The 72089-nt window shown below is 36.9% G+C and overlaps 1 pseudogene; it reads right to left on the bottom strand.

Annotated features, from left to right (window-relative positions):
* Positions 1-22966: 22966 nt before the first annotated feature.
* Positions 22967-61760, bottom strand: LOC118596159 (annotated as a pseudogene).
* Positions 61761-72089: the final 10329 nt, after the last annotated feature.

Genomic DNA, 72089 nt, shown 5'->3' with positions numbered 1-72089 from the left:
CACTGGAAAGAGTTGGCTTGTATAACAAAGACACACTGAATACAGTGATTTTTTTTTTTTAACACATTCAGGAGGACTCCATTTCCATGAAACAAACACCTTGCTGGGTGCTACCTTCCAATAACCCCACATTGTTGATCAATATTCAAATGTATTGAATGACAAGATGGCTTAGAAGCTAGTGAAGATCTGAGTTTGGTTTCCAGATCCCACAAGGTGGAAAAAGAGAACATACTCCACAGATTTGTCTTTTGACCTCCATACAAGCACTGTGCCCACACATTCACGTACCCACCCCCTAGTCACCCTCACACATGTATCCACACATGTATGCACATAATAATAATAATAATAATAATAATAATAATAATAATAATAATAAACATTTTAAAAATAATTCACTTACTACTTTTAAGTAACATTTAAGACATAGCAATTACTAAATCTATTTTTCCTTGTAATACTTGTTGCCATCTGTTTTCATTTCTAAAAGGGAATAATGTTGCAAAATAAAACCCTGGAAAAAGTAGAAAAAGATTAATTTCTTTCATTTAGTGTGTGTGTATGTGTGTGTGTGTCCCTCTGACTTTATTGCTCTCATGAGACAGAGTAAAGTGTTTTCACTAGAGCATGGACAGTTCACTAGTGGTTCCATTATTGAAGAAAATGACTCCTCCTCCCCCAGCAACTGTTAAATGCCAATGACTCCTCAGTCAATGATGGAACTTCATGACCTGTCACCAGTCCCTTATGGGAGGTGGACTAACCCTGTCTTGTACAGATCTTCTGCAATAACAGCAACTACCATGAGTTTATGTGTGCACTCGCCATGTCATGCCCAGAAGACACAGCATAGTTTCTTGTCTTCTATCTCTTATATTCCTTCTACCCCAACTTCCAGGACTATAAACACACGCCACCATGCTCTACTTTAAAAACCATTTCTGGCTGTTAAACTCAAGTATTCGTGGCTCATCACTGTCTATAACTCCAGTTTCAGAAGCTCTGACTTCCTCTCTGGCCTCCATTTGTTGTATACATGTGGTGTACAGACATACATGCAGGCAAAACATCCATGTACATAAATTTTTTGAAAATGCGTTTATTTAAAATATTAGTCCTATTGAATTGGAGATGTAGGCACGAGTGTTTTGATATCATATGGTCTGACAATGGTCATCAAAATATGAGGGACATTTCCCTGTGACCTTCTGAAGAAGAGAATCCTTATTTTCTCAATAAGATAAATAACTTTACCCATTCTTTCTTTCTTAGTAAATATATATATAACTCTAGAATTCACAAGTGTTGAAATACTATGAAAGGTAGGTGAGATCTTAGATCCATGGTGTAGAGACAGGAGCCTTTGTGATCTTACAAAGACATAGAATTATTGAATAATAAAGAAAACCCCGAAGCCCGCACACCAGACTTTAACTTTTTACTTATTAAAGTAAAAGCACTAGTACGCTTTCTGATCCATCTACCTCCCATTACCCCACCACTGAGCATGAAATATTGCATTTGAACAATCACAATTCAAAGTGTGTATTAAGGGTAGTTGGTGTATCTGATTGACAACTTTGGCTATGTGTTCTAAATAGGACCAGATAGGTGAATGTGCATAACAAAAATCATAGTTCTTTCTCCAAAACTCATTAAACTTCAACAGCAGAGAATGAACTCAAACACAGAATCCTTTGGGGCCTAAGTCTCTATAAAACAGTGGGTCTCATGCTTATGAATGAGTATAGGTCATTTGTGATCAATTATATTTTCTAAGTTTTATTGTGTGTGTGTGTGTGTGTGTGTGTGTGTGTGTGTGTGTGTGTGTGTGTGTGTGTGTGTGTGTATGTTTGGTCAGAAAACAGCTTTCAGGAGTAGGCTTTCTCCTTCTACAAAATGGATTCCTGTGACTGAACACAGGCTGTTGGGTTTCAAGGCTTGGCCGCAAGCACCTTTACCTACTGAGCCATTTCACACGCCTATAGAAATGTTTTTGTTGACAAGACAGAGCAGAAATGAAACATTCCTGTATTATTTTATCTACAGAAAATTGAAAAACCTCACATAGATTTGAAACAGACTCAATTTATTCATCTATCTCCAGATTCCTACCAATCTAGCAAAAAAAAAAAAAAAAAAAAAAAAATGTGAACCTGGTGGATTCAGTACAGGCAGGTCCTCCTTCCAGACTGAACATGCGTCCCTGTGTAAGTCCAAAGTTCCAAACAGCCAACTCATGCACTAAGGACAGGTCCTGGTCCCACAGACTGGGTGCCTCCCAAACAGATCAAGCTATTCAATTGTCTCACTTATCCAGAGGGTCTGATATAGCTGGGGGCTCCTCAGCCATTGGTTCATAATTCATGTGCTTCCATTCGATTGATTAGGTTTAAATGAATCCCCAGGGATGTCTTGGTCCTGGAGGACATGGGAATGGAGGGGAGGGTCTGGGGGGAAGGTGTGGGTGGGGGTGGGACAGGGGAGGACAGGGGAACCCATGGCTGATGTATAAAATTAAAACACATAATAATAATAAAATAAATTTTAAAAAAATTAATCATAAATTATTTCAAGTAAAATATTCCTTTGAGAATATAGCAACTAAATAATTTTCCAAGAAGACTGTACCCATATATGCAAAAATTCCCTAATGTTTTACCTTTAGTTAAAGGCCCATTAGAAGAAGTAATTGCTTTCTGGAATGCTGGTTGGAAGTCCATATGCTTCTTCATGTAACTATGTTTAAATAGAAATTTGATATTAGTTTCTGGCTTAAAATCTTTCAGCGGCTTGCAATTACAACATAGGGAAACTTCATAGTGCTTAGTGTCATGTTTAAACAAAATCACCTTTCCTGATTGCTCTGCTCTTTTTGGATTAACACATCAGCAATAATGAGTGATCACAGGTCATCTATGTCTAAAGCTGTGGTTTTCAGCCATCTTCAATATAGAATAACTTGGGGGAGATTGTTTTATTTTAATTCTAAAGCTTGGTCTGCAGCTCCAAAGACACTGTACTAACTTAACTTCTGAGGATTCTAAACATTAATATGATTTAGAACCTTCCCCGATATTTCTAAAATGCCCTTTACATTCCTGGGAAGAACCCTGGGATTAGCTATCCAACACCAAGTGGTCAGCCAGGAGAATAGGTAGGTAGGTAGATAGATAGATAGATGGATAGATAGATAGATAGATAGATAGATAGATAGATAGATAAAAAGAAAAAAAGAAAAAGTTACAAGAACAGATCAAATTATATTTATGTATTGATGATAACACACACAACCAAGAATATGAGCGAGAACAAAGAGGGCACACAGGAAGCTTGGAGGGAGGAAAGGGAAGGGAGAAATGATGTAATAATATTATAATTTCAAAGCAATATTTTTAAAGAGTAATCATGTGAATTGTCAGTTACCAACTAAATGGTTATTTTTAATGCTACATGTTCACATGTAAGCATGTGGGCTATATTCCTTGACACTACAGTAAATTAGTAGGGGTTTTCACATAATGGTCATATCAGGAAGAAAGGTCATATCAGGAAGAAGCTTTTTTTTTTTTAGAAGTAAAGCTAAGCTTGAGGTCTCAGGAGACTAATTCATATGGGACAACAGAATAGCTGTGGTGATAAGTTAAGCCCTCCATCACCTTCTCTAAGTCTCTCTTATGTCTCTGCTGTGTCCAAGTACGCTGGTGTTAAACTAGGAATTGTCTATGGGATAAAAAGAATGTTCCTGCCATATTCTTTGGATACCTCTAGGTAAGTATCTCCTTGTTTATCTGTAAAGAGAAAAATGAAAGAATTTTACAAATAATAACCTTCCTTCAAGATACAAAACATTTTATTATTTAAATGAATCAGAATATAAAATGATAAGTCTGCCCACACAAAAAAGAATAACCCCATTTACATTTCAAAAATTATTAAGTGACAAGTAAATTGTGACTATAGTAGAAATGATTGGAAATGTAAGTGATGACATTATTATCAACAAAAGCCTCACAAATAAGCATTCATAGAGAACACAGCTGGATTCTGTGAACATATGCCATACAGTGTATACCTCAGCTTTTTTATGCATGATTAATTTATAATATTTATATCAATATTTAATACACAAATGCTAAACAAGTGTTTACTATATTCAACAATATTATTCCAGAGGAATGTCAAAATAGTGTTACTTCACAGGAATTTGAAATTTTCTCATTTCTCTAAGCATGAAAGAGCGTGGTGTGCTACAGAGTTAGAACTTTCTGTTGCAGGCATTGTTAGTAAATGTTAGTAAATGACAAGGAGAATGACCAGGAGAAAAATCAGTATCTCTATGAGCAATTACTAAACTCCTGAAGATATCAGAAAGCCAAGTCTCCGAATCAATAGGAAACTAAGCAGCATTATAGGTCTCATTTCCTGACAATCTACAGAAAAATGCCATAAGACTTGCACCTTTCACCAGTATAGTGAGATTTGGTACTCTGCTTGGAGAGATTTAATCATGGTGCTGATGCTGTGTCCCACCAGACCATCTGAGTACACTGCCTAGAAAACCTGGCACATTTATATCACCATTTTTCTTATGATTCTGGTCTCTAGATTTCTTTTTTTCCCCCCTGTGGAACTCTAGATTCTGCCTTATAGCGAGATATTTTATACAAATTACAGGCCACTTTGGTCCATAAAGATACAGCAGCGTAAGTGTTCATTTTCTTGAAGAAAGTACGGGTTTCTAAAGGGAATTTAGAAGCCTACTATGGACCTCACACCACTGGAGCTGGCAGGCTTTTCCTTCTCTGAGACTGGAACACATGTAATAGCAAAATGACTTAATAGCAGAAAATCGCATTACCTTAGAAAAGATGATTTTAACTATCTCAAACCCGGATAACTCATGTAGCTGTCAATAATTGCTCTTGTAAGGGTAGCTACTTTACTTGTTTCAAGAGACATCTTTGCCCTGTTACTTCTCCCTAGTAGAGGTGATCAGGTAATTCGATGGATTAGCTGTTATTGTTAGATAATTATGGCCACACAAGCCATAATGGATACCACACTCAACACCTAGGTTGCTGGGAGGTATGACGTAAGTATCTTATGTCCAAATGACCCTGTGTTTGGAAAATGGATATGCTCAAGGCTAAATTAGCACTGAAAGACATTAAAACCATTATGGATCAATTCCTCTACTTCACTGACCAAAGAGATCACAAGGGCTGAAAGGGCCAAGAGAGTGGTAAAACCTGGCCCACCATCATGATCTTACTCAAAGTTAAAGAAGATTAATGGATTCGATGACTTTTCAGCAACACAATCCACACTCAAATGCCCATCATTCCACTTCTTGTAAAATAATCCCTCACATGAAGATTATCTTTCTGAGGCAATTGGCCTTCGCCATGGGTGTAGAAGTTATCACCAGTTTCTTCTATTGCTGAAACTCCTGTGTACTGATGTAGAGAAATATAAGAGGGTGAGAAACCTAAGATCCATTATGAAGTAATTCAGTAAACATGCAGCCACAGGTAGCTATACCAAATTACATTTTTCAATCAATACCAAGCAGGCAAAGTAACTTTTCAAATAATAGCAAGTGTAATAAAGACAGACAGAGTAGTATCTGCATTCATACCTTGCTCATAATGTCTGATTTTAGGGAAAAAAAAAATCTATGACACTCACTCATCAACTCAGCTCTTGTTTATTCAATGTGATTCAAACTGTTTCCTTTCAGAATGGTCCCATTGCATCATTAACAAAATGGTGTTGAAAGAAGAACAGCCTAGGAGTCCCTAAACGATGCCCTTTTTCTTGTTTCATTCTATTTCTTTCCGGAAGATGGCACCCTTTAAAACTATTCTCCTAGTGCATGTCTTGATTTCAGATCAGAACATAGTTTTCTAGTGGATTATATTCCCTCTCCTCCAGACACTTTTCTGTATCCCTTGAAAGGAAATGCCGACCAGCTGGAACAGTGGACTGTAGCAAGTACAGCTGGGAATTTCTAGTCCACAGGTGTCTGTTCTCACATCTGATAGCTTGCCAAAATCAAAGCTGGATTTGCTGAGGGGCTCCACACAGTTGTTTCACAGAAAGACAATGATCCTCTGGCACTAATAGTAATAATCCCCTCCTCCAAATCTGACTTAGTCCTTGAACTAGAGCTACAGCCCCCTTTCCTTACCAGGATTGAACCAGTATCAAGTTCTCCAGCGTCTTCACAGGTGGGTGGCAGACAGTCGGGGCAGGAATTAGATGGGTACAGGTGGCACCACCTGCTTGACATGCCTTTGAGTGTTTGCTGTTTCATTATTGCTGCACGCCAGTGCATCATTCTTTCTTTTCTTGCCAATAACCATGGTGCCACTTGTTTGAGCTTAAAGCCTGTTCCAAATTCTGGTTTGGGATGAAAGAACATGAAAGGGATTTTTTTTTCCCTTTCAGAATATGGAACAAGTCCAAGCATAAGTAATTATTGTGCTGCATAGCAAGAAATACAAGGTAATCTAATTAGGAAAACTATAAGTTCATTAACAAATAGACAAGAGGAGATACCATTGATGATTATACATGAGATATATCCGGAGTTGTTGAATACAAAATACAGTTAATGGTCTTCCTAAATGGTATTTATGAATGCAAAATTCAAATACAAACATTTATATTAGTAAAATGAACCTCGAGCCCATATGTATTTACTTTGGTCCGTACCTTAACCATTATTCCTTTCAGATTATTTGTTATATTGTTTAATGTTACCCCTATGCTTTAAACAAATGAATGGACAAGAATTTTCAGGATTTCTCATAGAGGATATGATTCATGCTGTCTTCAGTGAAAAAGCAGATGACATAGAAATGTATTTAACCAACAACCAAAAGATGAGACAGTTGAACAAAGCTTTAGTCTGCATTCATACTGCTAAGTACTACTTTTTTCTTTCTATTTATTTATTTATTTATCCTATTAATTAATTAACTTTTCCCAGCCCAATCACATTTTCCCCTCCTTCCTCTCCTCCAAGTCCCTCCCCTCAACCTCTCCCCACGTCCACTCCTCCTTTCTCTTCAGAAAAGGGCAGTCCTCCCATGTAAATCAGTCATCCATGGCGTAGTGTATCAAGGTGCAGTAAGTCTAGGCAAGTCCTCTTCTATTAAGGCTGGACTAGGCAACCCAGTAGGACAGAAGGGTCCTAAAAGCAGGTAACAGAGTCAGAAACAGCCCCTGCTCCCACAAGAAGACCAAGCTACACAACTGCAACATATGTACAGAGGGCCCAGGTTAGTGCCATCCAAGCTCTCTGGCTGATGGTTCTGTCTCTGTGAACCCCTAAGAGTTGATTCTGTAGATATTTTTTGTGTGTGTCCTCCTTGGCTACTCTGGCTCCCATAATCCTTCCTCCCCATCTTCCACAGGATTCCCTAAGGTATGCCTAATATTTGGCTGTGGGTCTCTGCATTTATTTCCATCAGTTGCTGAGTAAAGCCTCTCTGATGACAATTAGGCTAGGCAACAATCTATGAGTATAGCAGAATGTCATTAAGATTAATTTCATTGACATTTATTTATTTATTTATTTATTTATTTATTTATTTATTCATTCATTCATTCATTCATTCATTCATTTAGTATGCCAGTCATGTTTTATTCTATCTTAGGTCTCTGGGCTGTCTCTGGGTCCTGGACTTCCAGGCAGTGTCAGGGATGCTCCTTCTTGTGCTATGGATCGCAAGTTGGACCAGTCATTGGTTGGCCACTCCCATAATTTCTGTGCCTCCTTTACCCCAGCACATCTTGTAGGCAGGACAAATTGTAGGTCAGAGGGAACCTACCAGGGAACTCCTACAACTGATAAACACCTTCAGTGAAGTGGATGGACACAAAATAAACCTAAATAAGTAAATAAATAGATAGATAGATAAATAAATAAATAAACAAACTAGGAACCCTCCTATATGCAAATGATAAATGAGCTGAGAAAGAAATTAAAAAAGAAACACCCTTCTCAATGGCTACAAATAAGAGAAAACAGCTTGTACCATAAAAAAAAAAAAACTGTCCAAGCTTCCTTAAAGTCATATGCACAGGTTGTAAGGGGCTCTGAGGACTATCCACCCATGACATCCAGGGTTCTAAATGGAACCTGACATGTAACCATCAAAGCTACCACTTAGGTTTTGTTTTAATTATTAAGAATCTTAAGCATGAAGTAAAACAAAGTAGAACATCACAGTGAGGAGGGCATTCATGAAAGAACTGGTTACTAATATGTAGATATGGATTTAAAATACAAATAGTGGCGCAGACAGAAGAAGAGGGAAAACACTGGAATTTAATGAGAGGAGCCATGGGCCAGGGAAGAGCATGTAACATAGATTACAGCTTTAAATCTTTAAAGGGACGAGAACTACACAACTCAGAGAGGGAAAGAGACAGAACTTCACACATTCCCTGTGTGCTACCCTTCCAATCTCCCACTACAGACTTCTATTGGGCTAACATAATTGGAAGCCATGGGCAAGGGTGCTATAATGAGGTCCATATGGCTTAGTATCCCAGGAGACTATGAAATAATTAAGAGTGAGTATTTAGAAAGTAAAATTTTAAGTATCTGGAAGCACCTTTAGCTATATCTCTGAAAAATCTGACTTTTCTTTTTCCAGGTCACAGCATTGCAAGGTCAGTTCACATTTAATATACCATCGTCTTCTTATAGTATCACAATAAAAGGCAAAGGAGAACTATAGAATAAAAATACAAGGAAGTAAAGTAGGAAGGAATAAAGAAGGAGGTAAGGAGGGATAAAAGAGAGGACCAGGAAGGCAAAGGAACAGAATATAAATCTGCACGCATGCCATAAGTCCTTGCTTCTCAACTGAGTCAAAAGGCCCAAAGTGGTAATTACCATTTTTAATCTTCTCCAGCACATTCCATACTACCCTTCACTTTAACAAGTGTCTTCCTGAGTAGTGTCTTTTTTTCTTTCTAAGGTAAAGCAAATTTTCAAGTTTCTGTAGCTTCTCTCTCATCATAAATACTAAGCACAGAAGTGTAAGAGCCAGAAGTAGTATATGTCTTCAGCAGAATGGCAGTTAGTGGACATGACAGGGTCATTGCAGATGTGAACTCACAGTGTCTGTAAAGACATGTACAAGATCAGGCCTCCCAAACTCCCTTCCTCTCCATGGAAGCAGAAGGGCCCTTTGAAGACCCTAGCATAACTAAGGAGATTTTAGAAACTGAAGGGCCCTGGAGAAGGGCAGTTGGTTTTCTTTATGTTTCTGCTGAAAGGCTACCACGCTCCAGTAAATGGTTCCACTTCTGCCCTCAAAATAGCAGCACTGACTAGATCACCAATGAACAAATGAAGTTGAAAAGGGAGGGTAGTGGGGAGATAAGGAAGGGTTTAGTGGAGAAGAAACAGGAGCTGGATTTGTGCAAAATCCATTATATGCATATATAGATTTCTCAAAAAATAAAATAATTTGAGAAACATTAGGGTTAAGTAAGCCAATTGATATCTAATTGGACGTGCTGAGTTAGCAATGATTTTAAATATTCAATTTTTCAATAATATACATGCACATATACATCCTACACATATGAATCATGCATATATACATCAGACTACAGGTGAAATGAGAAATCGATTTATGAGTTTGCAGAACTGTTATATAAACTCATGAGATATTGCGCAGAGTCTCAGGTTCTGAGAAATCTAGGATGTCTTTTGCTTGTACCAGTGAGTCTATGCCTGCATGCTTCAGAGCCTGATCTTCAAGGGGAGTTTTATAAAATGACTATTTTCTTTAAACTTGATGTGAACACCTTCCAGAATGATTCCACATCAGCTTCTGTAAGCATCCCACAGGAATCATCTAAAGACCAATTTTTGCTGTCATTAACATTTCACATGGGATTTTTCAACCAAGCGACAAGTACGAATTTGACTCACACTAAGTACATTAAGGCTTTGATCCATTGAGCCTACAGTGTGACAGATGGAAGTTTCACCATGCCTCCTGCAAACAGTCAATAGACTGCAAGATTAAGGAAAGGCCTCAGTTTACAATCACTTCACCACACAGAAAGTCCTGTCTTTTTAGTTAGTCTTTAAAGCAGAAAATACAGACTAATGGGAAATGATTAACACCCTTTCCTGAATAACGATCTCCTAGTTATATTGAGATCCTTGTAATAGTCTCTCCCAATTTTCCCTGTGATTGCATAAATGCATTTCTGTTTGCTATGTTTTAATAGCTATCCTCGATTTATTGTATCTGTTCAGTATCACTATTTTAACCCTTTATGGGTATCAATTTGTAGAGGTCTTACTGTTCTATCTTATTATGATTAAAACATCTTCCCCATTTATCACTATTTACTACCATGTTCATTTGTGGGCTTTATCGGGACTACTTAAAGTGTTTATTGACATCCTCAAGTAATATGAATGTATTATTTTTTCCAGTTCTTGATATTTTCTGGCAATATTTTTGGTTCCAGGACTTAATTTCTCTTCCTCCTACCACAAAATTAGTGGCTGTATTTAGCTCTGTTGTACTTTATATTTTTATTGTTGTTCTATAACAGCTTCAAGTAGCAAAGGCTGAGAAGTATGCCACTAGAAGTATAATGGAAACCCAGGTCAAACACAGCATACTGAGTTTTTACTTCTGTTTTTACGTCTGTTTTCTGTTCTCTTTTTTTCCTTTATTTTTTTAGTCTGTTAAAAAGCAATTCATAGGAAATCTATGATCTTAAACATTTTTAGTGTTTATTATGGTATTGTTGGCTGTAAGCACACATTGCATAATGGATTTGTGAAACTTGATCATCCTCCATAACTGAAGCTCTATACCTGTTGAAAAATGGCTCCCCATTTTCTCCCTATGTCTACCTCCTAGTCATCTCTGATCTGCTAGACTACTTTAGATAACTCATATGAGTGGAATCATACAATACATCATTGTTCTGTGACTGCTTTACTCATAGCATAGTGTCCTTAAGGTACATTCATGCTGAGTATATGAAAGAATTAGGATAATTTACATAGTAATTACATTCAGTTGTATTGCACACTCCCGTGCTATAGAGCAATATATTCCTCAAACGTTTAGCATTTTACTATCACTTGCCTACTGTCAATGATACTATAAAGAATATGAGAGCACAAACATTTGGGGGGGGGAGAAATAAAGTGATACAAATAGAAAAGGAAGAAGTCAACTTACACTTATTTACATATTGTATTATTCTCAATGTAAAAGACCCTATAGATTCCATCAGAAAGTTCTTAGATATGATAAAGGATTTCAGCAAAGTAGACGACTACAAGATAAGCATACAGAATTATCGATTTTTCCATATACTAATAATTAACAACCTGTGGCGGAAAATGTCAAACAATCCAATGATTCCTTGGAATAAAAATAATTCAGGAGATGATACAATGAAAAATTTCTGTGCAAAATAAGAATTTAAAGAGTAAAGGAGACAATGAAAAGACCTATCTGTGATCAAAGACCTTCAAAATCCAGTTTTAAGAAATGGTTGTATTACCAAATGTTATGTACAGAATTAATGTAAAATGTGCCATCAAAAATCAGCAGCATTCACTGAAAAGTTAGAAGAAAATAATCATAGAATCCATATAGGAGTATCAAAGATGCCAAATAGCCAAAGCAATCCTGAGCAAAAGAGTAATGTTGAAGATAATCCTGACACCAGATTTCAAATTATGTTACAGAGTGATGGTAATGAACCAGTATGGTACTGGCACAAACAGGCACACAGAGCAGTGGAAAAGTGTGCGACATAATCTAGAAATGGAGCCACAGAACTTAAGCCAGCCCGTTTTCATGTGGCGTTTTTTGTTTGTTGTTTGTTTTTGTGCTGCAACTTGGCTGAATGTCTATAATAGTTATGTGGGATATTTAGTGTTTTTAATATTTCTTAGATGTTTACTTTAAAATTACTGGAATTTCTTACTTGCATGTAGTATGTTGTGATCAGCCTCACCACCTTCTCTTATTCTTCCTCCACCCAAGCTCTTTCTACTCTTCTAACTAGTCCTTTTCTACTTTCATGTTGTTTACTTTTGTGCAAGTGGTTACGGTTGCAGTGTCTTCACAATCCCAGTGACCATGTCCTATCCAGTAGAGAGAACTTTACAGTACTCCTCTGGATCCTCCAGCTTTTACAATTTACCCTTACCCTCTCCTGCCTCCCAGTGAGTTTTGTACATGTCTCATATAGGACTCTGTACTCAGAAGGCCCTTATCCCCAGTACTTTGATAAGATATGATACACTGCTCTCAGACCATTGCCTTCTGCTGAAATAGGTTTCTCTGACTAAAATTAGGAGCTTTATTGGTCTATGGGCAAATTTGGAAGGTAATTTAGTTACTCATCTATTTAACAAAGCATCAGTAGCACATTCCTGCACAGGAACATAGCCTCATGTTTTGACAATGTTTACGTAGCAGTCATGTATTTCCTCACATACTTTAGACCAGTGTCAGATCCAACTGGGAAGTGTCTGGTTACCCCTGGAACAATGGTACTGCTATTGTAGCAGTGGATATATCTTACCTGGTGTGGATGGAGGTATGATAGATATGGGTGGAGATACAACCAAAACAAAAGGTAATCTAAAGAACATAAAGGAAACTACTACTTTGTAAGCTAACTAAATATATGGGGTGGTGGTGAAGGGATTGAATTTCAGGAAAGCCTTCATAAGTAGGTAGATAATGCTACTTTCAAAAGTCATAGTTTTTTTTTTAATCTTCAAGAAATGTTTTCTTTAAAAAAACATTATTTTGACACTTGTGAGTTTTTTTAAATAATTATTTTTAGGTTTTGTTATTATGACATAATTACATCATTTCACCTTCCCATTTCTCGATACCTTCCTATACACAAACCTACCCAACTCTTTCAAATTCATGGCCACTTTTCCTTTAATTGTTCTCATGCACACACACACACACACACACACACACACACACACACACACACACACACAACATATATAGTATTAAATAAATAAATACAACCTGCTCAGTCTGTTTAATGTTATTCACATGTGTATGTTTTCAGAACTTGATCATTACCATTACAGAAAGCATCAAGGAATTCAAATGCAGAGTTGTGGAGCCCAGTCCTGTTGTATGTACAACATAACTCCTTTACCTAAGACCAGGGATCATTGAGGAAGACAGAGTGGAAACATTGTAAGAGCCAGAGGAACAGGGTGTTTGTTGTAAGATTTGTTTCTGAGAAATGTCAGAAGTTACATCTATGATGTAACCAGCAGGGCAGCTTAAATTTGACCTGAACAAGGACAAGACCAATGAACATGCTAATATGAAAGGGGGAAAGGTTCAAAAAGGCCTCAACCAAGGCAAAAAACTATAGGCAACTAGGGATGATGAGAGCTGGAAAAAAATCGTCTTCCTCAGGGAAGAGGCATAGATTTTTAAAATCAAAATCCCAGGGCCTTTTTAGGCATAACTTCCTGTGAGTTGTTGACCTCAGAGCCCCTAAAACACTATAGTAATTGCTACTGCTCTCTATTGCCAACCAGAATTAGAAGGAGAGACCCTGTTGTTGAGAGCAAATACTTTGGATGCACAACACCAAGCTGGATACCAAGCTGGAACAAAGCTGGATGTTTCCTACCTACCTATTAGCACTGAAAGTGCCAGGCAAGCTATGAGAGAGGAAAGTCATCAACAGTTTAATCCAACCGTGAACACTGTGTGCTATAATATTTAGAGATTTTTTTTAATGTATAAGATCATCCTGTCTGTGAATGACAATAATTTTGCTTCATAACTTTTAATTTACGTCTTTTTTCACCTTTTTTATTTATTATATTTGTGTTTTAATTCTACATATCAGCCATGGGTTCCCCTGTCCTCCCACCTGCCACCCCCACCTTGCCCCCAGCCCCTCCCCTTCTTTTCCATCTCCTCCAGGGCCAAGACTCCCCTGGGGATTCAATTTAACCTGGTGGATTCAGTACAGGCAGGTCCAGTCCCCTCCCTCCAGGCTGAGCAAAGAGTCCCTGTGTAAGCCCAAGGTTCCAAACAGCCAGTTCATGCACTAAGGACAGGTCTGGATCCCACTGCCTGGGTGCCTCCCAAACAGTTCAAGCTACTCAACTGTCCCACCCATCCAGTGGGCCTGATCCAGTTGGGGGCTCCACATCCTCTGTCTCACAACTCATGCGTCTCCATTAGTCTAGCTACTTGTCCCTGCGCTCCTCCAATCTTGGTCTCAACAATTCACACTCCCATAGTCCCTCCTCCCTCTTGGACAAGTGGACTCCTGGAGCTCTACCCTGGCCGGCCGAGGATCTCCACATCCACCTCCATCAGCTATTGGATGAGAGTTCCAGCACAACAGTTCGTTCCTCTGGCTATTATGTCCAATACTATAATGAATAGACATTATGAGAATGGGCATTCCAGCCATATTCTATCTTAGCGAAGTCATTTCAGCCTTTTACCATTGAATAAAATATTAGCTGATAGATTTCCATTTGTAATCTTTAATATGGTGAGATACTTTCCTCAGTCTAGTGTTGTTGGTATTTTTTCATGGACATATGTACAAGGGATTACCTTTTGTAGAATGAGTGGCACCAGGAATATATCCTTACATTTCAGATTATTATTTTTAGCATAAAGTTAATCACAATGAGCTTTTATTCACTTCTAAATTTCAGTGGAATGTGTTTAATATCTCTTGTTTCCTGTTTCATTCCAATGAATTTTATTTCTTTTTTCTTCATTAATTCAACAAATTTTTAGTCAATTTGTCCTTTGAAAAAATGTAAGTAGTTTCATTAATATTTTTCAATTTTTTATTCCTATTTTCTTCTTTCTGTGTTTTCCTCTTGTTTTTAGTTTCTTTTGAAATAAAGACTAAATGTTCACTTGATCTTTTCTCCTTCTGTAATGTATTTTTGATTTTGTAACTTTGCTCATTATTGGTTTTGCTGTTTAAATGACTCTAGGTATGTGTTTCATGACAGCTGAATTTCCCTTTAGATTTAACTTTGTCTCATTGATTTCTCAGTAGTGTTTGGTTTAATTTTTACATCTTTCCCAATTTTCCAATTTCCCTCCCATCATCAATTTCTATTCTCATCCCATTATGCTTGAAAAAATATGTACCATGATTTCAATCTTAGTTAAGATATGTTTTGCAAATTAATGTATGTACAAAGAACTTCATATTTGATCTTATTCTGCATGTGTCTGTTAAGTTTAGAGAGATATGCATACAAACACACACACACACACACACACACACACACACACACACACACACAGAGTATCTTCTGTTTCCTTACTGATGCTTGTCTAGATATCCTACTCATTCTTGAAATTGCATATTTCTATTACTTTAACACTTTTTTCCATTCTGTTAGTTTACTTGAAACAGCTAATTGTTTTAATATGCATATATAATGGTAATTCTTACATTATCACAGTGAGTTTAGTAGCTTATAGTTTCTCTTAGTTAGTATTTCTTTTGCTGTGAAGAGGCACCATGACCATGGCAACCCTTATAAAGGAAAACAATTAATTATGGCTAGCTTATTGTTCAGAGGTTTAGTGCATTATTATCATGGCAGGTGCCATGAAGGTAGATATGGTGCTGGAGAAGCTGAGACTTCTGCAGCCTAATCCTCAGGTGATAGGAAGTGAACTGTCTACCATACTTGAGCATATGAGACCTCAAAGCCCTCCTCCACAGTGACACATTTTTTTTTCAACAAGACCACACTTCCTAATGTTCTACCCCTTATAGGCCAAACATTCAAACACATGAGTCCATAGGGCCATACCTATTAAAACCACCACATACTTACATGATGCTATTTTCTTCATTGACTGTTTTTGACAGAAAGTATATTTTATTTGATACAAATAAGGCCAATTATGATCTCTTGGTCATCACTTTAACAGACTATCTTTGCTATCAACTTTTAGATTAATGTATTTTAAAATCAAATTTGAGATTCCCAATAAATCTTCTTCTAAAAATGCTCACCCACTCTATGTATTTTTTGTTATGAGCTCATTTACCTTAATAAATTAAATATTGGTAAAGATTTACTACTATCATCTGTTCATTGCTTTTTGTCCATCTTGTTACTTTTTGAAGACTCTTCTTTCAAATTCCTCTGCATTTTTTTTTCTTTACATTGACATGGTTTGATTCTTTCCTCGTTTACTTTTATATATGTTCTATATTTTTAAGGTTACCATGGGGATTATATAAATATATCATATCTATTCCCACATATTCTATGCTGATAAACTCAGTTACATAAACATATGCTATAATTTTCTCGACTTTCACTCATGATCAATGTAAAAATTTATGTTTTATCCTTAATTTTATGTTTTTGTCTCTAACTCTATACCATTATTGAAAGTGTTTATATATAACATCATTTCTATTTAATTGTAACCTATTTTGTCTATATTCATTTGTTCTTGGGTACTTTGTACTTTTATGTTTCTCCTTGGTATTACTTTGTCAACTTCAAACACTCCACAGCCCCTTGCATACTTTGGAAGGCAGATCTACTAGTAATAAATTCTCTTAAGATCTTGTTTGCTCATAAAGGTCTTTATTTACTCCACTTTTAAAGGACGCTTTTTCTAGACCCAGTATTCTTTGTGAATAAGTTTTCCTTTTCAGCACATTTACTATTTTATGCTACTCTCTTTTGGTGTATGTATTCTTCTTTGAGAAATCTGATGATTAGCATAGGCTCCTAAAAATGTGACAAGTCACTTTTCTTTCGTTACTTTAGAGTTGTCTAGTTTTCTTTGACTTCCAGCTGCTTAAACACATGTTTAGGTTTGTGGTTCTCTCAGTTTGAATGCTGTTGGTTCTTGACATTTTATGTGAAATTGATTCCTTCTCTTTTTGCTAAGCTCAAGTATAAAATTCTCAAGTATATTCCTTTGCACTTTACTTGGGAAAAATCTGGTTACTATGTCTTTAAATAAGTTTTCTACACTTTTCCTCCTCCTTTTATTGTGTGGACAACCAAACTGTGTACTTTGGTCTTCCTGATGATGTCCCATAAACCCCTCACACGTTCTTTAGTCTTCATTTGTTTGGTCCTTTGTTGTAAATATCCTTTCTTTAAGGTTGCTGATTCTTATCATTTATTTAAAAACTTACATATTTTCAGTTGAATTATTAAATTTATCCACTCTAAATTTTTGTTTGTGTATTTTCATTATGTAGATAATGAAATTTGTTCTGTATCTTATTTCAATAGTGGTATATATTCATGATGGTTATTTTGAATTTTTTCATAGAATTCTATATCTCCAAATCTTTAGAATCAATATTGGTAATTTCCATAAGCTTCTTTTCTTCCTAATTTGGCCATCCTCCTTTGTTTTATTGGATGTAACATATGCCATGCTTCATGTATTTGAAAAACACGTGTCTCTCTCCTTCTTTATAAACTTGTCTCAGTCAAGGGATAGGAGAACAAAGTGTCCTCACTGATCTGCCTGGCTAGTAAGGTATCCATATTTTTTTCAGAGCTTATCATTTATTACTCACCATTCAATATATGTACAGTACTGCAAACTCATTTGTTCTTATACTAGGACTATACTATACTGTAATGTACTATATATACTGTACTATACTATACTATACTGTACTACACTAAGATATCATGCTTTTCCTTCTTGCCATTGCCCACCAAGAATCTAAAAAAGACCTCATGTGTCAGCACCCCCAGTCAGGTAAGACATACTAGATGTTTTGACCATCCCTCAGGAAATCCAGAATGCTGGCACACAGCATACTCCACGTCTGCAATCAAATGAGAGGGCTGTCTTCTGGTGTTGATCTATGCCTTAGGGAGGGACTGATACAGGTGAAAGGAGGCTGTCCTTCTGTCTTGGTGTGACTGTTCTCAGAAGTGTTAAATGAATGCCTGTTTTGTAATGAGTCCTGAGAGTCTTTGTGTATGCCTTCTCTCCAAATTTCTTTACATTAATTCTTTGAATAACAAAAGAGATCTTCAAACTTTCCAGTTGCATTTAAAAATAACTATGGTATTCTTTACAGTTTCCAACACAAATGTAGCGCATCTATCTCTGTTGCATTTTAGACTTGGCACAATTAGTCTTCTTGGTTATTCCATGTGAATTTGCCTGTTACTTTATTTCCTCACTCTTCACATCTTAGGGCTCCTTGTTCATGTTAAGTAAATCCCTCTACTTTCATTCGTGACACATTCACTTTCTAACAGTATTCCTTGTTTCCTGTAATTAAATCATTTTAAAAGTGAAACTTCCTATAATTCTGTTGAATACATTTCCTTGATACATAATATCCTCAATTTTGGAGTCTTTTTGTTATTGTTGTTTTCCACTAGGTCTCTAATACAATACCCTTACAAAAGCAACTTAAGGGTGAAAGATTTACTTTGGCTCAGAGTTCCAGTTTATCATCCATCAGAGCAGGGGAGTCACAGTATCTGGAACATGAGGGAGTGGATCCTATCATCTCCATACACAAGAGCAGAGAACAGTATTTTCACACATACATGTTCTCAGTTAACTTTCTCCTCTCTTATACAGTTCAGGATCCCTTGCCTACAGGATGGTGTCACATACTGTAATTAACTCAATTAGGAAAAATCACAGTTATTCTCAGGGGCCAATATAACCTAGAGGATTCTTCACAGAGACTCCCTTCCTGGGGGATTCTACACTGTGTCAAAGTTGATAATTAAAACTAGCATCACTGGGAATATGTTCTGGCTTCCCTTCTGTTGCTGTAATGGAACTCTGACCAAAGGCAACTTGGGAAGGGTTTATGAGAGGTCACATCCTTCATTGAAGATGTCAGGGCAAAAAACTCAAAGCAGGAAACTGGAAGTAGGAATCAAGGAAGAGAACTGCTCACTACTCAGCTTTCTGGCTCCTGGTCAGCTGGCTTTCTTAGACCCCTCCAGCCAGAAAGCCCAGGAATTGTGCCTACCACAGTGATCTTGACCTTGCCACTTCAATCAACTAAAACAACTTTTTACATACATGGCTACAGCCAACTTAATTTAAGCTATCTATTTGGACTACAGCCCATAAAAGATAACAAAATACATTTTCCAGTCATTCCCTCGATTCTGCTAGTCAAATAATTAGTTGAAAAATCTAAATTTATATTGGCATCACTTCTAGAAGAAGGCAAGAACAGTTGTGTATGTATTTATGGATGTGTAATAATTCATCTGTGCAATCTAGACAGTGAGAGGTGTAGAGCTGGCTGGATATGTATGGTGATTCAATTTTATTTAGTTTTGTCAATATAAGATGTAGAAGATTATTTTAATTCATTTTTTCATTATTTGATCTGTTTGACCCCTCTCTTCCATTTTCTATGTTGCTACACTTACCATCTCTATATCTTATTTTTTTTTTTAGTAAGAATCAGTCTTGATTTAACCTCTGTTAGAGTTTGATGCTCTTCAAGATAATATTCTACACAAGTTTATATTCCTCTAAAGTGACACTAAACATCTGTGATACACAACTGTAAGAGTATCTGGGGTGTTGCTGACTCTTTTGCCTGCTCTTGGTATTCTTTTTCTCCTTCTGGGTTGCCTCACCCAGCCCTGATTTGAGGGTTTGTACCTACTCTTATTGTATTTTGATATTCCAAGTTTTGTTGATATCCCTAGGAGGCCCTCTCTTTTCAGAATAGAAATAGAGGAGCAGTGGATCTGGGCGGGGGAGGAGTGGGGAATATTGGAAGGAAATGGGGGGGACTGCAGTGGGGATATATTGTATAAAAGAAAAATAAATTTTAAAAAAGAAAAAAAAGAGTGTCTTCTATAGGTGATACTCACTGCAAGAGAACCTTATGAAGGTAAAATAATAACTATAATTTTGAGGGAAAAAAATAACAATTCACAAACCACAGTTAGGTGCTATGTAAACTTTTGGATCAGGATACATTTTAGCCTTGTCTTTTGAAATGCAGTGGATGACTCTCAAGGACTTTCTACACCCAAACACAGTCTCACCTGAGATAATACATAAGCATACTTCAGAGGGTCTCAATGTTAGGAAATTAAGGTCAGTCCAAAGTTCTTAGCCATGACTTCTGCAGTTCCAATAAAAATTCCCTCTAAGCTTTTAATCACAGCACTCAGGAGGCAGAGGCAGGCAGATCTCTGAGTTCAAGGCTAGCCTGGTCTACAGAACTACTGGTTCTAGGTCAGCCAGGACCAGAAACTCTGTCTTGAAAACAAAACAAAACAAAAAATCCCCCAAAATATATATGGCTGGCAAATTTGAATAATGAAAGTGTGTTTGGGTAATTGAATTGTGAGCTTACAGTCCCAATCTGACTTTCATATTCCAGTCTTTGTTTTTTTTTTTTTAAGAGATCCCTACTCCCTATCATGTTTATTATTTTTACCATTAGCTACTCTCAAAGAATTTACACTCCACAGAACCTAAAAAAAAAAAAGATAAATATTATGCCACTTAAAACATTCTTAGCTTTACTTAGAAAACTAATAAAATGAGAAGTGAGTGATTTTCAAATACTGAAACTCTCTTCAGAAAACCCACTGTGGTAATTAATACACATTTTTTAAAATGGTCAAGTGTGTAAATAGAAAAACCCCATTTGGTGTATAAATGACTTTTTCACTCCATTTAAGAGTCCAAATGTAAATCAGGCTTTAGGTATGAATTCTTAAAATTGCAAGTGATTTCATGAACAACATAGTAAGGGTAGCATTCAAAATATTTGACACAAATGTATTCAAGACACAAAATAATCCAAAAAGACATCAGCCACCAAGAAGGAGCCTGATCTGGCCTTCGTTTGGATCAAGCATTATCCATATGAATTCTAAAGGTGAAGGGATTATGGGCAGCAGCATCACACAGATGTTCAAGATGTAGTTACTTACAGTAGTTATGAAAATACTGCAACATTATGGTCCATGGATTAGAAACTAGTTGTCAATCCAAGTGATGCTTGTTCTCTGTGTTTTCATACACTGACTTTTCGTAATCACCAAACTCCATCCTATCACCAGTTTGCAGAAGACAATCTTATATAGATTCTTCTCATGCTTATTCCAACTGTCTCTAGTAAACAAATTCCCCTATATTTCCTGTACCCCACATTTCTATAATTTCACAATGTGTAGAGAAGGTTCTCGTTTTTTGTGACCATCTTGCTTTTTGTGTGGGATTCAGAATATAAACCTGACAAAGAAGACATGTCTAAAGGCAGCATACTTTATGAGGTAAAAATATGGCTCATTCATTTAGTGCTACAAAATTATTCACAGCTGTGGTGCTGAGGGATATCTTTCTGTACACTGTGCATATATGTTGCTCCCATTGGTTAATACATATGCTGCTTTGAACTATGGCAAGGCTGCTTAGAGGCAGGTGGGAAATCCAAGGAGAGAGACCAGAAAGAGAAAGGTGGAGTCTGAAGAGAGATGCCAGCCTGCCACCCAAGGAGCAACAAGTCAGAAGACCAGTAAAGCCAGGGAACACATGGCAAAACAAAGATTAATAGAAATGGATTAATTTAAGATATAAGAGCTAGCTAGTGAGAGGCCTGCTATAGGCCATACAGTTTGTAAATAATATTAACCCTCTGAATGATTTTTTTATTGTCCTCAGGGCAGGGGACAATGGGGCCAGGTGGGACCAGAGTGTAGTCTGGCTACACTATGGGGCAGTGTTTGTCAAGACAAGTTAAAAGTAAAAGTCAGTCTTACACAGACCAGTCATTTCTATTTGATTACTTCTTCATAGTAAAATATTGGCTGGCGAGTAGATGAACTTGAGATTGAAGGTTTGTTGTTTGGAGGCTGCTCAAACTCTACTAGAGATATCCTTCAGATGTTCTTTGTTTCTTATTTCACTGTCTTCTACTCTCGATTGTTGTGTTGCGTACACACTTCTCTTTGACTGGGTTGCAGTCAAGGGCCATACATTGTCATACTCAGATGTAGTGGGTAGCCATTCCAGCCTTGGCCTGGAAGTTCCAACCCCCATTGAGGCTTCGGTAATGGTCTTGCCCACAAGGCAGGGCGGAGGAGGAAGCGGAAGACCCAGGATCCAAGTGAGAAGGAACTCTTGGTGCCCAGACCCTGGACGCTGGAGGTAGACTGAGCAGAGTTCTCCAGAGAACACCGACGGACTGTGCCATACGTTTGCCAGACCCTACAATCTACCTATCCCTTCATTGGAAAGTTACGCCACAAAATAAACCTCCCTTTTAACTACATGGAGTCACCTTGATAATTTCACCAATACTCAGACGGCCAATATATCTCAACTAAATTCAGACCCGTATTACTCTTCAACCACCTCCTTACGTTTGAATGATCTGTGTATTACCTTTTCATGTGTTTCTGTAAAGTGTGTTGTTGTTGTTGTTGCTGTTTGAAACAGGATTTCTCTGTGAAACCCTGGCTGTCCTGAAACTTGCTCTATAGACCAGGATGGCCTTGAACTGCCTGCCTCAATAGGATTCTGCCAATTTTCATTCCAACTAGTTTCTCACAATTGTTGATGTCATACAGACCCTTCACTTGTCCAAAAAAAAAAAAAAAAAAAAAAAAATGGCATGAGCATATTGGTAGTTTGCAGATGTGCCTATATCTAATCAGCTCTCTTAATTTGTGCAGCATAAAAGCTGGTTATGATGCTGACAGCCAAAAGGCAAAGGATATTAAATCAACTGAGCAAACTGCTTGATGTTCCACACTTGTTTTACAAAATAGTGTTAGAAAAGATGCCGACATTAATCTTTCTTGTTGGATGGTTGGTTTCTCTCTCTCTTTGTGTGTGTGTGTGTGTGTGTGTGTGTGTGTGTGTGTGTGTGTGTGTGTGTGTGTTGACACTTGGTTTTAGTAGTAGTCTTCATAGTTCTTAGGGTTCAGGCAATAAAGGATGGCACCCCCAAATGAAAATATAGTTGCACCCCAGGCCAGGCCATAACCTCAATTGAACTCGCGGTATACTTTCAAGCTCACAGTTTCAATGAACTTGATTGGGTAAAGGAGCAGGCTGCAGACCTGCAGAACAACTCCTGCAAAAAGCATGACAGCGACAGGTCTGTAGACGCGCCTTCGAGATCCCAGGCAGATCGAAATCAAACCCACCAGGAATGCAATAAGAATTATGGCAGCAACCGCCCAGGAGTAATGCCAAAGTAGCAATCTGCCAATCGCTGCTGAGTGAGTGTGTAGACTCGCAGTGCCAGATGTTCAGGTTGGCGGGCTTCCTACAGGACTCCCATAGGGACAGGTAGTACTGGTGGTCCGCGGTGACCCAGGCTGGGCTCAGCACAGCTCCCAGGTCCAGACACAGTGCCAGAAAGATGCACACGGCCCGACCAGCTTGCCAGCTTGAGCGGGGTCAGCACAGACACGCGCACCTCTTCCATGCCGCTGCCTGCTCTATAGGATTATCTAAGAAAATATATCGGGTTTGGGGATTTAGCTCAGTGGTAGAGCGCTTGCCTAGCAAGCACAAGGCCCTGGGTTCGATCCTCAGCTCAAAAAAAAAGAAAGAAAAAGAAAATATTATCTACTTGCAAAAATCAATCTGTTGATAAATTAGGTAAATTTTGTGTTTGATTTTCTAGGTTTTCAACAGGCAATAATAAAAAATGGAGTTTATGGAGCTTTGGTGATTTCATCAGTAGTTTGTAAATCAGTACACTCTCAAGAACTCCATTGTATCAGATTTCCATAGGCATTTTCTTTATGAAAAAAATGTAAAATTCTAACTAAAAGGCTTGGTATTAGAACCACATCATTTCCATCAATGATATATAAAATTTCTTATTCATTTTTCAGGAAAATAATAATGTAGAACTATTTATCAAACCTTTAAAAGATACTAAATCTTCACTGGAATGTGGTTCCTTACATACCTTCTTTTTCTTCAAACATGTATTTTATTTGCCTTATGAGAATCACCTTCAACTACAATAAACTCTAGAACTGCTGCATGATGCAAATGGATCTCCTACTGGGAACATCACTGGAGAAAGCACATTCAAGAAGGCTCTTTCCCACCTCAACCCCTAGAACAATTTCACTAAATACAATTGAGATCCCCAATAGAAACCCTGTACATGCACTAGTCCCGGTTTTGGTAAGGTGGTAATTTTGATTGTATTTCTCATTTTGGCAAAGCTAAAGGATAATATTTTTTTGCCCTAAAATTCAATCCCTTTGCATGCAGATTCTATGGTGAATTGTTATTGTGAAAGTGAAAACAGCCTACAGAATAAATGTTCCCACCCTAGTAAGACATAGTATAAAACAATTGATGAGAAAGAGCCAAACATCTACAAGTAACAGAGCCAGTCCTGAAAAAAAAAACATGTAAAGAAACATTTTTAAACAAAGTGAGTTTAATTCAATCCTTTTAGTTTGGAATCAAATTTGTCTTTTGGCTAGCTGTTTCACACGATTAATTGTAAATTTTTCTTTTTAAAATGTTATGATTTTATAGAAACTAATGAAATATCGCCCCCTACTGTTCAAGTCTAGTAAAATTTGTTGTATGGAAACATGGAGCTTATTGTGAATTTAATCCTAGATTCAGTTATTTCCTATATGTCAAATCAAATGGTGATTAATTCTTTCAGCCAACTCTTTTCCCAGTTCTCTGGCTTATTTTATTACTTAAACTATAAAGCTAAAGCAGAATGTCATTTGTCTATTTAAAAAATGTATTGGTAATTGCATCTGTAACTGAACATCTAATGTAATTTTCTCTGGATTTAAAATAAATGTCAGTAATTAACAAAACTATTTTGAAGGCCTACAGATGTGAAGTAATTTGTCCTCTTGCAGCTATTAAAATGTATGTGAGCTAGAGCTTTTCCTCCCAACAATGCCTGTCATAGATTAGTAGTTATTCATTGAAGAATTTAATGTGCAATTAAGAATGCATACTTTCTTTGCAGGATATTCCAGGTCAACATATGGATATTGAATTTATTTTGATATATTCTAGAAAAGGAAGATTGCTAGGAATGTGGCTCAATGTAGAATACAAACACACACACACACACACACACACACACACACACACACACATTAAACTTGTCCCAACAAAGATATGTACTTTAAAACCATTTGTATTCATTTTAACCTGTTTTAGATGTTGTAATTACATGATTTGGAGGTCTAGGATTATAGTTACTTACATTTTTATATTGGTAACCTATAACTGATATGCAATACAATTGGACCTGATTTTGAATTAAATTTCAAGATTTAACAAAGAAACTACTGGAAGCCCTACAGATTCAAAAGTAAAAACTTTTCCCCTGGCATTATTAAATTTATCATATGATTCTTTTGTCAGGGTTTTTGATACTCATTTGTGAAAAAATGAAATAATTTTTTAAAAATTTTTTAATAAAATAAAAGATAATGTCCAATTTCTAGTTCAGAATAACCTTAAAAGCAAATAGAACATGTATTAAAGTTGTTATTTCATTCACTATTGGCAAAACTATGAAAACATTGCTTACATGGCTAGGGGAAGCAAAAATCTGAATGGGGTTTCATTTTATAATATTTTTATAAAAGAAGTTTTTCTCACATAGAAGAATAAAAATTTGGTTGGTAGCATTTTTTAAAAATCTGGGTTAATATTGGTTTTTCATGGAAAATAGGACAGATAAAAATGGATTCTATAGGAAGAGCAATTTAAAAATTAAATAGACAGAATAATTGGCAGATACACCAATGAAAACCCAACACGCTAGTGTATCTCATCTTTGCTGTTGTCATAAATCCCACAAAGATCAATTTAGATGTGGCCCAGGGAGAGCAGAGTTCACTGTAGTGTGTGGTCATGTGCTAAGCCCATTAAGAACAGTCTTCCTAACATGGTCCCTGTTCCCCATGAGCAGTCTTTGAGTAGTAAGTTGCTGTTTACTCTGTGCTGAGAATAATCTCTACACCTGTGAAAAAAAAGATAAACTTTTGTTTTTGAGCATTTATCAGAGGTTTCAGAGATGGACTTTTAGGAGACACAGTAGAGATTGTATCCACTGGGCTATTCAAAATTAATGAAGATATAGAATAGTTTATCCTTCACTTACAGGAAACTATTAAGCAAAATCTAGAAAACACATGGAGTGAATTACAGACACATTCAAAACACAAAGTGCTGGTGATGCATGAACTACTTATTCAATAAACATCTATTGAATGGTAAAATCAACTTATGTAACATAGTTATTTTCATTGTAGTTATATTTGTGAATTTCCTCTCTACACAATGAAAATGACATAGAAACTCTTAACCTTAACATGGGCTGCATTGATTATTCTATGAAGAAATAAGACTTTAGGGTATAAACTGAGCTTTCTATGTCTGTATGTATTTTAAGCATATTAAAGTTCACTGTAATTCTACATTAAGCAATCTAAAAATAAGGCAAGTAGATGCATATTTTATAGGAATATAACTTGTCTTATATATGTAAAGTACACATGGGCCAGCATGATAGATCTGCCAGTAAAGGCATTTGCTATGAAGCCTGAGAAATGAGTTTGATCTACATGACCCACATGCTAGAAGACAGCTGACTCTCCAAACTGGTTCTGTGCACACCAAAGCAAGTACACATGAGTATGCATGCGTATACATACACAAGCAAGTAATAAAGTAGAAATGAAATGAAATATACAGGTCCAAAGTTGAGTATGCATGGATTATCACAAACATCCTCTACAGCAGTGGTTCTCAACCGTTCTAATGCTATGACCCATTAATATAGTTCCACATGTTGTGGTGAGCCACAACCATAAAATTATTTCATTGCTACTTACAACTGTAATTTTGCTACTGTTGTGAACAGAAATGTAAATATTTGATATGCAGAATAGCTGATATGCGACTCCTGAAGGGGTCATGACCCACAGTTGAAAACCACTGATCTGTGCACTTATTTTGTGTTTTTGTGTATAGCAAGAACACTGATTAACTACTTTCTATTAATGACACACTTGACTAGTCATCATTCACATCAGCTCCAGAATATATTTCCCTCTAGAGTGTGTGAGCTAGCTATGATCACTCTCTTGGTATTTCAATTTCACTGAAAACTGGGTTTTAATAAAAAGCCAAAGGATTAAAAAAAAGAAAAATGAAGTCAGTTTTTTAAAAGCATTTCATTCTAGTGTTAAATTTTGGGCACATGGTTATTCAAAATAAGTTAATTACCAGTGAATTTTTATCAAGTTAAAAAAACTATCATTTTTTTTGTGATCCTTAGACAAATTACATAATTCTGCTTCTAGTAAAATGACCTATGCAGACAAGTTTTGATCTTTATTCCTGCTCATCAATAAAATATGATATAAGTTATTTTTAAAATGCTACTGTATTTTTCTCTTCTATGGATTTGCAATACAACTCAAATCAGAGGTCTAAAGAGGATTCTAACTACAGAAACATCTCTCTTTATAAAACATACCCTTACATCTAGTGTACTAAATACATTGTAATAAATGTAATCTTTTTTTCATGAATGTGAAGGGTATTAATCAATATAGAAACACTAAATCAACTATTACTACCAATGTGCTATCATGTTGCCCATAAATAGGTTTATTATATTTGAAAAAATTTGTTTCTTGTATGTAAATGATACTGTTAGGTAACCTTGTTTATTTGATTCAATTGAAAAAAGAGGATATCAATAATCAGAATTGTTGATTGATTATCTAACATATGGACTATTGTATACAAATACACTGCTTTTTGTCCTCAAACATTGACTGAAGGAAAGCCTTTTACCTAAGTACACTTTTTATGACACAGGAGTTCAAGGGAAAACATTGATCATTTATCAGAGCTAGCTGTCACCTTTAGGAACAGAAATCCCATTGAATCATTCTCTGCATCCCCTTCCCAAAGAGTACCAATGTAACCTCATCTGGTGTTCTGGTTTCATCTTTACAACAGTGAGGCATGTGTTGTATTTGCTGTTCTCTCTGGGCCCGTGGCATCTCCATAGTGCCTGGTTTTCCTTTCCCTGAACTGACCCATGGAAGGTAAATTCCTACTCTTTACCCTATTCCAATATCCTATATCACAACCCTTGTTTGCTGTACATCAATCTCCAATGTTTTTCATTTGCTCATTTGTCATGTATTCCCTCATTCATTACTGGTCTTTTCCATTTGAACATAAATTTGTCATTATAGATTGGGATACTGTCACGGTCTTTGGCTAGAAGTAGCTATTTAATAAATGAGAGAAGATTTCTCACTGTACTTAGTACAGTAGCGTAGATACATGTATATACATTAGTTGTAGATAAATATGTCTATCAAAGATGTATGTGCAAAATAGCAATGGGTTTCATAGTAATCAGATAGACTGATGGTTATATGTGGACAATATTGGCCATTGTAAAATATCAATAATGCGTTGGCTTTTAAAATATGTGTTATTCCCCCAGAACTTATACTGCCTGTGGGCCTTTCTGAAGAGCACATTCATTAAAACTACATAGGATAACAATAAGCAAGATGAGAGAGGATCACAATTCAAAAGACAAGTCAATGTCAGGTGGTTGACAGCAGCGGTTCCCTGAGTTAATCATAGGACTGCACACAAAGTTCAACTGTGGACTTGGGCAGGGGGTGTGGGGTGTGGGGTGTGGGGTGGGGTGGGGAATAATGTCAAAAAATGATATTTGTAATGTAGAACAACAGTGACAACTTCTGACTGCTGGTTATTAATATGTGCTTTAGCCCATCTCTGAGGAAACATAGGATACCCATTTGTTACTATGACAGCACTAGAGAAAGGGATTTAAACAAATGCATTTCTTAAAAAATATGTTTTTCTGTATTCTTTCTCTGTAAGGAAGCTATACCGTGTGACTGAAAGCACAGGTCTAGTCTGAGACCCCAGGTACAAGGGAGAGATTCTGTATTTAAAAATAAAATAGAAATCTCTGGAGGAGATTACCCTCTGGCTTCTGTTTATGTACACACACATGCACCCTCCCCCACATGAACATATACACACAAAAGAAGACAGAATATGAAAAATAGTATTTAGTTGCATTAAAATATAAAATGATTAAAAAGATGTTGCCCTCCTTACACCTAAATGGATCATGCTGTTATGGGTGTATTTGAATACTATATATTATCCCACTGAATCAAGTGCATAAATTGACCCTTAAGTTTTTGCATAAAAATGATGATGATGATGATAAACAATGTTGAAAACCTCACTCTCAGGCATTCATTACCATGTTATTTTAGTTTCCTCCATACTGCCAATACATATATACTAACTATTCCAGAATATTCAAGGCTTATTAGGCTAAAGTTCAACATTCTTTAATATTAATTTCTTTACTTCCTGAGGTCTATAATTTAGCATTTTAAATTGTTGCTTATACGAAAAGGCAGATTCGAGTGATACATTACACTACTGTAACCCTTAAATTCACTGAAGTTCTAAAATAGAACACTAGGGACCGTTTTCTGAATGCAACTCTCAATCTAACTCACTGAAAACTGACTCACACGTGTGTGGATCAAAGTCATCTAAAAAAAAAATGGTTGTAGATAAATATGTCTATCAAAGATGTATGTGCAAAATAGCAATGGGTTTCATAGTAATCAGATAGACTGATGGTTATATGTGGGCAATATTGGCCATTGTAAAAAAATCAATAATGCGTTGGCTTTTAAAATATGTGTTATTCCCCCAGAACTTATACTGCCTGTGGGCCTTTCTGAAGAGCACATTCATTAAAACTACATAGGATAACAATAAGCAAGATGAGAGAGGATCACAATTCAAAAGACAAGTCAATGTCAGGTGGTTGACAGCAGCGGTTCCCTGAGTTAATCACAGGACTGCACACAAAGTTCAACTGTGGACTTGGGCAGGGGGTGTGGGGTGTGGGGTGTGGGGTGGGGTGGGGAATAATGTCAAAAAATGATATTTGTAATGTAGAACAACTCTCAGAGTAATGGGTAAGATTGTCTGAAATTTTGGCAAGAAGTGTAGTATGATGATGATTACCATTGCATCATTCTGGATTGGGTAGAGTTGTTGTTGTTAGGGCCCCATCTTCCTTCTGGAGACTTCAGAGATTGTTATTGGAAAAAACTTATTTTTTATCAGAATGGAAGGTTTGGATTTAAAGATGTCATGACATGTAAGAAAGGATTCCAAGAAATCAAGAGTAAGCATGGAGAGAATTAGAATCTTGAAGATAATGGTCCCTTATAATTGGTTTCCTTCTGTCTCACACCAGAGGGCTCTTTTGATATGGGATTGAAGAATCTCTCAACCTTTTCTTTTATCAATATGCTTGGGTTTAGAGAAGGAGTGAGCCAATTTCATCTCCAAAGCCAGCTTGGTTTATAATTAAATTGGAACCACAACTGATGTATCTTGTTCCAAGACCTCCAACTTCTTGAATGGAGAAAGTATCAAATGGATTTCCCTGCCCCACAGTCCACAGGCTGTAGCCCACTCACTATAGGGTGGGATCCAATCAAGTAATGCAACACAGTGAATCACTCTTTATAATGATACATGTTTTTACCAGTTCTGTCCCTCTGAAGAACACAGACTGGTAAAGTAATGAAGGCTTTTCTTGTTTCATCTTAGATCTGCTGCCTTCAGATCACACAAATGATGCTAATACAAAGTAGTTCTTATTAGTTTCATTTCCATGCTCTGTATAGAATTTTCACAGCCATTTTTTTTTTTTTTACCAAATATGTTAGAATGATTTTCTCTTTTAAAAGAAACTGCTTCTCTGTGATTTGGATTTTAGAAAATGCAATGCCTTTTAAATGTCTACAAGCTGAAAATCAACTTTAAAAAATCATCTGTGTGTTTAAAATCATTCTCAATAAGCCTCTTCTAATTTTTAACATCAATTCTAGAGTTTACACTCAATTTCTTATTGATTCATATTTCAACTGTATTTTTAAAAAAACTTCAGCTACCTTGTTTCCTTGACAACAAGTGAGCAGTGGTAATTTAAAAGGTGGAAGAGTAGGTTAGTGCTTTTTTTAAGACTAAGAGAAGGAATGAGATATGAAATATAGAAGAATCCTATATGAAAGATGCAGTATTTAAAAATATTAAATATTAATGATAGAGCATAATGTGTAGGCTCATTATAATATTATAGTGGAAGGAGCTCAACATTGGTACTTTTTCCAAAAAGCAAGGCATGGGAATGACAATAATTTCAGAAAGATCTGTTGACAAATGATGTTTTTATGCTCCAGTTCTTGAAAGAGAAATTGAACGGCATAAGTAGTTCTCAAATGCAGAAAAAGTTCATGCACTAATGAACTTTACACCTTAGCAGGCATCCTCTGTCACCCTCATTTAGTTCTTCTCTCACCTAGTTTACAAGACACTGCTGGGTAAATGACTTTTCAGTTAGGTACTAAGCTAGGTCAAGGTGAATACAGTCTCCTAAATGTGTGATAAAATATTAATCAAAGAAGCATAAGCAGAATAACACTGTATATGTAGTAGGTGTTGTCAGAAAGAGTCATAGTATTCTAAGAGTTGCTGCAACCCACATGACTCTCTAATTGACCTGACTGAGGTAATGGGGAATGAAGAAGGGACAGGCACACATACACATAATCTAGAAGTGGATGGACTGCGTGTACTTATGGAGAAACACTGGCCACGACCCAGAAACTCAATGCATTCATTATATACAGCACAGAAGAAGATAGTTTTAACTAATCTTGATAGGGCAGGGCATCCTCTGTAGGAAAGCAGTCTCTAGTGCAGACATTCTGGGAAGAAGAAGCTGTGGTTGATACTTTCTGCACACATTTACAGCACGCATACTCTGACCAACAGAAGACCTTGCCATTCCCAAGGATGTGAGGCATTGGAGTCCTTGATGTCAAGCTCAGGTCAATAACAGACATTCACTTGGGACTTCATCCTCTCTCCACAAAGAGGACTCAGCAAAAACTGGCAACTCCATTGAGAAAGTGGAAGAGGGTTACTTCAGAATCCTAGAAGCTGAGTGTGGTAGGAATACATCTTTGGAAGAACTGGCTAGAGCAAGAGCAAACTGAAGTGCTGAAACCAGACTAAGAACCTGAAGGGGAAGCAAGCAAAGGATTACAAGCAAGAGGCATGTTCAAGATGGAAGCTGTATCAAAAGAAAAATCAACAAGATCATTCGTTTTTAATCATATATAATTAAGTTGCCTAAAGAAGATTCTGAGCATTAAATTCAGTACTAATGTATCCCAGAGGCGAAATTGCCTTAGTTTTTTTATGTTTTAGGATGAAACTCATTTATATCATTGAACATACATTTGAACAGAAATCAAAATTTAATCCTGTGAGTTACAGCTTCATCATCACCATGCCAGAGCTATTAATTTAGTAGCATACAGGATGTTCCCTCTCAAAGTTTCTCACACAAAAATTGAACTTGTACACTCATGCCATCTCATTACCATGCACCTTTGCTATTCTGTCTCAGGGACATCTCAGGATGTAATTGTATTTCTAGTTCAGTCAACCAGGAAATAAAGATGTTACTCCATATAAACAATCTCAGGAAAAAAATGGTATGACATTATCACATAAATGTGTTTTACTAATGTCATACATATCTTATTTTTAAAAATAAATAAATAGTAAAAATTTAGTGTTAGCATATGATAAAATGCCACCTTTTCATCTTCTTTGATAAGTTATGTCTTGAACTAGAAGTGTACTCACCACCTTTTACGCCTACAGGGCTGCTATGCAGAACGTTTTTCAAATGGACTTGGGCTTTTATAGGCCCTGTCCCAGAGTCTTGGGGTCAGTCAGGAGGAATTAATATTGATTTTTTTTCAATGACTTCACGTCTGTCTGTACATGCTGTAAGTCCATTTTGGTGGGGACACTGGTAAAAAGCACTTTCTCTTAAACTTCCAAGCTGGAGAGCAAAAGCAAAGACCAGTTTCATCATTATAACTGTCCTTTATCTGTCTCCTACCCTCCCAGTCATATTTTACACTCTGTTCACTCTCAATATTCTGTATCTTTTTTTCTCTCTTGCTGCATCCCAGGACAGCAATAAGGTGGGCCTTTGTTTTAGTAATATTTCTTTTGATATGTCTTCACTACTTACAACTTCAGCCTCACAGTTAAATCAAGTGGACAACAAGACCAATTAGATATACTCTGCCGGGGAACTCTCATACCACAATAAAACCACATCCTCTTCTCCAGACTTCTGCCTCGGTCCTTGCAAATAGGGTTGTACAGATAACAGTGGTGCTCTGTGGACCTTAAAAATCTGGAAGAAAGGGAGTGGCAGGGGGATGGGATGGGGACAGTCTGTCAAAAGATACCAAATTACATTAGGAAGAGCAAGAGGGACTCCAGTGTGATGATTCCTCAGCAAGGTGACCTGGATGACTAAAATGGACCCTACGCTTCAAAGAGCTAGCAGGAAGTATCCCAAAAGTTTTACCAAAAAGAACCGATAAATGAGCATAGCCTCCTGGCAAAAGCTTGTAGTCCCAGCCATTAGAGCAGGGAAGAGGACTGTAAATTCAAGTCAGTCTTTGCTACAGAGTGAATTCAAGGCTACTCTGAGGGATATGGTGAGTCATTATCTCAAAATATCAACCAAAAGAGGATACAGGTGGCAACTCAGTGGTACAGTGCCTGTTTAGCACGCACAAACGCCTGACTTCAATCCCTAGTATCATGAAAAACGAAGAGAGAGATTTGAAAACATGTGTATGCTTGATCTTATTTAGATATTGCATACTGTGTACACATATTGAAACATCAAACAGTATCCTGTTAATATGCATAATTTTTCCAACTTCCCTTAGCATTATAAAAAATAAATGAAAAGGGCTGGAGAAATGGCCCAGTGGTTAAGATTGGGTACTGCTCTTGCAGGGGCCCAGTTCCTAACACCCATATCTGGTAACTCAAACCCGCCTGTAGCAACAGCTCCAGGAGATATGACCCATCTTCTGAACTTTACCAGTACCTTAACTCACCTGTCTATACCTACACAGAGACATACATAATTGAAGTAAGGGGGAAAAAACTTTAAAAAAAAATAAACTGAACTTTAAAAAGCTTAATGATGTAGCTTGAAAGGGAGAATGAGAGACCCTGGGAAATAATATCTCAGGGCACAAGTCTGGGTTGGAAGAATGCTGTGTTTCTGCACATACCTATCTTGTATGCAAGGGTTAAAATCTATTTCTTCTTGCTCGTTTCCTTCTCCACAGAATTCTGTCCTCAAGCTCTTCTCTTGCTATCATGTAGATAATGAGCACTGTAGCACATACTGTTAATTTTATTTTCCTTCATCCTATTCTGTCCTTTCCTGGAAAAGAAATTCCCCATACTTGCTTGGCATGTTTGGCTAAGTGCAGAGCAATGGATACACCAGTAGGAGACTGGAAGGTAAAAGTCTGGGGAAAGGTAGGGAGTTTCTGGCTCTTCCCCACCTGTGGGGGATACTTTCCTCAGGAAATATCTTCCTCAGTATCTTCCCAGGAAGCATCAATGTTACAGCTGTGGGTAGTCTATCCATAATTTGAACTCTTAGCAACAAGCTTCAGCTCTTGTTATGCTAACCCTGTGTTTAATGTTCATTTCACCACTCTTTAGTGTACTTCTCATCCTAGATGCTTGGTCCAGAAATCCATGGTCCAAGCCAACGCTGTTTGAAATTCAACAAATCCAGTTTACTTACTTAATAAAGTATTTCTTTAACTAAGTTGTCTCATAACTTCACATTTCTTAGTGTTCCCAAAATATTATAATGTATCTTCTTCTAAGGTCTTATCATTCACCTTTCGATTTTTCATAATTTTTAGAATTTTCAAGTGGTTTCTAATAAAAATTCTCTGATTATAATAGAAGTGGTAGTTTCAAGGACTACCTTCTTCACACAGGTAATATGGATGTATTATACAGAGAATATTGAGGGTTAGCTGGAAATGGCCACAGTGGAGTGAAGGGGACATGGCGGAGGGTTAACCAAGATGAAGGGCTATACAACAAAAAAAATAGAGCCTTATTATTTTGCAACCAAATTAAAATAAAACTTTTAAGTAGAAAGGAATTTGAAAGGAGATATCCTGAATGGATAGAAAAGGCTGCTCCCAGAAGCCAAAGATTTTTAAACAAAAACTCCTGTAAAGAGGGAATACCTTCCTAGGAGTTGTTGTTCAGAGAGGCCCCAGAAGCCTTCCATATTCCTGCAATAACTGATTTACATATGAATTAAAATCTAGCCCTGTCTGGCAAATATAAGACAATGTATGTGAACACCACTTTTTCATGGATTGTGCCTTCTCCTTGCAGTGGAACATGATACAGTATGAGCAAGGCCTTTCTATACTACTAGAGGATAAAACACAGAGCCACACTCACTGCTACATCCAAGAGCATCACAAACTACCTAGCCTCCAGGCAATCTACCAGGCACTATGAAATGTATTCATGTTTACATTCATGTTTACAGTCAACATCAGACAGTTCAGTCCAAAACAGCTATCCCACAAAATTGAGAAATAAATAAATAGCTCATATATACATCAATAACTTTAGGAATAATTTTTAATGTATAAAATATAGAATGTATAGACAAATATAAACTATATTATTATTTAATAGTTTCATTAAAAATTAACTTATTTAATAAAATAGGTATACTTTCAAACACACATTTTGAGAATATTTACCCTGTACTATTTACTTACCTACCATCTCTAGATATATACAAGACATTCAAAGCAAAATACACATGGGAATTAATAAAAAAAACAACCAAGTTGATACAGTTATGACATGATGACATTAAACAATATCTTGCTGTTTTAGTGGAGTGCAAAAAGATACTGAACCATGAGGACAAATGTGAAAATCCTGTCCGAACTAAATGGTGCAGTTTTGGGGAGCCACATGATTGTTTTTCATTTTCTCATTAATAGAAAAATAAAATGGGGAGTTCACATAATGATGAAAGCTTTGCCATCATTGGCTTACATGCTAAGAGACTAAATACGTACTGATTGTCTAAATGATAATGGGAGATACAACAAAAACAATCCATATATATTTGAAATGATGGAGAGCTGCTATATCTTGTCTGCCATGAAACCTGAACCAGAGCCCCAAAGGCCACTTTGAGGGAAGAAATGGCAGCAAAGTTTTCTTTTCTGTCCCATCTAAAATGTTCAGAAGCAAGCCATACAAAAAATAACTAGTAAATAAAGGTTGTTCGACATCTAAAAGGAATTCCCGCACAAAAAAGAAACCACATAAACTTGACCACGTGCACATGCATATGTGCGCACACAGTATAAAAAGCATGGATGTGCACAGTAAGTACTCCTCAGTCTACAGCCAGGATCACAACTGCTCTTGCTGTCTTGACTGGTCTTTCCCTCCTCTAGCTTAATTACTGTTTATACAGAGTGGGAAAGACTTTCTAAGTTTCATCTACCAAAAGAATCAGAAGATGGAAACATGTCAATTTATTACTTCCACAAAGCGCTATATTATCTACAATGTCAGAGGAGACAAGATCAGGTTATGTTTCATCCCAGAAACATTTCCATAATTATTTCTCCACAGCCTAGAACTTCTTACAGCCGCATATATGTATATTTGAGCCTATTGATAGTAAATGTTATTTTTTTAATTGTAAATATTCTCAAAAGCAAAATTATTCACCAGTTTATAAGATTTTCAGTATATTTTTATGCTACCCACACTGACAGAAAATACACTCCATGGGGATGGAGAGATGGCTCCGTGGTTAGCAGTCTATTGCTCTTGCATCATCTCCAGATCCAGAGGGATTTGATGCTTTGGCCTTTGTACATTGGTACTCATGTCCATATACTCTTACACAGACCCACATATATACATATAATGAAAAAGAAAAAATAAATATTTGTAAATATATGTGTGTGTGTGTGTGTGTGTGTGTGTGTGTGTGTGTGTGCACTTTATGTGTCTGAAGTCAGAGGGAGATTTATTTCACATTGTGTCTTTGGTGATGCTACTGAATGAATTTAAAATAACTAAGGCCAGACATTAAAATTTTTAAATATATTTATCTAGCAAAATGCATGGTTTAAATATTGCAGTAATAGAAAATATATATTCTATTCCTATGATATTGATGTTTCATGCAGAATTTATATATACTTTAGAAGTTGGATATAGAGGAGCAAATTAATTTAGAAAGTTCCTTCTCTATCCATCTACATTTTCAATCATAAACTTGGCTGAAATGAAAGTTTTGTTTGTACAGTGTCCAGCAGCTAATGTTTTAGCTTCTTAACACAGGTCCAAAAGTACCTATATCATTGATAAACCCAGAGATGGTAAAGCCTTGTGTTAGGTATTTTATTTGCAGAACGTCTCTTTATCAGTTTCTATTAATCATTTTATTCCTTATAACATCCCAAAGCTCCCTTCCATATATTAGACTATGTCAGGAATGTGGAAGATGAGACCACATAAAACGCGTGCCAGCTGTCACTAGATTGGACCACCACCAACCTGGCAGTTAACTAGCCCTCTGGTGTTTATAGAGAATATCGTTAGTTATGAAGAAATCTGTCAGGATAAACCATTTCTAGAGGACTTCTGGAAACACATACCCCAACTCTAGAGAGAAAGACACCTGCCTTGTCAATATAAGGGAATGCCAGATGGAAAATGAATGAAAATGAGAAGAGAAGCATTCCACGCAGAACAGACCTGGACTCAAAAGCCTTTCATTCTTGGAAAACTAGGACTCAACCTGTGCTCCTTGCTTTTCTTTCATTATAATTTTACAACAATGTCTCTGACCTAAAAAGACAGGTGATTTCTTCTTTTTGTTGAGGCTGTTCTAGCTTCAAAATACAAATGTAAATGTTTTTTTTTTCATATTCATGAATACATTGTTGTAAGTATTGGGTAAGGATACTGACTCCAGTCATTATTTGATTAAAAACAACAACAACAACAAAGGGCAACTGGAATTCTAGCTTCCTTCTTAGCTTTTACTTTGTGAACAATACAGCTGTTCTTCCATATTCTAGGTATGATGTGGAAACACCAGGTGTTACAAAGACAGATTGCAGCAGTAATCATGGTACTTATTTGTATGATAAAATAGGTTTTGAGTTATTGTTATTCTAAGAATATTCTCCTCAGGAGGATCCTTAGGAGGTACAGCTAACATTTAACTTTTCTAGGAGTTGTGCAGACAGTTCAGTTGGTAAAGTGCCTGCTGAAGCATAAGGACCTGATTTCACAGAAATTGGTGTAAAAAACTAAGCGCATAACATATGACTATAATCCAACTCTCTGGGCATCAACACAGGAGGAGCCCAGAAGCCTAGCAAAATCAGGGAACTTCAGCTTTACTGAAATCTATCACAAAAAGGAAAGGTAGAGTTCATTTTGTGGTGGCCATCTACTGCTGGGCATGGGTCTACCCTTATGAGTGGTCTGTTACCCTGGTGAAACTACCTAGGGGAAAATTGATTTTTCATTTAAAAATGGTTATAAATTGGAGCTAGCATCTGGGTTAGGGACAGGGATGTTGTTAATCCCAAAGATATTAGGAGAAATACCAAAGACACAAATCATCATGGTCAGAATAATTAAAGCAAGCAATTAATTAAAGTAAGCTTTTTCATTCGTGAATATAGGCGGCTGCCCCCCTACTAAGGCAGGATTTGAGAGGTCAGAATGTTATAACAAGTTAGTCCTAATGATCTCCTGAAACAAAGACACGGTTACAAGGTGGTATAACAAGATAGTCATAACAACAGGTAGTCGTAACAAGGTGGTCATACAATCATCTGAAACAAAGGTAGGTTTACAGTATAGTTATAAACAACTTTCTAAAAACAAAAATATAATTACCATTCCTAAAACATGTAGTACAGAACCGTTTGTAGTTAAGGTTACAGGCGGAGCATAGCCCAATCCCTGAGAAACAGAAATTTAATCACAAACAGGAATAAACAAACTTTGTCTTTACAACAAGATACTTTTTCAGTCTAAAATGCAGACAGGCTGGTTCTTCACTCTTGTGTCCACTTCTTGAACTCAACCTCAAAGTCGTCTTTTGAGATTTTTTTTTCACAATGTCCTGTTGGGATTTTTTTGTTGTTTTAACCTTATATGTCTTTTGTATATCTATTATGACTCCCAATTTTGTGTTTTTATGGGATTCCATGTGTATCTCTCCAAACATATGTGTTTCTTGTGCTTTTTCTTTGGTTCTTTTTCTTTTTTGTCCTATTCTGACTTGTTTGTATTTTGTTTTATCTCATCTTATTATTATTTCTTAGGTGTAGGTGCCTACTTTTTTGAGTTTTGTTTCTTTCTTTTTCTTTGTTTTTGTTTTTGTTTTGTTTTGTTTGTTTGTTTGTTTTGTTTTGTTTTGTTTTTTGAGATAGCTCTTTCTACAAAGCCCTGGATGTCCTGGAATTCACTATTTTGATCAGGCTGGCCTAGAATTTACAGAGATCACATACTGCTACCTCAGAGTGCTGGGATTAGAGGTTCATGCCTGTTTGTTTTCTAAGGAGTGTCAGGAACAGTGTGGATCTGGGCATGAAGGAAGGTGGGGAGGAACTGGGATGAGCTGGGGAAGGAGAACCATAATCAGAATATATTGTGTACAAATAAATTCATTTTTTAGTAAAAGAAAAATAATTTTAAACTAAAAGAAATACAGATGGATAGTGATCAAGGAAAGATACCCAGTGTCAATGTCAATACAATCTCTCTCAATCTCTCCATCTCTCTCCATCTCTCTCTCTCTCTCTCTCTCTCTCTCTCTCTCACTCACACACACACACACACACACACACACACATACACACACACACATATATGGGGACGGGGGGGGGGGGGGCATGCACGCTTAATAATAAAAACCCAGGATCAGATATTGGTGTAAATGCTGAAAGATCAGTGAAGTTTACCTCCCTGACTCCTTAAATGAAAAAGTACCAAGCTCCTGTCTCTGCCCACCCTATATCCCTCTCTCTGCCCAGTCATATCACTTCTTGTCTCCTGTCTATACAGACCTTGAGACCTCTATGGTTAACTAATGGCTAGCTCCACCCTTTGATCTTTAGGCAAGTTTTATTTGTTAGAGTACAAACAAAACATCACCACAATACCACATACAACAAACACAGGAGTGTGCACATACCCTCGACTTTTCTATTGAGCCAGCATTCTTATTAATATATCAATTAAGATAAAGTTATTTACATGAGAGCTTCAAAGGCAACAACCATCACAGAGAAAAACAAAGTCCTTACTGCTAAAAATTTCCTTTAGTTTTCCTGCTATATATAACAATCAATACTAATGAGGACTAAGCAGTAACCACAATGCAGAGAGACTTCTAGCTGTTTTGTAAATAAGGCTTTATTGAAAATCAAATGAGTCTATTTACATGCACAGGCCTTAGGTGTACTTGGAAGTTATACCAGTAGGTCTGAGGTAATGTAATGGAAGCCAAATGACCCACAAACACTGAACACACTCCCCTTGACTTGCAGTATGGTTACATCTGAATAGCTCCATCAGAAGATCAAAACATTCCAAGCTGACAAGTTGCTTAATGCATCTAACCTTCTGAACACCATCGATTAGCTTAGCTTTCTTTACATGTGCTCAGAGCATGGCCATCAGCCTGTTGTTACACGGCACTGTCTTATGTGACACTGTTGGGCATTTTAGGCAAGTTTTTGGGTACTGTGCTGAAAATGAAAAATTAGAATGGTCCTGTAGGCTCAAAAGACAAAGAAGGGCGTTTTGTAGATGATCAGGTGAGAAAACAACAAAAAAGGTAATATTAAAAAAATACTATTAAGCTTTAGGCCCAGAAATGTTTACCATTTGATCCTTCACAGAATGTCTCCAATGTATAATTTAGATATTTATCTTTTTATCTAAACTTAATGATGATCAGAAATTTTTGACTGTTTCATCATCATAAAAAGCAGTCTATGTCTATGTAAAGAAATAAAATAAAAATAATTCCTGCTAATTGATTAAAAAATAAATCTAGGTCTAGAGTTTGTTCCCTTCATTGCATACCAGGTCTTATTAAGGAATGGGCAGGACTCACCTCTGCTGATTTGGTACCCTATTTGATGGTGAATACTAACTTTCTTAGCTTAATCTCATGGATTTTAAGATTCAATCAGAAACAGTTACATAAGAGACTAGATCATTGTTACCTGCTTTCCTTGCTTATATTTTTCACTTGCTCACTCATCCTTTTCTTCTGAAAAAAAAATGTGTGAGATTCATTCTCACATAACATTTATTATTTTTCCCTAAATCTATTGATTTTGCTAACAGGGCTCTGTCTCTCACTTATTCTTTACTTAAGCCTTTGCAAAATGCATTTTAAATTCTATAGTGGATTTGTCTCATGTGGTTTCACAACAGAAAAGCTTTCAATTCATAATTTCCTCCCCAAAGGATAAATATCTAAGGAAAGGTTGTTCTTCATCTGTACCCAAGCATGAAAGCTAACACAGGTGAGTAAAAGCAAAGAGCAGCAATGTCCAGAACCTTGACCTTGACTACAGAAGCACTGAGCCAGGTCCATGTGCAGGTTCCACCATGGATAATGAATGGATAGCCAATCAGAATTAAAGACTATTTGCTAACAGTACAGACCTTTATTAGGGGAAAAAACAGGCAGAGGGTATCTCTGTAAGCACTGGTGTTCACAAGCTGAGATTGTTGTAGGCAGAAAGAGGAGAGAAGAGGTTGAAAAGTTTTCCCTTTTTGGCCTGTGGTTGGTGATTGCTAGGGATAACCCATGATTAGTGAGTTAAAGAATGAACAGTGACCAATAAACATCTTTCCCATAACTTAGGATCAACGGGGCAGGGAAGACAAGAAGCTAGAGATACAAGCCACTTTACTTCTAGAAACCAAGTTAATAGAGTTATGGGAATTGTCTCATTTCCATCAAAATTGAGGAGTTTATAAAAGTTAGCCATGTCCATGGCTAACAGTAAGGTGCATGACCTCCAGCAATCAGTCCAAGGTTCAACTGTAAAACCCTTGTTTTCCTAAAGTCTACCATGGCAAACACCAGTACTTGTGTGGTCTGTAGACTTTTCTTCTGTGTTCTGGGTTTTGTTTTGTTTTGTTTTTAATCACATTAAATAGAAGGATTAATCCTACTTTTAGAATTCATAGGATTCATAGGACATTCCAACAATATAACCTATTGCTGACAGATGCTGGAATGAAAGAAAGTGAGTGCTTAAACTACACTCCAGTAGCTCTTATGTAAGTATTTAAATGCAATCATGGTTGACCAGCATTTGAGATTAGTTCTTTCTCTGTTATCAAAACCTTTGTTCAGACCAACTCTTCTGTTTATTTTGACCTCTTCAGGTAGGATTAAAGCCACATAGCCCTCTCTGTACTTCACTTTGAATCCATTATAGATGCAAGCACTCAAATCCACAGTAAAGCAATGCGTGTGCTCTAAATTTGAAACTAAAAGATAACCTTGACATTGTACGAAGTCAATTTCATTCATTAGGCAAATTGCCACATTTGAGAATAAGCAAATTAAGCATTTTCATCTGTCTTTTGGCTTCTGTGAGTAGTGTAATCACCACGGATTGTGTCATGGATCAGATTCAAAGCCATGTAATTGTATGTCAGTGGGCGATACTGCACTGAGCATTCTCCTGGGGTTCTTTCCAAGCCCACCTTCAGCTTCATGCTCTCTTTGGACATACCATGACTTCTGGTATACAATAAGGATCATTTGGAAGCATTGTTCTTTCAAGCCTCTTAGGCCATATCCAATTTGGACGATCTTGCTGTCCCCATCTTAAACTGAAGTAATAATAATACACAGCAAAAGTAATGAATAGTTGCCTATTGTTTGTGAGAATTGTGTGGCAAAGAAACACTCTGCATGTGGACCCCTTCCAGGAAACTCAAATTTGTATTATTAATCCTTGTTGTAAATTGCTACCATCTATGGAAATTGCTACAGTGCAAACTGCAGAAATATATTTCCTTTGTTAAAAACCTAATTGATTCATTTAGAGCTTTCTTTTGTTAATCCACCAAATCACAGCTACTAAATATTGCATGTTATAGCCATAGATACAGTCATTATTAGCATGACAATTATTGTGGGGGTTTTCTTTCAACCCACATTCACATATCTTTTTTCCTTTAATATAATATGACCTATACTTCAGGATATTTTATTGCAATAGAATTTAAAGTTCATCTCTAAAAGGAAATCATCCCAAGAAAGCACTATAATAATCCGTCTTCACTATACAAGAATATGTATGTTTGTCTAAACACATATACATATATTTTGTGCTGTTATAAAATGAATGGTAGGGGCATTTAAAAAATCTTCATAAATACCTCTGACCCATTATCTCTATCTCTTTCCCTAACATAAAACTAAATAAACCTTTTATAATTAGGTTGACTAATCACATAATATAGCAATAAGATAGAAAACCTTCCTCTATTCTCCTTTATTGTTTGTTTTATATCAGTGATTAAAAAGATGCTTCATCTTACCCCACATAACACTCCTTAGAGGTAACTACCAGTTTTTTCCTCATTTTTGAAAAGGTTAAGTGAGAGGATTGGTTCTGAACTTTCTTCCAAGTTTAAGTGAAGCTTCGGCTGTATCATCTTGAACCCAAATCTTTAAGATCAATCTCTGGATCCTCAGTCCTAAGTTACTATCTCCTAACACAAAACTAGATCCTTTTCTTTCCTGTTTCACTGCTCATTGAAGACCTACTTAACGTTAGACAACAACAATTTCAACCATTAACAATCTTTTCTCCAAGGAAGCATAAATCTTTAAGCTCTGCTATTTCTCATAAGGCTACACAAGTGATAGTTTTATTCAACTATTTAATATGATTCTCTCTAATTCCTAATTGCAAAATCATCAGGGTTCAGAACAACTGTTATCATCTTTGATTGGTGTATGTTTCAGAGCATACTTTTGGTAACATCAGGGTACACACTATCTCAAATGACACATCTGAACCACCAATATGTACAGGTGTAAATGTTAACCTGTATTTTCCTCCAGGGAAATATGTTGGCATTTCATTACTTACTTTACAAAAATAAACAAGGTAAGGTTCTAAAGTTCACATCTTTTGCATAAAAAATGCAAACCAAAAATGATGCTTCTGAGGAGTGAGATGTCACATGGAAGAGATGTATTCTCCCTCACTTATTCTGGTCTTCACACCTTTTCTTTTATTTCTTTTCTTCTTTTTTTTTTTTTGTCAAAATACACATTATGATTTTCATGTCCAATTTCTGACTCCTTTGTAAAAATATACTTGTAGTCTCTTGAAGTCCCCGTGAACTTCTATATCAAGTTTTAAAGTAACTTTTTTTACTTGCAAATTAGAATGCAAAATGCTTGGGCTTCGATGGAGGTAAAAGGAAAATTCCTATTACAGCATCTGCAAATTACCAGTGAAAGTCACTTAGAACTTATCCTGCAGTGCTTTTGAGGAACTTCGCTTGTTTTCTTCAAAGAAGAAAAATGCTTCATGAAAGGCCTAATAACACATTTAAATTACTGAGGATAATTTGAAAATTTAAGTTTTATGGAATTTAGATGATTACTAGAATCCCAGCAAGTAGCATAATGGACATAATTTTTTATAACAATTGAGAATTACTCTGCACATGATACACTCACATTGATTTCAACCTCACATTTAAAAACTATACTTAACCCAAGTCACCAATCAAAATGGTTTTTTTCAGCAAAATATAATTAGCTTGAGAAAAACTTTAGGTTACCCATATTGTCCTAATTTAAATTAAATGTCATATACTTATTTAAGATATCAAATCATATAATCTTTAGGCAATTTCATAATTTTGCAAAAATAATTCTGGAACCTAATATATGGAGACATAGATATTTAATAATCTGTATTACATAAATGTATACATTTGTCATTTTCTCTTAGTATTTAAAGAGGATAATTTCTGGTGTTCAAGTCCCTTATACAAAGTTGTTTGGTATTACGTTAAAACTATACACAATCTACCATGCTTTTAAATTTGTTTTAAAATTTTTTTTTGAGAAGTTCATACATAGGTACTATAGTTACATCCTTCCCTCTCTTGCTGATACACACACACAAAAATACTGAGTCCATTCATATTGTTCATATGTACATGTGTTTAGCGTTGACCATGAGGGATTAAATAACCTATCAGGCAGTTCATCCCTGGAGAAAACTGGTTCTTCCTCTTTTCATATTGGGTTGGGAACTTATGAGATTTTCCCCAGCAACACTAGTAAGCCAGCTAATGTACTCATTATGCAAATCTTATTTTGGTAAACTTTTTTTTTTTTTTTTTTTTTTTGAGATTGCATGAGTCCAGTATCCCTGTCATGTCATGTCTAGGAGTTACTGTATCACTGCAGGCATCCTGGTTCTCACTTTATATCATGCAATAACTAATGGAACATCCTCGCTACATAACTTGATGTAATGCTGTATTGCACATAGAATAATGTCAATGTCTATACATTTTCACTGCATATACAGTTTGTATTTACTGTTTTCAGTTAGTGTTTGGTTGAAGTCTGGGCTGTGAAATCAATACAGAGGGCTTACTTTATATCTAATATCTATCTAGATCTGTCTCTATCCACTTGCATACATGCTGGCTGGTCTTGGTCTCACAATCCTTCTTCTTTTGCCTCTTAAATTCAGGGATTACAGCCATACACCAATATGCCTAGAACTATCTGAATTTTTAAATTCAATTATCTAAAGAATTCTCTTTGTTTTAGATATTACATTGGCATTATGCTAAGCAAATTAAGCCAAGCATACAAATGATCATATGATATCACTAACAGGCAGACTCTGACACAGGGTACAAATACAGAGTAAAAGGGGTTCCAAGAAGCCCAGGCCTAGGTTGGAGGGTAAAAGAAGTAAAAGACTTTGTTCTAATTGCACAAAGTTCCAGTTAGACAAGTGGAATGTGTTTTCTGAGATCTATTGTAGAGTGGTAATACTAATATTAGCAGACATTTCAAAATTGCTAAAAGAATAGGTTTTACATAGTCTATTAGACAATTGATATCATATATATATATATATATATATATATATATATATCACAAAATGACATATTGTGCTCTGTAAATGTAAATATATTTAATGCATTCTCTATTATATCTATATCATATAAGAGTATTATAAAAATGAAACTGAAATAATAACCGTAGAATGAAAGCTAATGTGAGTTAGATATATAAAGTAATGCTCACTTGCTGTTTTTTCCTGTGATGGAAGGTGGCTGTTCTATGTCTCTTTTAGAAGGTACCATAGTCATAATCATGCCACAAAGGACTGACTCTGAAACCCACCATTTATTTTGGAGTTAATTTTCTAATTCTAATTTTTGTCCCCTGTGAGTTGCACACTGTGATGAGTTTATTTTAAGATAAAAGTAACTGCCAATGGTTCCATTCACAAAACCTCCTGGGAAAAGCTATTCACTTTGTGTTCCCCACATATGTGCCCAGAAGAGACAACAGGCGACATTGAAATCTGGCGCATCCTGGGTTTCTCACGCCCTTGAGAAAGTCTCGGCTGCATGGGTTCTAATAGTGCCAAGACCAGCTTTCATTCTTTACAATGTTTATTCCAGCTAGTCTGCTCAGAGAGGCTGGCTGTGTTTTCCTGAACTAATTTTGTTTTTGTTTGTTTTTGGCATTGAAGCCTGAGCTTCTTGGGTTAAACTGACAGGGGACCCTATAAATAGTACTTTCTTGATAGCTTAGAACACCTGCATTTCTTATCATGGTCTCTCTGAAGTTCACATCTTCACCATTCTTTCCCTAAGTCATGCATCCAGTTACTAAATGGTCTGTTTCCATGGAGCACTGAGTCCCCTACTCAGTCTCCACACACTGCAAATACACTGTTCTTTTGAAAATGTTCCTCTAAATTGTTGGTTCTCAACATTCCTAGTGCTGCAACCCTTTAATATAGTTCCTTATGTTGTGGTGATCCCCAACCATAAATTATTTTGTTGCTACTTCATAACTTAAATTTGATACTGTTATGAATAGCAATGCAAGTATCTGATACATGACCCAGAGTGGTTCTTGACCCACAGGTTGATAACCACTGGAGATGTCATCAAAAGTGTTTTGTCACCTACAATTCAATGGCAGGTATATATTCTGTAAAATGTGTTCTTGGATGATTTACACTGAAAGAATACCACAGAATATATTTATATAAAACAAAATGGTGTAAGATAGTTAAGAGGCTCAGTAAATGAGATGAACATAGCAATAACAGTTTAGTATATCATAGAAAATGTTATTAATATTGCCAAAATAATGATAAAATTACAGCACAGTAAATACGTAAAACAATGACAGTTTATCTCATTATCAGGTCCTATGCACAATTGTATATACTGTACTTGTATGTGACTGACAGGTTAGTCAGCTGTTTTCAACAACTCTACTACAGATGTGTAAAGATTGCCCTATGATTAGCTGGCATACCAATAGCCAACAAGAATCATTAAGCTCCACTGTAATTACGTAGGAACAAAATTGTATATGTGGTCCACTGTTGACCAAATCTTTTATGCAATATGAGACTATTTATTATGTTTGCCATGTTATAATACCTAAATTTCCAGGAAGGAATACAAATTCCATAGGGAGGAAGCATAATAAATGCACAATGGAATCTGTTGTTTGTTTTTTGAAGTCCCTTATCACTCTGAGGCAATCTTGCTTCACTACTGAATGACTCATAGTCCATTATGTGTCCATGGGGTTGGCATGTGCTACTGTCTTATCTGGATATGCCATCTGATAGTTTAAAACTAACCTCAAACATTACTCCTTCCTTTTCTGTTCCCTAAATTATTTTATTTATTCTTTGTCTTCCCTTGGTGACCTCTCTCTTCTCCCTCAGTATTTTTCTCCATCATTATTATAGATTTATTTTCTCTCTCAAATTATGAAGATAATTTATGAACCACTTTGTTCTCCTCCATAGTGTATTTTCTACACTCTTTGGAGAAAAATCCTTCTATCTGTGTACATTTTTCATTTTTGCCTATGTATCTTGGGGTTTGCTCTGGATATTGTATTAGCAGGAATACTTTTCGCTTTCAAAGTTTCCTGAATGAAATCAGAAAGAATGACAAATTGAATTTTAATATTCCATTTACCAGAATGCATGCCATAATTTCAGCTATTCACTTCTTATTCTAAGAACACTATCTTTTTCTTACATTTTATTGTTTGCTTCAAGTAAAATACATTTCAAAAAACTTAATATACCTAGTTTGTTGGAGTAAAAGATAGAAGTAACTTCAAAATCAGAAGCAACTTCAAACACAAAGGTGTCATTTAAGTGCATTCTGTTACTTGAGGAATTTGTGTACAGAACAGTACATGTCACTACTACTTAAGTTTAGCTGAACAGGTACATAGATCAACTCAAAGCCATGATTTTCCTAATCATAGCCTGGATCCTGTGAACAGCTCTGATAGGATCCTTTTCCCATTAAGTCATTCTCTCTACAACTTGGCTTCTTTCAAATGAGACACACACACACACACACACACACACACACGCACACACACACACACACACACACAGAGAGAGAGAGAGAGAGAGAGAGAGAGAGAGAGAGAGAGAGAGAGACTAAGTATGCGTAAAAGTTATTATATGGATTGGACAAACACTAAACTTAGTATAATAAGCATATAGGAATTATGATTTTATGCCATAGAAGAAGCTCTTCTGATTATTTTTCTTTATTTTCCCTATTGTTTTGTGTCTTTCTGATACATAGGCAGGTGGTTTTTATGGCATCCCCTAGCCCAAAAGCCAAAGTTCGCATTTCCATTCATAATGGGAACATTTCTGAATCTTGCTGCCTCTCACAGACTGTTTACTGCATGCTCGTGACATAACCATTATCTTTTCATTCTAATCTTCTTTGTCCATGTAACAGTGAAGTGCAGGATGGGGGATTAGCAGTGCTCTGACTTAATCAGTTTAGAAAAATCTCCAGAGAAAGCCGCCCTCCCTTTCATCCACCACAGATGTTTTGTCTTCACTTGATTAGGCAATTGATTTGGCCCCCAGTGCCTCCAGCAAGGAAAGATGCTCTTAGCATGTATTTGTATACTAAAACATGGCAAGGGATGGAATGTGTCCTATCTGGTACCACTGGATATGGAATAAATCATTCCAGGATGTTACTTGCATTCATTTTACTAGCTGGAGAAAAAAGGAAAAAAAAAAAAAACAGAAAGAAAAGAAGTTTGCAGACATTTTATTCTTTTCATCCCACAACCTGCTAATGTGTGGTCGAGTGCACTGTGATTCCACAACACAGCAGGATGCTCTTCGCTATAATTCCTGTTGTATATACAGCAGCTGTACATTGAGAAGATTACTAGGAAGACATTTGAAGAGAAGTCAAGTTCAAGTTGTTCACACAGGTGAATGAGCAGTGCAGCTGGGGTTCAAGACATCTCCCTGCTTTAACCCATTACCAAGTGACCCTATTAAAAGTTCATTTTAAGATACACAGGTAGGACAGTGTGAGTATCAAAGCGATGCCTAGAGTGAGTTAGATCCAGAGACATTACTGTGACTCCTCCCCTGAAGAAGTTCTATATTTGTGATGGAACCCCTGTTTATCTCTCCTGCTTGAGTCTATTCCACTATCAAGATGATATTCTGAAAGCTTACATCGAGTACTCATCAACTACGTGATTTCTTCCAGTTTTTCTAAAGGTACTTGATGAATTATTATTCCAGTTTTCTGAAGGTATCTGATGAGTTATTCTTCCAGTTTTTCTGAAAGTACCTGATAAGCTATTGCAAGCAAAGGAACAGTAGAAGTGAACTCAGCCAACTCAAGGCATTTAGCTACTATATTTGTTACTTGAAGTTTATGTTTAAGTATTTCATCTCTTTTTTATATTTTGCAGAATGTATTTTCATTTGAATTATCACCTAGTACCATATGTCATCACCAAAGAAAATGTATTTCCAATGAATAGTTCATTAGAAATAGTTTGTTGTGTGATTGAATGCCAAAATAATGGATTTTACAACTTTAATCCTGTAAAGTATTGTCACAAATTTAAATCAAGGATTCCAAAAGTGTCAGATTGTTAATTTCTTTTCTTATTTATCTCTTGAATACTCACATGTTAAGGAACAGGATTATTTGTAACTGTATTATTGCTTTAAGTTATTGTACTGTGTGACTATCCAATGTAAGTTGGAAATCAGTTTACACAATGACAATGGGATGGAGCACTGTGAGTGTACTCCTTCATTATCATATCATATTTTCTGGTAAATAAACTAAAATTGTATCAGCAGTTGATAATCAGAATGGTTAACCATTTTGGAGGTCACGCTTGCTACAGAGAAGGGAAACTCAAAGCAGAATGGTAGAAGAGAGATTAACACGCAGGTGATGCGTATTTCCTGTACATGGTGTCATTAAACATGAGACCAAGTATGGGTTTTGCTTTGTTATCTTATGAAACTTAAAAATTTCTTATTTCCAGACAGTCTAATAGTTTTATGCTAGTTGTTGAGCATGGTGAAACATGAGCATTTCCCATACAAGTGAAAGCTGAGGCACCCTGAAAGCATCAGTGAGCCAAATGTTTGTGTTTGTGAACAATGGGTGCACAGATCACCATAGAGATGCATAATCCTTTTAATCCTTCTTAGAATACTTTCTCCTAGCCAAAATGTAATCACTGTGTAATGAGAGGAATCTACACCCACAGTAAAAGTGTATGGACTAGTATGGATTTTTTTTTTTTAAGTTGGACCCCTTAAACTGTCCTTCACAGATAATTAGGTTCATGAGATTAAGGATGTACTCTGAAGATTAGATGAAAGTCCCTACTGTAAAATGTAACATATGAAGGGCCCTTTCCTGCCATATGGTGGCTGAAAGCATCACGGCCTTTGGGGAGCCTTGTTTGACTTTGCCACAATCTGTTGCCAGACCCCACAGGTGAAAGCTGATTCCAGAGGACTTAAATTTCACAAAGACTTACAAAGACACTATCAAAATCACTAGGATGCAAATATTGCCGTGTTAGAGTTATGACCATGTGTTTGTGTACCCATCTACACTTATTGTATCACAAATTGTATTCATTTAGCTCATGAATGCCAGTGCCATCAATACTGAGAGTACCTTCTCCAAACTTAATGAATGTCTCAGAAACTCTGTGGAGTCACGGAGAATACTAACATTTGTAGCACTTCATATCTCCCTCAATGTTTACATCTTATTACTTACTAACTCAGAAAATAAGGAAACTGTAAGGAAAGAATATTTTAATACAGGTCACTTATTATCGTAGACTGAGATTTGATGCTTCATCTAAATTTTATGTCAAAATTGTCATTCTATGTGCCCAGACATAGTGATTAACAATTGAACGCCTCTCTAAACAGAGAAAACCCTTTTACAGTAATGATAATCAGCCCAGAAATAATATTGCCAATGTTGCATTTCCATGGGTATTAATATGCTTAAATCCTTCTGCTCTAAATTTTATATATATTTTAATATAGTTATTAAGTTTTTGAGAATCTCATACAATGTATTTTTTATCATGTTCCCCCCCACACCTCTTCCTATTCCCTCCAGATCCACTCTAAATTGTGTCCTCTCTCTCTTTCTCTTTCTTTCTCTCTCTCTCTCTCTCTCTCTCTCTCTCTCTCTCTCTCTTAAATATCACATCAAATTCAGTTTGTGCTGTCCATCTGCCCCTGGATGTGGGCCCGTCCACTGGAGCATGGTTGACTTACTAGGGGCCACAAACTTAAGGGAAAACTGATTCTCTCTTCTCCAAAAGCCATCAATTGCCCAGATTGCCTTAGTCATTGGTGGAGCCCAACAATCTCCTCCCCCCATCCCCCACCCTCCACCCCCACCCCCACCCCAACCATGATAGAATGGTGACTGCCTTATCTCCAGGTCTTTTTCAGGCAACTCACAGCTTCTGTGGGTTCATGAAATACAGCAGCCTGAGCTTAGGACAAACATGATCATAGGATAAAAGACTGTCTTCAAAATTAGGAAGTTAGTGAGAGCTTAGCAATTACGAATTATGTAATTAGCTTCACAAATTTTAAGAATATTGAAGTCTAACTACTTATATCAGATGGCAAACCAGTTTGAATCTTCATCTTTGACTCCAAGTTTCTAAAACCTCATAAGATATGTGTGTTCTGTCTTGACGTTACCTAATTTGTACTGTTTTGAACTAAGACACCCAATGACCATTTCGTCAGCATTCTTTCTAAAATACTTCTCTTCTGTTTTGTAAGACATACAGGATGCTGTCCTCTAACTGTGCCCCTTTATCATTTACTCACAATCATACACGGATGTAAAAATTAAGATGCCACCATCTAGACAGAATATATTTCAAAAATTTAGAATTTGAAGGTTAAAAAATCATAGTCAAGTCATGGTTTGGAGCTAAGAACGTTATTCTTCTGAGCTTCTTTAGAATTTGAGGACTTAAAGAGAATAGGGGAAGTTGAGGTTCCTTGGGGTTCCTGACCTGCTAAAGGGATAGGTAAAGTGCTAATCATGGCCTGCGTATGATCTACATTTTGATATTCTAGCAAATCATATGAATATATTTGATATAGCATCTCAGAAAAACAGGCATTGTGCTAGAGATTGCCATGTAGGAAATGCGTTGAGTAGTTTGTTTCTTTAGGAAAAATGCTTATAGAAAAATAAGAAAAATGGACTTGGGTAAAGCAAGCAACCAGTTAAATTGTAAAATTGTCCTGACAAAGGTATCAGTGTATATAGCTAGAAGTTTTCCTGGTGTCACCTTACACCAACGTCCCACAACCATTTATAAAATCACTGTGTCCTGCCTGGTTCTGCAATCACTCAGACCCAAGTAAACACACAGAGGCTTACATCAATTACAAATTCTTGCTAGCTAGCCTTTATATCTTAAATTAACCCATTTATATTAATCTATAAATTACCATGTGGCTTTGGCTTACTGGTCTGCTGGCATGTTGTTCCTTTGGTGGTGGCTGGCATCTGTTTTGGCTCTCCTTTCTCTTCCCATCTATCTGTTTTGATTTTCTACCTGCCTCTAAGCTGCCTTGCCATAGGCCAAATGGTTTTATTTATCAACCAATGAGAGCAATGTATTTTCAAAGCATACAGAAAGACATCCACAGCAAGTGTATTCCACAGGAATCTTTAGGCTGGTGCAGCCATTCAGAATTATCTAAAGTAAAGATGAAGTCTTTATCTCTATTGGTCATTTACTGGGATGGATGGCCTTCTTGGCCTGAGAGTGAATCTCAGAAGGAATTTTAGCTAAGCCTCAGCAACTGCTGGCACTCTGGAAATACGGGACAATGAGTACTCAGTTCCAATGAGGAATTTAGTTGAGGAGCATTTATCTGTCTGTGTATGGGACACAACAGTTTTGTCCTTTTGTGAGGGATACTGTTTCTATTTGTTAGATTTTCTTCTTGATTTACCACATCCTAATTTACTATATACTTTACTGAATACTCTACTATACATCTATTTCCCCCCCCCCACTAGATTACCCGTGAAGAAGTATCTGAGGCTAGCATGTCTAGTGGGGTCATCCTTGTTCAGGTCTTTTTTAGGCAGTCTTGTTAATGATAATTCATGGGTATAGCTTCTTTGATATTTCTAGGAGATGCAACCTCTGAACTTCTGTTCTGGCCAACTTCTGTTCCTCTGAATCTTACAATCTTCCCACCGTTTTTTGCGTTTGTTTCCTGTGCCTTAAGTGAAGAAGCTGCCATGTAGATGTATCAGTTGGGTCCAGCACTCCTTGTCCAATTGTTCTTTCCATTTTGATTGGCTGTGGGTTTCAGTAATGGTCCATACCCTGAAATAATATACAAGTAAGATTACATGATTAAACAGGGTGCATTTGTGTATTTAAAAATGTATGTGTGTGTATGTATATGTACATATATATATATATATAACATCAGTTAAAGAAATAGAGGCCATGAGTTTGAAAGAAGGCAACAGGGGAGGGGTTGTACATGGGAAATGTTGGGGGGATGAGAGGAGAAAGAGGGAAATGATGTAGCTATATTTTAATTTAAAAAAAAAAAACAGTTAAAATGAGTGAATTCCCTAAGTGGGACACACGTATAAACCACCTCACTCCCAACAATTCAAGGAAAATTATATAGGAGAGGGAGGTGAAGAGAATGTATGAGCTGGAGGACAGGGAAATATGAAATGTTCTCTTCCTGACATGGCAGCTATTGTACTCATGAACTCACAGCAGCTGTGGTTACCTACACAAGATGCTCCAAGGATCCAGCCAGTCAAAACTTCAGCATATATAAGGGAAGGCTCACAAGAGCCACTCCTATCTGAGAAGCTCTTTAGCAGCTGTGGAGCGATGGCATTTTGTCTGAGGACATGATCGTTGGTAGTTTGCCCATGCTCCAGGGGATGCCTCCATACCTGCTTGCCATGCGCATAGGCACAGGACTACATGACTCAGTGGCTACAGACAAAAAGAAGAGAGAAGAGGACATGACAATGGGAGAAGTCATCTTGGGGGAATCCAGCGAGAATTGAAGTGGACACTTAGAGAGGGATCAAATAGAATACAAATGTATGAAATTTCCCTGAAACAATAAAAGGTTTATTACAGAAAAATTTAAGGAATAAAATCCCCAGTAACAATATTCATGTCAAAGGCTACCACTAGGTTGATTACATATTAATACATTTACTGTATCTATTGCATATTACATATATTTTTTGAGTCATGGTCTCACTGTGCATTCCAGTCAGTCTGGCTTCAAATGTGCCATCCTACTGCCTCAGCCTCCCCAATACTAGCATTATGAGAATGCGCCAAAACATCCAGCTTTCTGTATGTATTTTTCTGCGTACCATTTTCTTTTAGCTACCTCACTAAATTTTCTGTGATATAAGGTTGTCTGATATATGGGAAAATATTTTAGAAATATATGAAATGTTACTTTCTCATGCATTCATTCATACATACAGACATAATTCCTCTTGAAAGACATGTGAGACCTGTTAATACAGAATCCAGAGAAGGAAGTTGAAAATCTTTAAATCAGACATAGAAGAAATATATTGATATGCTTCTATAAATTTTGAATTGGAGAGTATTACTTTCCCTAAATAATCAATGAATGCAAACGCTAATATGCAATGAATATGAATATAAACTTTTTGAAAACTTCTATTTGAAGAACTAAAGCAATCAGTAGCATTTATTGAATTCTTAGGACGTTCCAGAGACTTAAGCAAGTGTAAATGACAAAGAATGTGACAAGTGAATTTCCTGACTCAACACAGGTAGAAGTGCAGCTAAGAGGATGTGCACACAACAGTTACATAAGTAGACATGCTATTCATAGCATCATTAAAGAAGCAAGATTCCCATCATTGCACAATTTAAGTTAACCATTGCAATGCATTATGTACTACCAGATTTATTTAACTTATGTAGATATATTGTTCATAATATATAACATGTTTCAGAAATATATTTAGTAAGCAATGTGTCAGTTATTTTAAGAGGTCAAAGACAAAATACATGTAAATTATAAGTAAACATAATCTTTTGTATATAATCGAGGCCAATTAAGAAATATTCCATATCATTTTTCCTTTTTACCAAATGTTACCCACAAACTATGACTACAAGGCCACTAACCAATCAGATGATGGTCATCATTTTAAGCCTTTCAAACATTCCCAGCACTTTCGAAAATTATAAATGTCTGCTAATTATTCAAAGTATCAAAGATAATCATGGAAAACACATTAAATCATTTGAAGATGGCACATTAAAAGGTGCCCCCTGGGTAGAGGTTCTCCCTAAGCCTCCACCAGTTGACTAATCAAATCTGAAACTTGGGCCGTTTGTTGTTGTCTTTTTTTTTCCCACTTAAGGACAGGAAGGCGTGTAAACATCAAGTTTTTCCCACATAATATAAAGTTAGAAATTAATGCCATGTTAACCTTGAGAGTTCTGAAAGCCGACACAGACGAATGAATTTGTTTTTGTTTTGGACTTCAGAATTGTCGTGTCCTCCATCACCCTTAAGATCCAGTGCTTCTGAATGGGATTCTGCACAACCATTGTCAATTAGGCGCTTTATGACTGGCTCTAAAATGATTAGCAAGTTAATCCATCTGTATCAGATGAAATTAACTAGATCAGAAACCTGCAGAAGGATTACAAGGATTCACCTGGGGAAAGTGTTTATCCCAGTCCTGGCTACCACTTAATAGGCCTATTAAATAAAATCTCAGTGCTTAGCTAATGATGCTTATTTCCATCTCCCTTCTGAAATGAAGAAAATCTGTGTCCCTCCAGAGTACAGTCACCCAAAGAATCACGGAGGGAAAAGAAGAAATGGAAACGAAAGTGACACCAAGTCATCTCACCAAACTCAAGGCGATGCTGTTTGGATGATTCAGACATTTGTGGTTGATTTCCTTCAGCCTCTTGTGGATACCTTCTCTGGGCATCACAGTTAGGGATGCAACGTCTGTGTCACTATTCCAAAAGGCTGTGCAAGCAAAGGCTGTGTCAGAAGATGAGAACAGAGGGTCTCCATGACAGGAAGGGTGTCTAGGTCTTCAGTCTAAGCACTGCAGAGACTGAAGCACAAGGCCAGCCTAGGTTACACACTGATTTCCACCTAGAGGAGTGAAATCATCTTAAGAAATGAGTCCAACAAAGCATCCTGAGAAACCAATCTTTTTTCATGGCGAGAGTAGATGTACAGGAATCCCCTTACAACTTTGTGTGTAGGTGAAGTACGTTACTTTTCATCATCAGAGCAACATAGCAGATAACGTTATTTATTTCAATTTGCCTTTTTTTCCCCCTCTTGATTGGGAGTGGAATTATAACTTTAGCCCGGAAAGCAAATTATATGCACATTCATGTGTCTTCTCTGTGGAAAGACATAGGTCAGTTCTGCTTAATAATACATTGAACAACTTGAGAACTTAATGCTTCTATCAACATTTCCTATAAATTATCATTGTCTGTCCTTTCTGCATTCCAGGACTGCTCTGCCCTTGTTCCGTTCTGAAGTCCACAAGTGGAGGTGGTGGTTAAAGCAGTAGCTACTATCATTTTTCAGAAGTGATGGGCCGGAAGAAACTGGTTCCTTGGAAGATAATTAATATGTGAGTCAAGAGTTGTTACTCCAGACTTTAGCAGGAGAGAGAAAGAATCTGGCTTAAGGCAATGCAATTTTAGATTTTCTTACTTTCTATCAGCATAAGCCTAATTTAATTTTGAAACACACTTTTAAAGAAATGGATTAGTATTCTGAAAAATTAGTAATATACTAGAGGAATGAATAAGAATGAAATGTTAATAAAGTTAATTTTTTTTCTGATGATGATTATGAATCAGTGCATCCAAACCAAAAAGCCTGAACCAAAAAGCCCAGATCAAAAAAAAAAAAAAAAAAAAAAAACCTGAGATGAAAATTTGATGCAGAAACACATCTTCATTATTATGGAAGAACAAATATTCCAAAACCTCCAATTTCAGCACATGTAAGAGTGATGTATAAATTATTGCAAACATTTTTAAGTGCACAGCTGAAAGCAAAGTAAATTGAATAAAATTCTCAGTGGCTGAAAATGAGTATAGATCAAGACGATAAAAAATAGCAAGAAGAGCTGCAGTGAGCACATCCCTGTGTTTAAGAGCCACAGGGCTTGAATTATGAGCCCCATGTAAACTTATGAGATACGGCCTATAGCCTGGGAAGGTAGTATTAGAAAATGACTCCATTATTTTTGTGGCACCTCAAATTAATATTAGAAATATCTAGAAGAAATGTATCTTTGATAGACAAGAACCCCTAAAACACATACAAGGTGTAGAATTTCCACCTGCTTTATTCTTTTTGGTTTTGTTTTTATGTTGAATTTAAGTAAAATATTGCTTTACTTCATTTTAAAATAATTCATAGTCAGTTTGAATTCTTATGGAACTTTTCTTATTGACTATGTATAAAATTCTGTCATCCCACTGAGCTACCCTTTAGTCCAGTGGTTCTCAACTTTCCTAATACTGCAACCCTTTAATACAGTTCCTCATGTGTTGACCTTCAATTATAAAATCATTTTCATTGCTACTTTGTAACTGTAATTTTGCTACTGTTATGAATTGTGATGTAAATACGTGATATGCAGGATAATTGATATATGAACCCTGTGAAAGGGTCATTTGAGCCCCAGAGAGAGCTCTACCCACAGGTTGAGAACTGTTGCACTTGTGTGTGTGTGTGTGTGTGTGTGTGTGTGTGTGTGTGTGTATGTGTGTGTGTGTGTGTGTAAAGAAATCTATTAATGAAATTAGTGATTTCTAGGTGGTATGAGTAAATTAGTCTGTTGTATCTTTTATTGTCTTCTGAATTACTTTGTTTCTAAATGAGATAAATCCTTCAATAAAACAAAAAAGATAAAAAATATACAAAAGATCAATCTCATATGTAACTCAAATTCAAAATAAAAATTAAAAAACAATTAAGGAAAACAGTCCAACCTTATAATCAATCTGCAAAAACAGAAGAAAACACTTTGGGATTTGTGATAGCAACCTAATACATGATACAATGTGAAAAAAAAATTAAGAAACAGAGTGACTGCAGTTCAGAAAACATGTGCTACCATAGCAACAGTCTCAGCAGCAGGCAGTCCAGTGAACTTCCTGTACTAGGACACTGAGGTCCTTGTAGCAGAATAGCATGACATCAGATAAACACAAAAGGCATCTGCCAGGACCTTGCAGCATGCTAGGAAAATGGAGCACAGTGGCAAAGTAGCTTAGATTGGAAAATAATTGCCACCCTCCCAGGAAGGTTAGTTTGGAGAGCAGCTGAAGGAGTAGGTGTGGAAACATATAGTCTCTAATCTTCAGATGCCATAATATTTAAGCTTTATTATCTCCATTCATTATTTAGGGAAGCCTAAACATGACAAGTTAGATCAATTTCTCAAGCTTCACATCTAGCTAGTGGCACAGGTCCCAAAGGATCAATAAACTTTTGAACTTCATAGTCTTTCCATTACATTCTGTTTCTTGTTACAATGATCATTGTACAATTGAAAATTAAAATTAATTGTTGAAGAAAAGTGTATAGTCTGCATTTAGTATAGTGCCTTCATTTCTGATATACCCTTGTTAAATATTTTATTGAAAAACCTTATATTATTTCTAATCATAAAAAATGTAAATGGAATATTTACAACTAACAAAGATATTAGGGGTTGGATATCTGGCAAGGGAAACTTAAACATTAACATATTGAAACTTTGTGGCGATAAAGAATTAAAATATGATAGCAAGATTATGAAACCAATCCAAACAGAAGACTAGTTAAATTGTGCTTTTGTTTGCTTCTTCCTATGTAGGCAAGGAATATTAGAGAAGTATGTTAAACATGTCTGTTCTTGGTTTGAATTGGTCAACTGATAAAATAGCAACAACAATTACCAAAAAGAGAAAAACCCTGCTATGTTTGACAGCACACATTGGCCCCCCCAGTACTGTGGGACAGAAATGGACAGATCCTAGGGACTTGCTGGCCAGCCAGTCTTCCCAGAGTGTAAGCTACAGATTCAATGAGGGATGTTATATCAAAAACAACAAATAAACAACAATAATGATGATGATGATGAATGTGAAGAGCAATGGAGGAAGGCACATGACACTGACCTCTATGTGTGCTTGAATGTGAACCCACACCCCTTCCATCCCATATATACACAAAAATAAAATCGTCTATGTCAGAATTCCACACTTGGCTAAACTCTCGCACCCCATTTTTAACTAATAGACAGACGACTTGATGAAAACAATTGTTACAGTCTCTGTATCTGTTTCCATCGGTTTCAGGGTGAAGCCTTTCTGATGACATTTGGAATAGGCACCAATCAATGAGTACAGCCAAATATCATCAGGAATCTTTTTTCGTTGTTGTTCTATCTTATGTCTCTGAGCTATCTAGCCTCTGGGTAGTGGGCTTTAGGCAGTAACCTTCTGTATCTCAGTGAGCCATATGTGCATTATCTCTCTAGGAGAACTTTGTTCTTGGTGTCTGAGAGCCAATAAAACCTGAAGGGTTAAGAAATATTTGGTGTTATTCGGCTTTTAATATTCAGCTGTCTTCTGCTATGAATGTCTTGAGTGCTGATATCCTACTAGGCCACAAACACAAACAATATAAACTTATCAGACCTACTGATGATCTGAACTAGGTAACATCCCTACAGAGACAACATCTGTCTCCTAGGCTTAGGAGATAGGTGGATTGTAGATGCATAGCTTTGCTTCTTGTGCAAATGAAGCACAGGCTTTCCTTCTCTAGACAGGCCAAACAGCATTCCAGAGCTATTGCCTCAGGACAAAAGGGTCTTTTTTTTTGTATAACCATGTGCAGTAAAGACTGGGACAGAATTCCTAGTCCAGGCAGAGTGGCATGGCCAGAGAGAAAGGGAGAAGGCAGAGCCTTTGTAGAAAGGAAGAATTTGAATCAGGTCAGGAAAGGAGGGGAGGAAGTAAAGATGGGAGACAAAGGAACAGAAGATGAAGAAGAGATCGATAACAGAAGAGCTTAGTTAGGGCTAGGAGAGGACAGGAAGAGAAGGGACAGAGAGGAGCAATTTACTAGAAATAAAGTTATGTAGATAGAATTTAATCTCAGAAGAATAAAGTAAACAGACAAAAGGCCATGGTGCACATAGATTCTTTTTCCTAAGATTATCTCACTCCTGCCATACTGTCTTCCCCAGGACTATGGGAGAAATCTTCTCAGGGTAGGCCCCTGGGAATATTTAGTTAATGAATCTGTTGCAGAAGATATTTGAGCAGGAGAAGGATTAGTAAAAAATTTAGTCTCAAGGACATAGGTAGAACCCTAGTCCTATTTATTGTGCCAATCAAAGTCTTTCTGATGATGCATTAATGACTTTGTAGGAGGTAAGGCAATTGCCTGATATCTAAAGTCACATGCCAGTAATGACATGACCCTTACTAATACCACAGTAGCAGGTCAAACCCTACATTACCCCTTTGAAGCTTCTTCTTTGGCCAATGTCTCTTAGTCTGTTGCCAGACTCACACCTCTGGAGGGTATTCATATTGGTGTGGTGGTATTCTAGGGGAAAATGCAAGCATACCCTCGCTCCCTGGTTAACAGAAGAACAGGGGGTTGCCACTGAAGGATGATGGGATCCCTCCAACACACCAGAGGCAATGGTGTCTCCCAAGGCAGGTAAATAAGCATGTTGTCCAATTTGGGCTTGTGTGACAGGGTTAACATATGGTCCTCGGCCCATGAGCATCTCAAGAGAAACAGCAATGTTGTACTGTACATTAAAATGAGCCTGAGCCTCAGCCTGGTCATCATAGGCAGCATACCAGATAAGGAAGACTGCAAGCTCCAACACAGTGGTACTAATCATAATAAGTCTATAAATGCATTGCTTATGGCTCAGGACTTGCTAAAAATATAGTGAGTCAGGACCTGATTCATTAGTGTCCTTGCAGACCAAGGACAGATCTACAAGAGGGTAGATATCCATGGATGATTGGCTGCATTGGGGCCCACATTAACTGGAAACACCATAGTGGACATATGCAGCACCAGAAATGAAGTAGGTTGGGAGGTACAAGGAGCAGGACATCCAGGTAAATCACTCTGTGTATACTTCAGTGGGGTGGTAGTCATTCAAGGCATAGGGGGGAGCAGGGGGGGGGTGGCTGCCAGTATAGGCTTAGGTACTGCCTCAATCATTTCCTCTCTCTTTCCATCCCTTTCCTTTCCTTTATGCCTATCTCATCCATTTCCTTGTCAGCAGGGACAGAGGAAATGTCAGTCATGGATGGAATGAAGGTGATAGATAAGTTGGTATTACATTGTTTCTGGCAGTGCTTATTGTGGGCCTTCATAAACTCCTTAATAGAGGAGGACTTTAAGCCAGCAATTATAACCAACAAAATGGGTATATAAAACAATTGGAGGGTTACTCTGGAGCCCACTTCCCTATTTCTGGCTGGAAACAGAACTCTCATTCAAAAATCAGGTTTTCAAATGTTTGCTGAACAGATCCATGGAACAAGCACCACAGCCTTCGTGCAAAACCTTTCTAGTTCTGATGTTATAGCCTAGAGGCCCTGGCTAATTATGGGGGACTTGAGAGCTCCAACAGGGACCTCTTTACAGTGAGGGAGGAAATTTCCCATAGTGGTAGAAGGTGTGATAAAGAACAGAGACTGTGGTTCCATTTCCTGAGTGTCTAGCCCTTACATGGAAAAACCAGGTGAGCCTGAACAAAAGTATGTGCCACCTTATCATGCAGACAGACTAACAGACAAGATAAACAAGAAGAAAGTGGGGGTCCAGGGATTACCTGTTAAAGGGACTGAAAGCATACAATGTAGGGGGACCTACTCACCAAAATACACCTCAAGGGGGCACTCCACCAGTGCTGTGCATGAGGAAAGGGAGACAAACAGGTCCCTGTTTGGGCACCAGATGTGACAGGATCCTGTGCTATTAGCTTTGGGGGAGGGGGCCAAGTAGGTGCAGAGTCAACATCACAGACTCTGGGAGAATGTTGAAAAAAACAAGCTCAGTTTATTCAGGAAAAGGCAAGCATTACATACCCTCCACCCTGCCCTGGGGGAAGGTCTGATGAATATGCAGATCATGTCTCAGCTGCTATTGCTAAGGCCCTTAGACAGACCCAGGTTGACTCTCAGAAAGTATCTTATTACTGGTTTGGGCCAACTGGCCCTCAAGGCTGTTAGGGCTGAGTCATCCCAGAGGGGAGAAAGTATTGTAGGAGCCAGAGGGGTCAAGGATACTACAGAAAACCCACAGAATCAACTAACTCTAGCTCATAGGGTCTCACAGAAGCTGAACCAACAACCAAGGAGTCTGCATGGGACTGATCAAGGCCCTCTGCCTAAACATTACAATTCTATAGCTTGTGTGACTTCTAACAGTGGGGCCGGGGGATGTCCCTGACTCTTTTGCCAGCTTTTGGGACCCTTTCCTCGTACCAGGTTTCCTCCTCCAGCCTTCAACTTGAGATTCCAGGTTTGGCTGATAACCATGGGAGGCCTGACTTTTTCTGAGTAGAAAAGGAGGAGGAGTGGGTTAAGTTGGAGAGCAGAGGGGAGATGGGGTAGGGGACTGCATAGAGAGGAAGGAGAGGAAACAACAGTCAAGTTGCTAATTAATTAATTAATTGTTGTTGTTTAAGTAAATGGAATCTGAGGCTGATGACTTAGGTAAAACAAACAGGGATAAACTCACTGATCCTTCCATCAGCTTTAGCCAAGATACAAATATTTATTTTTTAAAGTAACACTTCTAATATGTTAATGGGAAGTTCATTTTTGGTTTTAGCTAATTGAAATATGTTACAGTAAAATCATCTCATTTTATAAACATAAGTAAATAACATACAAATATCTAATTCTAAGATATCTAGATTTCAGACAAATTTGGCTCAATAAAAATTTTAACCATGTGTGCATTGTTGTGAGGGTTTTTCCTCACTTTGGAGCTTGCTCTCAAAGTCATCTTTCACACTGAAGTAAGTTTAAACTGGGAAGCCATGGATCCAGTTCTGTGTCGCTCTGATAACTTCCCTGAAATGACTCCAAATTCATCTTTCTGACACCTAGATTATGCCTCTTCAACTTATAAATAAGTTGATCTGCTTGAATACACCCAGATAAATGATAGGATTAAAACTCGGAATTAAGTGAATATATAAATAAACAGCCAAATAAGGATATAGACTTTTAATTTTAAATCTCAAAGATATTTTTTTATTTTTGTCTCTCACCTTTTCCCAGGCTTGTCTTCACCATGTTGATTAATCAAAATGATCAAATTTATACTTGGTCTGGATAACGTCTGAGGAAATCCATTGTGTTCATAAACTCTGACTATTGTGACATGATTGGGGGTCTTTTTAAGTAAAAAGCAACTTAACTTTTGTTTGGCTTCGTGTGTTTTGGGATGGTTCAGGGTATAAGAGACACACAATATACCTATTCAGGTATGATATGTGTTTAAATCTAGAAACACAGTCCCTAAGAATTACACTTAGAAAAATTAAAAATTGTAATTGTCTTATTTGGGGCATCATTTCCAAATGAAACTGAACATGAAAAAATAAAGATGCACTCTGTTGATATAGTCTTTTGAAAATTAAAAATCATCAGTTTTAAAATTCACATTTTCTGGAATGCTCATTTCTTAGGTTTGCAGACTTACGTTATACTGAGATCAAGACTACAAGAGGAGCCACCATTGAACTAATGAGAAGGTAATTCTTTCTCCATCACATATTTTGCATAGATACATGTGAACTCTTACATAGTCCTGTTCAGTTGGGTATATAGATGTGCATGTCTTTAGCCTTCAGATGACAACTTTGACCAAAACTATTCAGTACTGTCAACTCAGAGTTTAGTTCAGAGCTGAACCCTTTCCAAGTGGGCAGCTGATTCTTTTTTGTTTGTCACTATTGTGCGGATTAAATTAAAATCACCAAATTAAATAAGTTTTAGAAATTTATAAAGTCACTAAAACAGAAAGTACTCGTATCTCATTTGCCAGAGGAAATCTTAGCATTGGGCTCAGCAAAGCATGTAAAAACAACCTGCTGATTCTCCACATGAGAGTCTCTGGCCACTTCATTCCCAACAAGCTCCAAACTAAGCACATCATTTTCCTTCATCATGGACCCCTCTTCAGCCCAATATACTTCTGTTGATATCACCATGCCATTTTCCATCCCACCTCTGCTCCAAAGCTTTGAGGTTTTAGAAATCATTGTCTTAGCCTTATCAATAATGTAACTGAAAAGTATGGGTCAGAAAAGACCCATATTTTTATATTTATAAAAAAATTCTATAATGTATGAATTAGCATTCCAAACATCAATGATGCTTGGCCCCTGGGCTGAAACCTTGAAATTCTAACTGTAAAAGCCCACATTATTTCTGTGAACAAGTTAGACCACATGGAGTAAACTGGAAACTGATGACTGGGAAATGTCAGAAACAGAACAGATTACTGGAGCTTGTAAAGTATGATTAGTATAAAACAATACCCTTCATCTCTGTGTCCCCATGTAAAGAAAGACATTCTCTGAACAGTGGAAAGATTCATTCCACGGTCATTCTTGGCAAAAAGTGTTTGAGACATCTTCAGGACACTGCTGTGCACCCTTAAGACGTGATTTTTCCGCCTCCATTTAGTAGTGTGTGCATTTCCAGGCTTGTTCTCAGTGATTCCTGTGTCTTCAATGAGATAATACTTTTAACTTAATCTCTAAAGACCATTGGGAGTCTGAAAGCTCATTATGCTGAATTACCAGAAGAGGCTCATGGCTTAGGTAACATCAACATGAAAATGTATGTGTATGTATATATATGTGAAAACTCCCATACACATGGATCACACTGAATGATAAGAGGCTAAATAAAAGATTCCACTTCAAACTGCCTCTCATAGAAACTCTCCTGGAACTCAGTATTTTAGTCTTTATTATGGTGTCATGGCTCGGGAATTGATTATAAGAATATGGTAATTCGAGAAATTAAGGGCCACATGCCAGCGTCGCTCCCAGCAGGTGCCCCTTGCTGCAGAACAACTTGTACAGCTGGCCTGCACAGCCCGAGTGCAGGCACAGCACCAGGTCCCACTTCACAATCACTCCGCAGCATACCAGGGATTCCACTGCTCAATCTTGGCAAAATATTATCTTTTAAGAAAAAAATATTCCTTCTGTCTATTGTTTCAGCTCTGCACTGGAATATTCTAGAATCTCAGACTATATGTGGCTTCATATTGTTTTCATGCTATTGATTAAACAACAAGCTGAAATTTAAAGTAATTATGTTTAATTCATGATGATTAGTCAGTCAAGCCAGGCTTCCCCCATGCTTGCATTCACTCTATCGAGCTTCTTTGTTGCAAAGTGGTCATCATGAATTATTTCTTGCCAGTATCTGGCGTAAAAATCACTAGATGTTAACAACTACTGTCTTCTTGAGAATTTATTAGTTTTGAAATAATTTGGTCACTTATTTCAGTATGTCTTTAAACATTTTGAGAGAAAAAAAAAATGTAAGTATTTGGAACTAAAGCAATTATGCAGCTTTTAAGACAAAGGTTATTCTGAAATTCTATAATTTCAAAGATTAGTTGACAAATTCACCCAAGAAAACCTTCAAGCTTCTTTGTGTTAAGTAGAGGTGAGCACTCTTGACTTAGAAAACTGTCTGGACCCGAATTTCATTGTGCAGTAGAGGGAAATAATTGGTGGTGAGATGTGAAAAGAACGAAAATAAGTATTAAAACAGCCAAGGTTTGCCGCTGGGATTTCATCCATAAAAAAGAGACCTGATTGGGAAAGGGTTGGAATTTTAAATTGATTGGCTTCTGATATATAAATATTTCCTTATAATTCTTAGCATCTTAAATCTAAAAAGCCCCTGCCATTCTCATGAATATGATGTGAATTTAAATTCACATGGGATGCATGATTTTTCTCTGTAATTCAGACAAGGCAGAGATAATCACGGAAAACGTGATCACCTCATCTTAGTTCACGTGTTGTTACTTTTCCATGCTGTGATAAGAACACCATGACCAAGGGCAATTTAAGGAAGAGAGTTTATTTTAGCTTAAGGTTCCAGGGGGATAAAAGTTCGTCATGGCAGCAAGAGGCAGTTGTGATGGAAAGAGCAGGAAGCTGAGAGTTCAGATCATCAGCTATACGCACAAGCAGAGAGGATCCTGGAAAAGGGGTGAGGTCCTGAATTTTCCAAGTCTGATCCGGCAACACCTTCTCATAACCTCTCCAAACAGTGCCACTAACTGAGAAAGAAGAGCCCAAAATCCTGAGCCTGCGGGACACATTCCTCTTTCAAACCATCACAGTATGGCACCATAGTTTTAGTTAACGTCTCCTAGCAGTTTCATTTTTAAAAAGTCACACTGGTAACTCAAAGTGTTTTCCTGTTAGTAAATGAAATATACATACCCCCCCCCCCCCCCCCCCCCCGTCGCCCCCCCCCCCAAAAAGCAGCTCAATGACAAAATCTGATCACTACAGACATTTGTTGAGCGCACGGTGTATATTTGGAATTACCAGTTATAGTAAATGCCTATAGTGACCCCGATGTGTAACTTCTCCTCCTAGATTCCTGCTCACCTCTGGTTCCCAGTGATATTCACTTTAAAGAATCATGCGGAGTGGCCACTGACGTTTCTGCTTTAGGCCATCGGGCTTTCCGTAGAGCCAGTGAGGGCAGATCAGGGATGCATAGCCCAGACACTTAGGCAAAACAGCATCGAGGGCAGTGGCTCTCAACCTTGTGGGTCCCGACCCCTTTGGAAATAGAACTCTTTTGTAGGAGTCACCTAAGATCATCGGGAAACATAGATATTCACATTACTCTTCATACTATTAGCAAAATTTCAGTTACAAAGTAGCAACAAATAGAATTTTATGGTTGGGGGTTCACCACAACTTGAGGAAAGCTATTAGAGGGTCACGGCATAAGGAATGTTGAGAACGACTAGTCTAGGGTGGCTTTGAACAAACAGGACACGTGAGTAAGTGAATATGATCCTCAAACTGCCTTTTGCCTGTTAGGCAAATCCTAAAGTACCTCTAGTACAGAACCACTGGGGACAACACATTAATTTGCCTTCTGATTTTTCTCTCCTCTCTTCTTCAACTCTGCCCGTCCCTCCTCTCTTTTATCTCCTTCTTCTACCCTCCATTGCCCCCTCTCTTTTGCCCCTTTTGTTTCCTCTATCTTCTCTCTCTCTAATCCTTTCCAGTTCTCCTCTTCTTCCTCACCCTCTCTCCCCTCCCGCTTCGCTCTTTATTCTTTATTTCCTAATATCAGCCCTCCTAACAATGGAAATCAAATTTCAGACTTAAGCCCAAGAGAAACATTGAGCCTGTGCCAGGCACCATGATAACTACTTTACATTATTAATTCATGTAATTGTTGTAGTAAAATGGATATAACCAGCTAATATCGTGAATCTGATTTTACGTAAAAGAAAACTTAAGCTTAAATTAGTTATCTGCCTGAGTCCTCCCATCTACTAAGTGATGGACCTAGAATTCATGTCCAGAATGGCCAGTTAGATAGGAAATTAAAGCACTACACTCTTGCACTAAGTTGTCAATACATATGAGAATGTTTGCAGTGACTTTTCCATAATTTTTATTTATTACTTGAGAATGTCATACAAGTATACAATGTGCTCTGATCAAATCCCTTCCCACACCTCTGATTTTCCTTACTGCTTATTTCTTCCAGCTGCATGCATTTTTTCTTTAAACTACTAAGTCCAGTTAATACCCCCAGCAAGTACAAGAGTGTAATGTCATCCACTGTCACATGAACCATCTATTGGGAACCACATCCTTGAAGAAAACTGACCCTCCCTCAGTGACCATCAACTACCAACAGCTCCAGAGCTCTTTAGTTGTTGTTGTTGTTTTAAATAGAAATTTCTACATGACAAATAAAATTCACTAGGTCACAAACCCTGACAGTGAAGATTAAGACTAGTGTTCTAAAGGGATTCCCAGACAGTTTCTATGGACACTAGATGTATAAAGACCAACTATGAGTTTTAAGTACTTGGAAAATAGAAGTGAATATTCTTAACCTCAATCACACATGACAGCAGATTTGTCTCACCACACAAAAAGATAGTTTATATACATCAGTATCCATAATAATAATAAAGCTAATAAAGTAGTTCTTATTTGGAACAAGCAAGATATTTCAGCAGTTAAAAGTCACTGTTGTTCTTGCAGAGGACCAGGGTTCATCCCCAACACCCACATCAGACAGCTCCCAACCACCTGTATCTACAGTTCCATGGGAATCCAAGTCCCTCGTCAGGCCCCTTCAGGCACCTACATGGACGTGGTGCACATACATAGACTCAGGTAGACGCACATATAAAATAAATAAATATTAAAAGAGAGAAGTTATTCGTTATGCCTAATTTATACTTTATCATGGGGAAATGAAAATGCAGTGGTCCCAAGACAGGGTAAAACAGTTTAACAATTCAGGAATTTGCTGAGGCAACTACAGATGATAATTTAGTGACAAGGGACAATCTCAAGTCAACAACATTTGACCTGACATCAGCTTGAGATCACCATGGCTAACCAGGAAGAAACAATGAGGAGGGAATACTAAATAGTAGACATCATGAAGTAAATGACATTGCAGAGGGTAACGTGAAAAGTGCTCCAATGTGGAGCCACTTTCTCAGCCCCATTCAACATGCCATAAATGTTGACTCATTTTAACCTGCTCTAAACCAGTCAACCTCCAAATCACTAGTTACTGAAAATATTCTAGAGATAAAATTCTACTAATTCAGACTTGATATCTCTCTAAAATTATTAATTAGAAGTTCAAATTACCTTGGTTGATATGAAAATAGGAAAAATAATGGAGATGTTTTAAACCTAATCATAGTCTGCTTCTGCCCTGCTGTAATTTCAGCTAATGAATTTTGTTTAATTCAGAAAATATTCTTATGAAGTCTAGAAGACAGTCTAAGTCCTATGATGGGGAATATTAAAACCTGATCCAAGTTAGACAGTAAGCATGCAATGGCTAATAACCCATTGTAGTGTACATACTTTGTTGTTGTTTTTCTTGCATGTTTTCATTTGCCTGATGTCAAACAAACAAAACAACAACAAAAAAGGCAATTTTTACTTTTCCTCTCATATCTTCAGAATAATTTGTCAGTTAATGATTTTTAAAGCATCTTCTTCCTTGGTTGCTAGGGTTATACCTTTTTTGTTTTTTGGTTTTTTGTTTGTTTCCCTCTGCCTCTTCTTTAGTTTGTTTTGAACACTGTCCAAATATTAAATATCAGAGATTTTTCTGTGCCTCCTTTCAGGCTCTTTGCCCCATCCTGCACTCCTTCTTAGGGCAGGCTCAGCCATGTTGCTCATTGAGAATGCTCTGTAATTGGCATCTCTTTCTTAAGTCTCCGGATTCATTAATGCATTCAAATGCCTTTGACATCTCCTTTACAGTGTCTATATGGCTGCTCAATCTCAATCTGTTCCAAACCACCTACTTAAGACAATCTATTTGGTTATCTCAACCAGAAAAATGGCAGGTGCTCACCATCTATTTCTCTGCCTTTCAACCTGTATTGATGAAAATCTCTTGAAATCAAATTGTCTTCAGAGTCACATACAGTTATCTACAAAAGGGCACTGTTAGTTCCCTCAGAACAGTTTTTGACAATGTCTCTTAATTGTTTAATCACACCATGTGGTTATACATTCACTTCTCTACATTGCAACCAAACATTCTCCTCCAAAGAAAAATTTGGTATTTTTTTTTATTTTCTCCCTGTCATTCTTCTCAAACCAAAACCTTTCTTTATTAAAAACTCAGACTTGCCAGGTGGTGGTGGCACATGCCTTTAATCCCAGCACTTGGGAGGCAGAGGCAGGCGGACCTCTGTGAGTTCGAGGCCAGACTGGTCTCCAAAGCAAGTTCCAGGAAAGGCGCAAAGCTACACAGAGAAACCCTGTCTCGAAAAACCAAAAAAAATAAAAAATAAAAAATAAAAAAATAAAACCAAACCAAACCAAAACAAACAAACAAACAAAAAAACCCTCAGACTTTTGCACAAATATCTCTTCTTGGATGGACCCCTCTATGAACTTTTAATATAGATCATGCCTCCCATGTGTTCACACAATGTATCAATGCCACATGAATTCTGCAAGAGTACTTCTGATCTTTTATTTAGGATAGTGGTATTTAATGCAATTATTCTGTATTAGAGTATACATGTGTGAAGGCAGAGATTGTCTCAGCCATTACATACAGTTGAATTCACAACAAGATACCTGGTATAGCCAGCACCTAATAAATCTTTATTAAATAAATAAATAAATAAATAAATATTTTGGACAGCCGTGACTAGCACAGTGATGGCAGGTGACTAATCTCCTTAAGTTTCCAACAGTGCAGAGCAGCATATCTGTATCTTTTTTCCTTATTCTGGGCATGCTGGAAACCTAATAGCGTTTGCAGAGGGCCATCAGAGAATAAAACTGTCTATAAGACAGTACTTCCAAGATGCCCTCCCTACAAAAGCCACATTAAAATCAATTTGAAACGGTTTTGTTTAAAACTCATTACAAACACAAGTATGGTGCTACACACCTTTTAATCCCAACACTCAGAAGGCAGAGACAGTCGAATTTTATAAATTGGGGGCTAGCTTGGTCTACATAGCAAGTTCCTGGCCAGCAAGGGCTGCCTAGTGAGATTTTGTTTACAAAGCTGAAAAACATTATTATATACTTACAATACATCTGAAAAAGTATAGAAAATACAACTTACCTCCTTGTGGGATAATTGTTCTCTAATTCTATAAGTCTATGTATCTGTTTCCTCCCTTACACAAGTATCCCCATCCTGTTATTTTTCTTCTTTTTCTTTTTCTCTCCTTAGGATGCAATCATTTTTGAGATGTGATCAAGGTATCTTTACCTAATAATATCTTTCTTCTTTCCCCATGCAATTTCTAATTTACTTAATTAACCTGTTACCCATTGCTTACTTTATAATATGGCTTAACCTTTGCTAAACGAGTAATTTATATATAAACTCTTACTATGTAAGTACAAACTAACTAGCTTTGGTATTGGATAAATAAATTTGATGACTGTCATTTC

The sequence above is a fragment of the Onychomys torridus genome, chromosome 15, assembly GCF_903995425.1.
Source record: "Onychomys torridus chromosome 15, mOncTor1.1, whole genome shotgun sequence".
NCBI lineage: Eukaryota > Metazoa > Chordata > Mammalia > Rodentia > Cricetidae > Onychomys > Onychomys torridus.
Note: the sequence above shows the minus strand (reverse complement) of the source record. Positions and strands in the feature narration are given on the sequence as shown.